General features: G+C 40.8%; 1 protein-coding gene across 1 annotated transcript; it reads right to left on the bottom strand.

The window, feature by feature from the left end:
• Positions 1-40026: 40026 nt before the first annotated feature.
• Positions 40027-48538, bottom strand: paqr8 (progestin and adipoQ receptor family member VIII). The gene is made up of 2 exons (XM_028797342.2): positions 48425-48538; positions 40027-43124 (listed from the first exon to the last, which is right to left on the bottom strand). The coding sequence occupies exon 2, from the start codon at positions 43103-43105 to the stop codon at positions 42062-42064; it is 1044 nt and encodes a 347-aa protein (XP_028653175.1). The 5' UTR covers positions 43106-43124; positions 48425-48538; the 3' UTR covers positions 40027-42061.
• Between the last annotated feature and the right edge of the window lie 23551 nt (positions 48539-72089).

The raw sequence follows: 72089 nt of genomic DNA, 5'->3' as shown, positions 1-72089 counted from the left end.
GTTTATCAAAATGATAACAAAATTGTAAGCTTTTTTTCTAATTTAAAGCATTCTGCCCTTCTACTAGATGTGATTTTTTTACAGTGGGTCACAACTAATATAACTAAAATTCTTCCAAAATAAAACGGTTTATTTGGCTTTCGATGGCATGTATATTTGAATGCCTTTATTTTAGAAACCTTCTTGGATCGGGAAAGCTGTCAGTAGAACATCCATTTTCCAAAGAAGTTGTACTCCATCCAGATTCTGAATGCCAGAAAGTGCCCAGAGCTGCAATTAAAGCGTGGCTGTTTGAATCTGGTCATATAAAGTTAAGTCAAGTCAAGTCAAGTCGTGGAGCATGCACTAGTACAATGAGTTGCAGCACCCACTACACGACGAAACAACTCGGGATCCTGGTTGGCAAACCCCCATGCAGACACGCGGTCCAGTCCCACCCTCCGGAAATTACCCTCTATCTGCCGCAGCCAGGTGTTACGCGGGCGACCCCTTGGCCTGATCCAGACACTCGGGTCCCCAACAATGAGGATCTTACAAGCTGGATCATCCTTTGAGAAATGTGCCACATGGCCGTACTGCCATAACTGACGCTCCTTCACAATGCTCTTCACTAATGTGCCTCATTCGGGACTCCATGAGCAACCACTCATTCGACACAAAGTCAAACCAATGGTACCCAAGGATTTTCCGAAGAGACACAGTACCAAACGAGTCCAGTCTTCATCTCAGGTCACTGGATAGTGTCCATGTCTCGCAACCATATAGCAAGACAGGAAGCACCAGGACTCTAGAGACTTGGACCTTCATCCTTTTGCAAAGATATCGGGAGTGCCACACTCCCCTTTCCAGCGACCTCATAAACCCCCATGCTCTCCCAATCCATCTACTGACTTCTTAGGAAGAGTCACCAGAGACATGAATGTCACTGCCAAGGTAAGTAAACCTATCGACAAGGTCGACACTCTCTCTGCAGGCAGACACGCTGCTTATGGCTGTGCCCAAGAGGTCATTAAAGGCCTGGATCTTGGTTTTTATCCAGGACACTCGCAAGCCCAGACACTCAGACTGCTCACTCAGTCTCTCGAGCACCCTGATCAGAGCCTTCATTGACTCTGCAAAGATCACATCAACGTCAGCAAAATCAAGATCCGTGAATCTTTCTTCACGAGCAGATGCCCCACAGCTGCTGGACCCCACGACCTTGCCCAACACCCAGTCCATACAAGCATTGAACAGAGTAGGAGCAAGAACATACCCCTGATGAAACCCAGAATCAACTGGGAAAACGCAAAGGTTCTGCCTCCACTCTGCACAGCACTCACAATGCCAGTGTACAGGCCAGCCATAATATCCAGCAACCTTGAGGGGATCCCGTGAACCCTCAGGATGTCCCATAGGGCAGCTCGATCAACTGAATTGAACGCTTTACGAAAATCGACAAAGGCTGCAAAGAAACTCTGCTGATAATTGCATTTGCGCTCGAACCCTCAGTGCCAGGATGCGGTCGATGGTAGATTTCTTAGGTTTAAAACCAGACTGTTCCAGTGGCTGGTAAGTGAGCAATTGATCATGGATCCTATTGAGGGCAACCCTAGCAAGGACCTTACCTATCACTGAGAGCAGTGTTATCCCCCTGTAGTTGTTGCAATTCAGGCGATCACCCTTCCCTTTCCAGATAGGGATGACAAGTTCCGTTTTCTAGTCATTTAGGATGATGCCAGTCTCCCAAATGGAAGCAAAGATTGCTTGCAATGCCAGGAAGACAGCCTTACCACCTGCCTGGAGAAGTTCACTCCGGATACCACAGATTCCTGCAGCCTTTCCTCCCCTCAGTTGGTTAACCACCTGTGCAATCTCAGTGTGATTGGGTGGTTCACAGCTAATTGGAGGATCAGCCTCAAGAACCGTGGACCAAGAGATATCCAACGTCCTAGCCGGAGGATCAGCTTTGAACAACTGCTCAAGGTAGCCAGCCCAGCGAGTCACAACTGCAGTGTCATCCGTAAAGTCATATAAAGTCAGCGGTGGAATTCAAAGTATGTTGGGATTAAGGCATGGTGATGAAGGCGGTTCATGAAGAGTTGAAGCCAAAGGTTGATACATGCGGGTTAGTATTGCATTTCCTTTTGTATATTTCTTTTGTTGAAAGTGCATATCTTGTAAATGTAAAATTTAATAAACTATTATTATGTTTTATATTTAATTGTAATTATTTGTTATGTTATCTATCAATTTTTAATCTTAGGCTTCAAATTTTACTTGGATGTCACAGCAAACTGGTGGTGCCATACTTGACGAGCCACCAAACTTTAAATGGCTTTGAGATAAAAAAGATATTTCAACATAAAAGACCAGATACAACACTGTTGACTTTCCTTGAGGCATCTGTAAGTTTGTATTTTAAAGACTATTTTATATTGGACACCAATTTAATTATTTGGAAATTGTTTCTGTAACTAAATAATGTTACAAGTTTGCATGTGTATGTATTCTTAATTTCACTTTAGGTAGTCCCTGAGAAATGTTTTGAAAATTTAAAATCTAAGGTTGTGAAATACTTTATTTGATAAATTGAAATATTTTTACATGTGATATTATCCATCCATCCATCCATTTTCCAACCCGCTGAATCCGAACACAGGGTCACGGGGGTCTGCTGGAGCCAATTCCAGCCAACACAGGGCACAAGGCAGGAACCAATCCCGGGCAGGGTGCCAACCCACCGCAGTGTGATATTATTATTATTATTATTATTTGTAGCCATCAAATTCTGAAGGAGAAATAATTGAGGAGCAGAAGAGTGAAAGAGATTTTGAATCTTTAGAAGTATGTGAATGCTTTAATATCAATATACAATGTACAATGTATCAGTATACAATGACTTGGGGTGGTACAGCTTAATATAATAATGCGCTGTTTTGTAACAAAATTGACACCAGTTTTTAACATTATTGGTAAATCTAATTAAGATGAATAGATGTGAAGAGGTCTTATGGGAGTTTTCCATTTACAATGTACATGGAATTTTGTAATTGTGCCATTTTATACTGTTTAAATTTTAAAAAGTCTTAGTATTTATAATCACCTTTCTTATACGCCTTTGTTTTAAGTTTCTTTCTTATCTGTTGTCCACTTTTTGATGTTTTACTGTGCCGTGATTGAATAATGAAATATCACTGTAAATTGTAAAGGCAAGTTTTTAAAAAAAGAAACCCATTATCATATAGTGTCATTTTCATATAACACTTTCCATTATTGCATGATGGTTGCCACTGCTATTTCACAGCTTCGAGAGTCTAAGTTCAAATTTTGGCCCAGTAATCATGTGAAATGTGTGCATTCTTCTTTGGGCACTCTAGTTTTACTGCAATTTTGTCAAAGGATGAGGGTTAGGTTAATAGACAGTTGTAATCTATGTTAAAATGATCATTTGTGAGTGAATTTGACCCACACTGACCTGGTATCTTGTTCAGAGTTAGCTTCAACCTATAGGTATGGCTCTGGTGTCCTGAGAGTCGTTTTATATATTAAATGGTGTAGCAGTTGAGGTTCTGATCCACCTCTTGAATCCTCAGGTACGACTCCAAACACCAGGTGAAAGTCCAAGACTCTTTTATTTTCTTATAAAACAGTGCACCAAGCACCCTCCACTCCACACTACTCATATAAATCAATACACACTTTTCTCTACAATCACAATACCAATCCTCCTCTCCCAGACACTTCGCCACCCTACCTCCCAGCTCAGCTCAGTGTCTGGGCTTTCCCAGAGTCCTTTTATACTCCCTAACCCGGAGGTGTTCCTGTCCATTACCCACAAGTCCTTATTCCTTCCGGGTCAGGATAAACAGTCCTTATCTTCAACCCGTGAGCACGTTGTTTCTTCCTGTCCTTGGATTATGACGCACTTCCGGGTTATAGGGCATATATGAGTCCATGGGCCTCCCGACAGCGACTCCCAGTGGTCCCCAAGGTATCCAGCAGGGTTGTGCATAAAAACTACATAGTCCATGAGGCCCTGCTGGAATTCGGGGCCCGTCCATGCTGTCGGGAGAGCTCCTCCTGGCGGCCTGGGGGTGAGGGCCGGAATATGAAGCCGGCCATCCATCACAATGGTGCAAGGGTGCATGGTTGAAAGCATAATTAAATCTGTTACGTTTCTACAATCATATTTATTTTTTATTCATCATTATAGAAAATCAGAAGTGATGCCATTGATGCAATAAAAATTCATAGCACTGGAAAAATACAAGAGTTATCTGCTACTTCTCTAAATCAAGGTGCAATTTTTACTCCCCTTGCACGAGACTTTAATGAGACAGCAGGGGAGATTTACAGATGGGTTACTGTTTAGACCTGCCCCCATAATATGTTTAAGAAGAAAATGTTTTTTACATCAAACATATTTGTGTTCCAGTCAGAAAAATGCCCAAAGTCATCTTCTTGTCTTAAAGGTGATTTGTTTTTACTGTAGTACTTAGAACAGAAATGCTGTAGTTTGAAATCTCAAATTTGAAATACTGAATTGTGTGAAATGTAAAATTTAACTTTGACATTTTCCTCAAGTGATGGGAAAAAGTCTAATCCCAAGGTTTTTCTGGCAGTCCTCTAGATGTTGTTGTAATTTTCAGAACATGTTCCAATTTTGACAATAATTAGAAAACACAGAAAGAGCGTTCAATTTTTGGTTTATTTAGAGCAGTTTTGCAGCCTTTCTATGGACGTCTAAGCGGTTACTTTTTTAAATAACTCAGACATAATATATTCAATGCAGTTTGTTTTTGTATAGCATTCTTCTTGGAGTGTAGGCACAGAGCACTGGTTCTCTGGTAAATGCATTTACAAACTTTACAAATGACTGTTTATATAATGGATCACATAAAGATACAAAATTGTTTTAAACAGACAGGAAAACAAAACAGTCTGAAACCTGGGATAGTGAAAGGACACTGATTGTGTTGACAGGTCTAAACAGAGAGTTATAGTTTTGTGCTTTAATTAATTAGATTGCTCAATTTTGAGGAGTTGTTTATACTTGAAGAAGATTGCTTGATTAAGGTTTTACTATTAATTATATTTCTGTTCACTTCTTATTCAGTCTTCCACTTTTTTTTTTGCTTTCAACCCTTACTAAATATAAAAAAGAATTTTGTTATTTGCTTCAGCATGTGAAATGTTAGGTATGTCAGGCAAGGAAATGGAAAACTGAAATAACTAAAATAAAACTGAAACTGGCATGATGCAATAATTTGTTCTTAGTGTGTGACAGTGTAAATTATGTTCACTTCACTTAAATTAAAAGACTACGTGTCCATTGGGAAAGCCAAAACTCTTTTTACTGGTGTTTACACATTCAAGTGCATCAAAATTCTTTTCTCTCATTTAATTACTTTCCTTGTTGTCAGTATTTGAGTGTACTTTGAAACAATTGTGACTTTTCTTTACATTTCATACATGAATTTAAATTCATATATTAATATCAACTCCAGAGTGGTAGACAGTCCAGCCCCTCTCAAGGAGATTGGTTCCAGAGTCCAAGCTGTGCGTCGAGGTGAGTCCGACTATATCTAGCCGGAACCTCTCAACTTCGCGCACTAGCTCAGGCTCCTTCCCCTTCAGAGAGGTGACATTCCACGTCCCAAGAGCCAGTTTCTGTAGCCGAGGATCGGACCGCCAAGGTCCCCGCCTTCGGCCACCACCCTGTACTGTACATTGGGGTTTACCCCGGTGGACGAGAGGGTAGCCTCCCTTCGCCTTCCGGTGTGGGGACGGGTCCTAACTGTTGTTTGTGCGTATGCACCGAACAGCAGTTCGGAGTACCCACCCTTTTTGGAGTCCCTGGAGGGGGTGCTAGAGGGCATACCTTCTGGGGACTCCCTCGTTCTGCTGGAGACTTCAATGCTCACGTGGGCAATGACAGTGAGACCTGGAAGGGCGTGATTGGGAGGAATGGCCCCCCTGATCTGAACCCGAGCGGTGTTTTGTTATTGGACTTCTGTGCTCGTCACGGATTGTCCATAACGAACACCATGTTCAAGCATAGGGGTGTTTCATATGTGCACTTGGCACCAGGACACCCTAGGCCTCAGGTTCGATGATCGACTTTGTGGTCGTGTCGTCGGACTTGCGGCCACATGTCTTGGACACTCGGGTGAAGAGAGGGGCGGAGCTGTCAACTGATCACCAACCTGGTGGTGAGTTGGCTTCGATGGTGGGGGAGGATGCCGGTCAGGCGTGGTAGGCCCAAAACGTGTTGTGAGGGTCTGCTGGGAACGTCTGGCAGAGCCCCCTGTCAGAAGTAGCTTCAACTCCCACCTCCGGCAGAACTTCGACCACATCCCGAGGGAGGTGGGGGGACATTGAGTCCCAATGGGCCATGTTCCGTGCCTCTATTGTTGAGGCAGCTGACCGGAGCTGTGGCCGTAAGGTGGTCGGTGCCTGTCGTGGCGGCAATCCCCGAACCCGCTGGTGGACACCGCGGTGAAGGATGCCGTCAAGCTGAAGAAGGAGTCCTACAGGACCCTTTGTCCTGTGGGACCCCGGAGGCAGCTGATAGGTACCGGCAGGCCAAGCGGAATGCGGCTTTGGTGGTTGCTGAGGCAAAAACTCGGCGTGGGAGGAGTTTGGGGAGGCCATGGAGAATGACTTTCGGACGGTTTCGAGGAGATTCTGGTCCACCATCCGGCGTCTCAGGAAGGGGAAGCAGTGCAGTGTCAACACTGTATATGGTGGGGATGGTGCGCTGCTGACCTCGACTTGGGACGTTGTGGGTCGGTGGGGGGAATACTTCGAAGACCTCCTCAATCCATTAACATGCCTTCCAATGAGGAAGCAGAGCCTGGGGACTCAGAGGTGGGCTCCCCCATCTCTGGACTGAGGTCACCGAGGTGGTCAAAAAACTCCTTGGTGGCAGGGCACCGGGGGTGGATGAGATACGCCCGGAGTTCCTCAAGGCTCTGGATGTTGTAGGACTGTCTTGGCTGACACGCCTCTGCAACATCGCATGGACATCAGGGACAGTGCCTCTGGATTGGCAGACCGGGGTGGTGGTCCCCCTCTTTAAGAAGGGGGATCGGGAGGGTGTGTTCCAACTACAGAGGGATCACACTCCTCAGCCTCCCTGGAAAAGTCTATTCAGGGGTCCTGGAGAGGAGGGTCCGTCGGATAGTCGAGCCTCGGATTCAGGAGGAACAGTGTGGTTTTCGTCCTGGTCGCGGAACAGTGGACCAGCTCTATACCCTTAGCAGGGTCCTGGAGGGTGCATGGGAGTTTGCCCAACCAGTCTACATGTGTTTTGTGGACTTAGAAAAGGCATTCGACCGTGTCCCTCGGGGAATCCTGTGGGGGGTACTCCGAGAGTATGGGGTACCGGCCCCCCTGATAAGGGCTGTTCAGTCCCTGTACGATCGGTGCCAGAGCTTGGTCCGCATTGCCGGCAGTAAGTCGAACCCGTTTCCAGTGAGAGTTGGACTCCGCCAGGGCTGCCCTTTGTCACCGATTCTGTTCATAACTTTTATGGACAGAATTTCTAGGCGCAGCCAGGGTGTTGAGGGGGTCCAGTTTGGTGGCTCAGGATTGGTCACTGCTTTTTGCAGATGATGTTGTCCTGTTTGCTTCATCAGGCCGTGATCTTCAGCTCTCTCTGGATCGGTTCGCAGCCGAGTGTGAAGCGGCTGGGATGAGAATCAGCACCTCCAAATCCGAGACCATGGTCCTCAGCCGGAAAAGGGTGGAGTGCCCTCTCAGGGTTGGTAGCGAGATCCGGCCCCAAGTGGAGGAGTTCAAGTATCTCGGGGTCTTGTTCACGAGTGAGGGAAGAATGGAGCGTGAGATCGACAGGTGGATCGGTGCGGCATCCGCAGTAATGCGGGCATTGCATCGGTCTGTCGTGGATGAAAAGGAGCTGAGCCGCAAGGCGAAGCTCTCAATTTACCAGTCGATCTATGTTCCTACCCCTCACCTATGGTCATGAGCTATGGGTAGTGACCGAAAGAACGAGATCGCGAATACAAGCGGCTGAAATGAGTTTCCTCCGCAGGGTGTCTGGGCTTTCCCTTAAAGATAGGGTGAGAAGCTCAGTCATCCGGGAGGGGCTCAGAGTAGAGCCCGCTGCTCCTCCGCATCGAGAGGAGTCAGATGAGGTGGCTCGGGCATCTGATCAGGATGCCTCCTGGACGCCTCCCTGTGAGGTGTTCCGGGCACGTCCAACCGGGAGGAGGCCCGGGGAAGACCCAGGACACGCTGGAGGGACTATGTCTCTCGACTGGCCTGGGAACGCCTTGGGGTTCTCCCGGAAGAGCTAGAAGAAGTGGCCGGGGAGAGGGAAGTCTGGGCATCTCTGCTCAAGCTGCTGCCCCCGCGACCCGACCTCGGATAAGCGGGAGACAATGGATGGATGGATGGATATTAATATCAGCTATATGTTGTCCACTTTATGGGGTGGCACTTTCAAAGAACATTCTGTTGTCCTTTTAACTTGTTAAGAGTTTGTTTACATTTTCCAAAATATTTTGGAGGTATCAAATTAAACAGTAAAACATAAGCTACAGAAACCATTGTGCACAGTCCAACAATTGTTTGTATAAAGATTTTACCATTTGACTAAAAGTACAGATTGTCAGTATACCAGGGACTTTTTTGGATTACTTTCAGAGTCCTACAAAGTAAAGTTAAAATTTTGCTTTGATTGAGAATAATTAATATTGTGAAATTAATTCTACAATATTTTCCTCTATGAACATTCTTTCCATATAGTGATTATGTTAACCTTCTTGAAAATGAAGAATACTTGTCTGAAAATTCTGATATTCAAGAAGCAATTAGTAGATCATTGATTGAAGTGACACTTAAAAGCCAGCAGTATGTAATTTAAATTAATGCTGGGTTGAACATTCTTTAATTTTTTTCACAGACAGTTTAAATGTATTGTTTAGCTGTGAATGTTTTATGATGTGTTCAATCAATGTATCTTTGGAATTTTCAGTATAGGCTAGTCATAGCAAAAAGAAGCTGTAGGCCTGTAAATGTATATAACTTACTGAAATGCAGTTGCGACTGGATATTTCACCATAAATCCTTTATGCAGAATATTAACTGAGCAATATTTAAACTATACAGAGTTACATCATTGTCTGTTGAGCAAATACTGATGCCATTTACCACTGCAATAAATGAACATGAAGTTACTTGGTTCAACATAATGCAAAGAAATGCTTGGGATGGCACAGTGAGAGCAATAAGTAGACCAAAATTTACTCCAAAATAAAAAAAGAATTGATGTAAAATTTACAGGTGATATTGGCATTTCTGAAGGAGCAGTAGACCTTGGTGCAAAACGTGAATATTTTCACTTATACATGAAATATTTGAAAGATTACAGTGGAATGTTTGAGGGTGCTTCAGGGAGCAAATTTTGAGGTTGCAATTCAGCGGGTATGTTTGCATTCTTTTTACTTTATTAGTTAATATTTGCCTAATGCCTTTATCCAATAAGGTGAAAACTTTTGAGACAACAATTAATTCCATTTCTTTTTCAATTAGAGCACAGGTAGGTGAAGGGACTTGGTCACATAGTGTCAGTGGTGGGATTTGAACCTATAACCTCAGGGTTTGACGTTCAAAGCCTTAACAGCTTTACTAAATTATCCTTGTAATGGATTTTCATATAACTAAATGTTTTGCTTTTGTGACTGATTTTTATAAAACCTTTTTTATCAACCTTTCATGCAGCATTAAAGGAAAATGGCTATTATTTTGCTGGACAACTGATAGCAATGTCTGTTATGCATGGGGGACAATCACCATGCTTTTTCTCCCCATTGTTTATGAATCCTTGGCCAAAGTTCCAGAGAATACTGAAGCAGAAGTTGAGAATATTCTTGATATCGATATTCGTGATCAACTTATAGAAGTATGTTCAACACAACAATCTGCTGTTTTTTATTTCTGATAAAATAGGTGCACATGGGGGCCAATGCTGAACAACAGCAAAAAGCATCAGAAATGTCTGTGAAAAAAATCTTATAATCCACTTCAAGTCATTTACTCATATGCTCACAATGTCCCAAACACATATGTATTTGTACTAAAATTTTGTTAAATAAACCACTTCCAGAAAACAGTATCATGAATGAGAATGTTACTTACTCAAATGCAAGCAACCATTTGAATTGAAGAACTGCCTACCTCTTTAATTCATTGGTCAAAAGACCAACCCAATAACCAATTATTAATTTGCAAACATTGTGCTTCATGTTATATCAACACTGCAAAGTGCTCTGAGAGACAAGTACAAATGAAAATTAAAAGTTAAACAAAAGTGTGTGAAAACAATACCAGGAACAGAGTCTGCCTCAACAACCAGAAGATCAGTTCAATTCTGCACTTTCACAAACTGATGCAAAATAATCCCGAGGTACTGCTCACTGCTATGAAAATAAATCTAATAATGTTATGCAGGTCTACAGTTTTACATACTCACTCAAGGTTTGACATGTTCCATTTCAATTCACAAGCATTTTACAGAAGTGATTTATTTAACAATATTTTAAAGTACACGGGACATATAATGGGATGACTTGATGTGGATTATGTGACACTAGCAGGGTGTGATTTTTTCATTGATATTTTTATACTTTTTTCTATTGTACAGTGTTGATCCCCATAGATGGCAGTTCTATCAGAAGTTTTATATCCATTCTGCATATAAGCTTTAAATTAAAAATTATCTGTGCCATTATCAACAACTACATAAGGTAAGCAACAAATTACCAAAAAGAAAAAAAATAGAGCATTCCTTTACATTTCTTGAATAATAAGTTATCCATGCTACAGTCCACTGTTAAAGAAAGGATAAGTAACAATCACACAATTGCATAGTTTACATTTGGTTCAATTTGTAAACAAAAAGTTATTTAATATTGTTATGTCTCCGTCTAGATAAAAATAGCTCCACCAGACACACAATTTCAGGTGGTTGTCATTAAAGCATCCTGCATTTTAAGACTTTCCGGTTGTTTCAGAAAAATCACTTTGGAAAATAAAGGAGCTGTCACCAAAGATGTGGCACATTGGTATGTTTTACAGAGAACAAGAACTCCATTTGAAAGGTATACAATATCAATTTCATTAAATAAATGTTTATTCCATTTTATACCCTGAAAATACAATGTACTTTTCTGAATTTCAGATATTTATTTAATAAATTAATCAATGTGTACTTAAAATGTTTCATTGTGAAACGCTGGAGGGACTATGTCTCCCGGTTGGCCTGGGAATGCCTCAGGATTCTCCTGGAAGAGCTAGAAGAAGTGGCCGGGGAGAGGGAAGTCTGGGCATCTCTGCTCAAGCTGCTGCCCCCACGACCCGACCTCGGATAAGCGGAAGAAGATGGATGGATGGATGGATGGATGGAAGTGTTAATTACAGGTTCGTTATTGTTACATATACAAGTAACATATTAAATATGGAAGTAGTTATAGGAATTGGGTTTTACTGAGAATTTTTAATTTTTTTATTTATAGATTTCAAGAAGGACTACAAAGCCTTGGAGTTCTTTCAGCATTGCAGCAGTTTCCACAGCAGCTTCAATCCCTTTTTATTAAATTGGAGAAAATGTTAATAGCTATTGAGATTAAACAACTTTTCAAGTTTCGTATGTCAGAAGAAGGAAGCAACAGATATGAAGCTGAATTACTTGTAGTGGGATTTTGGAGAGACTATCTGCAAGATGCACAATGTGATGTATGAAAATAAGCTTATTCAAACATTGTTTACTTTAATTTTATGTGCATTTTATGGGTGGCATAGTAGAATACTACTACTTCACAGATCTAGCGTTCTGAGGTGGAATTCCAGGCCAGGTTGTTATCTGTCTGAAATTGTCATGTTCTCTCCATGTCTGCCTGGTTTAGGTTAACTGTCAACTTTGAATTGGCCTTGTGCAATTCTGAGTTGTGGGTGTGTGCTGTATTGTGCCCTGTGATTAACTTGTGTCATATCCAGGGACTGTCCAGCCTGGTGACTGGTGTTGCCAGGTTTCACCCTGGCTTCTTGAGACCCTTAACCTGATTACATGTATTTTACAATGTTATGTTAAAATATTACAAAACAATAGTTATATTTAAACTTCATGCTAAATGTTAAATGCTGTCCCAGTCTTAACATTAATCAAGGTTAGGTGTAATATTTAATTTTTTGCTTGCCCTTTTAAATTGGGACACTCAATGAATGTACTGAGGCGCATAGTGTTACGGATATTTCCTCTGTAGAAAATATCGATTTTGTCTCTACAGCTTTGCGTCAACTAAGAGATGTAAAGTTGAAAATGGGGTAACATACTACAATGATGCAGACCACATTAAGAAGTGGTTCAATGGGATTTATATGAAACTATATTTAATGCTTGGGTAAAATAATTGTTCTGGTATGTTTTTGGTACATTCACCTTTGAAGCTTCAACTGCTATACACTTGGTTTGTTTACATGCTACAGAACAAATTTGGTTTTCCCCAAATTTTGTGTATAATGAAGAATGAAGCTGTAGGTTTAATGCATATCCCCTTGCAGGGTTATTTGTCACAAACTGTCTGCACTGTATTGTTTTTCTTTTATTACAAAGTAAGATTCCTAGCCCGCCACTGGTTGTGAAGTGCAAAAATGTAAATTAACTACTAAAAGTCTGTGCTAAGTAAAGTAACCTTTTGCTATTTTCACTTTGTGTTGATGCAGTGACACTGGAAGAAATACTTATTTTTGCAACAGGAAGTGATTCGGTTCCTCCTCTTAGTTTCTTTCCTGAGCCATCTTTGAAGTTCTTGCACTGCAAGGCAAAATTCCCTTTGGCGAATACCTGCGACTGCATACTTAGAATTCCTCTAACCAGCAATTATACTAACTTTAAAAACAATATTAATATTGGTATTAGAAATTTCCCAGGGTTTGGAAAGGCTTAATGACGATAATGTACAGTATATTTCAGACATTACACATTAAATAATAAAAAAAAATCTTTTTGTGTTTTTGTGGTATTTGTACATTTTTTAACATGTCAGAATGTTTTATTTGCAAAACGAACAAAGTTTCACTGTGTTTTAAATTATTGTTCATATATTTGAAAGAAATTAATTTTGTATTGTTAAGGAATCAGGCATTGACAACTTTAAGTTTACTAGAAATATAACTTTTCATTATTTTCTCTATTAGCATTGCCACTTAATGTGGTTATGGACTTTATATTTAGGTGCAGGTTAAATGTCTTATTGTTGCATTAATGACAGTGTATAAGTAAAGTGAATGGTAAAGTTTTTAGTAAACTACTTCAATTTTGATGTTTTGTGGAAAAGATTGTTTTCTGTGTCATCACAGACTTAATTAAAATTAAATTGTTAAAGATGTTTGTTTTTTTTAACAATAATAATTTATTGGCCAATACTTGGGTTATGAAAGAGGCTCAGTTTCAGATCTTTTAATGATTCAAAAATAACACATTACATTTACAGGTATATAGGACTCTTCTCACTACTCAAAGCGATTTGGAATTGGGAGCCACTTCACCTATCACCAATGTGCAGCATACACCTGGATGATGCAATGGCAGCCATTTGTGCCAGCACACTCGGCACACATTAGCTATTATCTGGTGAAGGGGGAACAGAGCTAGTTACATAATTAAGGACAGGGGATGACTAAGGGTCCAGAATGACCAGGCTGTGGTGGGCAATTTAGCTTGGACATGAGGATACACCCTACTCTTTACAAAGCATGCCCACGGATCTTTAAATGACCACAGAGTGAGGTAGAACTTTGGTTTTACATCTCATCTGAAAGACAGCACCATTTTTACAGCATAGTGTCCCTATCACTGCACTGGGGCATTGTGATCCACACACAAACTGCAGGGTAAATGCCCCCTGCTGGCCTCTCCACCAACTCTTGCAGCAGCAATCCAAGCTTTTTCTAGTTGGTTTTCCAGGCAAGTACTAACTGGGTCCGAACATGCTTAGCTTCAGGTGGATTATCTGTTATGAAGTGCAGATGACATGGTTACAATGGGCTACAAAGAGGCAGTTGAGTACGTTTTTGGCGTTACTTATTCAAAAACAATACAAAAGGAAGAAAAGGCCAAAGATTTGGTATTGGAAACCTGAACAGTTGCAAGGGCTACTAATTTAAGTGACTTGCACTGAAGACAGCTGTGTTTCTTAATTTATTACATGAAAAAGAATACTGAAAATACTGTTCTCATTGGTATTTTAAGCTTTTACTTATACAAACAATATAATAGTAAGTAAAAATACTGTAAATTAAGTAGTGTGACATTTATTTTAGCAAGAATTTACATATCTTGACAAAACAATATCCTGTCATAACAAAACTGCAGGTACTATACTATTTAATGATACATTAGTAATGTAAATCCTTTTAACAAATTCAGCATTTTTGACTTGTATGTACTTATGATGAATCACTACTAGAACTGTAATTATTTTCGATAAAATCACATAGGGTGAGATAGTCATGAATTCCATGATTACTATCACCAGACAATTGATTGACTAAGTTTTGTAAATGATTTTCCACCGGATTATCAAATGCAAATTCCAAATCATCATTATTATCAAAAAAAATTGTATAATCAGACATAGGACCAAAAAAGGTCAATACAATAATTTAAATTGTTGGATTCAAGCACTTCTTGACAAACTGAATTTTCAGAATGTTGCAATATGCCAGTAGTCCATAACTGAAGTGGAGACAAGCTGTGTTCAATACTAAGGCTGTGACGATTCCACTGGTTAACAAATTCTATTAAAACTCTGTTTATTCTTGGCAGGAAAACATAATGCAGTATATGGATATTGTCTAAGTTTGTGCTATCTAAAATACCAAGGTTCTCCATAAAAAGAAATATATCTTTAAAATACGAAGACAAAACTCTGTTCAGTTCAGACCATAATCTTTTACTTCTTTGATTATGAACACTTTGGCCAACTATGCAGCTTCCTCGGTTGACACCTCTTTCAGCAATCATAAAGTGAGCTACATCAACATTTTCACTTCCAGTATCTGTACGTACATGACTTGGTAATTCAAATCTGTTTACACCTGAAAAAGCTGAAGGACAGTGGAAGACTTATTGTTGTTGGCACATTGCAGGTAGATTATGCATCTATTGTAGCCATCAACACAGCCATGAAGATACATTTCCAAGGGCTTAATTTGTGATTGCTATCCAAGTATCTATAATAAATAATAGTATATACTATATATATATATATATATATATATATATATATATATATATATATATATATATATATATACAATAAAAAAAACTAATTCATTTAAAAAAAGTGTTTCTTAGCAAAATTGATTGGTTATACGAATATTGAATGCTCTTCTTCTAATACAACAATGTCTTCTTAGAGCTCTTGCTACAGGATCAATTAGGCCAAGCCATTCTTTTATTCTCCAACGCTGAATTCTAACTCTAACTCTGCAACTTCTTAAATTTCCGCATATATATGTCTCTCCAAAATATCTATTATTAACTGATCCAACATTGCATTAGACATTACACTGTATTTACCATAGTGGGAAAGAGACAGTCATTGTCTGTGGTTGAATAGTGTTCGAATGCTCACACACATCATCCTTGAAATTGATGTCCAAGAAAATCATAAATCTCGTAAATACATGACATGAGCTGGATTAATGTTGTATCTGGAGAAGGAACATTAACAGTTATCCTATTGGAGCACCATTAAACAATACACATTTGCACATTTCTAAGCAATGCAAGTCTTTTACAACAAAACGATTTCCACATTACAGACTACAAATATTTATTCCTTTTTATTTTTACATATTGTCGATTACCAGTTAACCTCAACTACATTTCAATATATTTTTAACTGTATAGTGACAGTCTGCAAGAGTGTGAGCATGAATGTGGATCCTGTGATGTACTAGTTTTCCATCCAGAGCTGTATTGTAACTGTACTCAGTGATGGTGAGGCTGGTGCCTCCACCACCCTGATTTGTATTATGTGGCTTTGAGAATATTTACTTATTTTAATAGCCAACCCCTAAGCCCATTTATTTTAGGTTCCTTCAGCTGTGCAGTTGAAAACACCAAAATTAAAAATCTACTCGATCAGATAGGTATGGCATAGTGGTTAAGGGTATAGTCTTCACTACTGGCTTCCGGGACTGACATTGTGTGACTATGAGAAAGTTACTTTACTTGCCTGAGCTACAATTTGATGAAGAAAAAATACATTAATAAAACAATTGTTACCTGATGTATCACTCATGTTGTAAGTAGCCTTAAATAAAGACGCCGGCCAAATAATAAGTAATAATAATCAAAATTCATACATCATGTCCATCACACGACACACTTGCATGAGTGCAGTTTATTAAAATTGACTGATTTGACATGAACATCTTTAAGATGTTAACAAAAATTAGAGAATCAAGACTAAACCAATGCACAATAAACCTCACAATATGTACACACTGGTATATACATGATGACATATAATAATAAAAATAATAATAATGAATTACCTTGGTTGACCTCCTTGGATATTATGTTGCAAACCAGCTGAAATTATAACCATTACGCATTCTGGATGTGCACCCCCTCCAGGAGGCAGTATTTGTTCCGAAAGTGAGCTGTAAATACAATTTAGAAATTCAAAAAGCACATCTAAAGAGGAAAACAGAGTTTTGTGAAGTGTATTTTCCGAAACATGTGCATTAATGGCCAAGATAAATGCCAGAATGATGCGAAAATGTTCCTCAGCACATCTAGATATGCGCTCTAAATGATTTAGACAGAGGGAACGTTGGGACAGTTTACAAATAAAATGGTCTAGTTCCATCAAATATTCTCTAATTTCTGTGCTTGTCATTTTACTCGTAATAGTGAAAGAAATCTTTCATTTTGAGTAACGGTTGCAGTAAACTTCCACAGAAGCCACTCAGAGTCGATCGGGCTTGTGAGGTTCATCCAAAAATGAGCCCATACAAAAAGAATAAATAAATATAGTGTTCATCATTTTCAAAACATTAACTGAACAGATTTTAAAAATATTTTTCTGAATATGTTTTTGTTAACTTATTTCAGTTTTTTAGTTTACTAAAAATTGCGTGAGTCGTTTCAATCAATATATTTTGACTTTGACTTTATATATTCAGTAATGAGTTTATATACTCCAACGATGATTTTATATAATCAGGCTTTGACATTATATTTATATATATAATCAGGAATTACTTTATATATTCCGACGCTGACTTTATATATTCAGATGCTGACTTTATATATTCAGAAACAAGTTTTGACTTTATATATTTGCTGCATCTGTGGAGGACTGCTTCTCCGTTTCCGAGGTAACCACAGGTTTGCCACGCAGCAGAGCGCCACAGAAACAACTACGAGTTGATCGAGATTGCTCTCTACATGTCTGTGGCCAATGAGTGATGCAAGGGACATTATAAATGTATGAAACAGTACAACTTGGCCATGACTATGCCCGTTTGTTTTGTCTATGTATAGGAGAGTGGTAGGTACCACTGCAATAAATAGCCCTGCTGTTCCTTTTTCAAGTGGAATAAGGCTGGTGTCACAAAAGCAGACCACAGACATCAAAAGGTTTGGGGCAGCCACCTTTATATCGTGCCTTGCCTGCAAAATAGGATGACTTGATAGAAATGTTAACAGATTTGTAGTTCAAAACGGAACTAACTTTAGTTAATGGCAACTTTAAAGGTCATGACCGGAAGTGACGTCATCTGGATCGGAACCAGAAAGTGGTGTCTTTGGGACCAGAAGTGACATCATCAATGGCACTGGCAGCAGAAGTGACTTCATCAATAGCATAAGTACCGGAAGTGACATCATCAATAGCGCCAGCAACTAGTTCCCATGTGATCACCTTCGATGTGGCTGAATGCAAAGGAACAGCCTCTGGATATTGGGTCACATAATCCACAAGAACTAATATATATTTATGCTCTCGGGCTGAGGGCTCTAGGGGTCCTACTACATCGACCCCAATCCTTTCAAAGTGGACATCTATCAAGGAAAGGGGAACAAGAGGAGCTCGGCCCCTCTGAGGAATTTGCCATAATTGACACTCTGGGCATAAGACACAAAAATGATGAACCTCCTCATTAATTCCCGGCCAATAGAATTGGACATCCACAACATACATTTCTTAGGGTTAGTGGTCAAACCATCCTGTCTCAAGCTATTAAGAACAGCCTGAAGTTGTACTAAGTGCATATGCCAATCATTACTTAAAATTACAACATCATCGAGGTATGCCCCGGAGTATTCAGAATGAGGACGCAAGATCTGATCCATCGTATGCTGGAAAGTCAGAGGCGCTCCATGAAGACCAAAGGGAAGCCTAGTAAATTCGTAAAGACTGTCAGGAGTTGCAAATGCTGTTTTCTCACAACTGTCAGCCTCAAGAGGCACATGCCAGTAACCCTTTCGTGAGATCCAGCATGGAGAACTAGGAGGCCTGACCCAGTTTTTCCAACAATTCATCAACACGGGCATTGAGTAAGCATCAAATTTGGAGACCTTATCCAAGCATCTGAAATCGATACAGAACCGAACTGTCCGGTTTTGGGACTAATACAACAGGACTGCACCTTTAGCTCTTACTTTCACAAATAACACCCAATGACAGCATCTGTTTGACTTCTTCACACACAATATTCCGTCACACTCCCGGGATCCAAAACGGGTGCATCTGCACCCTAATTCCGGGTTCAGTAGTGATTTTATGTTCTGCAATGTGAGTCAAGCCCAGCAGGGCAGAAAAAACATTAGCATTCCGTTCAATCAAAGATAACAACTCTGTCTTTTGCTAGTCAGCCAAAGTGTCACCAATGGCAACATTGGTCTGAGAGACAGCAGCCAAGGAAGCCAAATCCCCTATGGATCACGCCACTCCTTCAAGAGATTAACATGTAAAATCTGGAATGGTTTGTGCTGGCCCAGTATTCTGACCTTGTAATTCACTGGCCTCATACGCTCCTCAATAATGGCAGGACCCTGCCATTTTGCTAGGAACTTGTGCGGGTCAGATGAAATCAGAACCAAAACACAATGACCAGGTTTGAATTCACGGAGCTTACAGCGTTTATCGTATAGGTAACTTCTGGGTTTCTTTTTCATGTTGCTGATGCTCCACAGCAATAGAAGAAAGTTAAGAAACCCTTTCTTACAACAAAATTACCCAATCCACAAAGCTCGGTCTGTAAGCTTTTGTCCAGATCCCTGTCCATTCCTCATGGACAACATCCAAGACGACTCACGGGCGCCTACCAAACAACAACTCGAAAAGACTCAAGCTGGTGGATGCCTGCAGTGATTCCTGCACCGCAAACATACGGAAAGGCAAGACAGAGTCCCAAGGCGTTGGGTCATCATGAGCGACTCGTCTGATCATCTTTTTTAAAGTCTTGTTAAATCGCTCAGTCAATCCTTTCGTCTGTGGATGGTAAACAGTTGTACTTAATTTCTTAATGGCAAAGTTGTCACATAATTGTTTCATCACAAGAGAAGTAAAAGGTATGCCGTGATCAGTTAAAATTTGACCAGGGATGCCAATACGAGTAAACATCTCACACAGAACTAAAAAATAACAGGAATAATCATGTGAAAACTAAAGTGGTATGCAATGGGTCATCATAACTCGACCTTCAGCTAACTAAATCACCTAAATACAAATATTGGTGTCATGAATAGATAATTTTTTTTTAATAGTTTGTTCCTGTGAAAGAAAGTTTACTTGATCAAAAATAAAAACCACGACTTTGTTGATATTAAAAACCACAACTTTGTTGATATTTTAGTTTATAATTTAAAAACAGAATAACACACACACACACATACATACACATATATATACACACACAGACATTAAATATACACAGAAACTCTCAGTACAAACTTACCCTCCCGATCAGATAAACCACTCCCATATATTATACATATAAGGTCCGATTCGTAATATGATTATTTGGGCGGTCACTTACCAGGTAACACTTGTGGTTGGTCACCCAGTCAGCAAAAATTTATAAAATTTATAAATAGATATGTGATACAATAACCATCCAAATAATCACATTGCGATTCAGATTTATGAATGTAATACTCCAATCTTCACCGTACCTAGAAAGCAATCCATCTGCTATGGCGCATTGTCAGAGGCTTCGCCTCAGGCGCCAACATCCAAGATTCAATCCCAATAAGAGAGGCCTATTTAACACTAGAATTCCCTGAAGCCTACGAGAAAATTTGCAATCCACCTTAAATTCCATCGCACCTCTCCATTAGCGTCATTTGTTTTGTAAATGTGTCAATCAGTACAAACAGCCTGCTACCCCATCCCCCCACTGCCACAGCTCAACTCGGGCAAAAAGTTCTCCCAGCTCAAGACTCTTTATCTGGGTGTGAGGTGTCTGGAATAGCATAGGGTAAATAATACAGCGTTATTTAGAGCACATGCATTTCATGTGTGTTCTGTGTCTACAACAATCTATTTAAATGTAGGATGACAAGAAATGCGAAGCAAGAAATGTTGAACACATACCTTAAACAGAAACTTTTTTCATGTTATAGTACTATTAACAAATTTTTGACATGAAGTGTATAATGTGTGAAGACTGAAGTTCAGATATCAAACAAACACTTTCACAAAAGGTACACATATAACAAGACAAGTGTGCTTTTATTTGAGGATATAATCGAAGAAAAACATGTCGGGTAAGGGTACAATGCTGACACGACAACTTGGGTGGTGCAGCGGTAAGAAATGTCGACTCGGAATCATGTGGCTGCCAGTTCAGTTTTGGGTGCTACCTAAAATTGGCGTTTTGAGTAGTGAGCTGCTCTTATTGTTACTATTACAGAATAAAGACATACATTTGATTTGTGTCTGCAACAGCCGGTGTAAATTTATGGTACTTTTAAAGGTTAGCATTTTTTTTTTTACTCAGTTTTATTCTCTCACTCACGTTCACACTACCCCCGATCTGACACTGCTGTTTTCAAATAAAGACATGCTATAACAGAAGTGAACTCAGATAAGGATGAGGGTTCTACATCGGAGAAAGAGAACAGAAGCCCTCCCTGCAAGAAATGTCCACTAAAACATAAAAACAACGCAGCGAAACTCATCAACAAAGAAAAATGGAAATAAGATTTAGTAAAAAAAAAAATAGTAACAATAATTAATAATTCATTACTTGACACCCAAGAACTCTATACAAATACATCCATCCATCCATCCATTATCCAACCCGTGGAATCCGAAAACAGGGTCACGGGGGTCTGCTGGAGCCAATCCCAGCCAACACAGGGCACAAGGCAGGAACCAATCTTGGGCAGGGTGCCAACCCACCGCAGGACACACACAAACACACCAAGCACACACTAGGACCAATGTAGAATCGCCAATCCACCTAACCAGCATGTCTTTGGACTGTGGGAGGAAACCGGAGCGCCCGGAGGAAACCCACGCAGACACGGGGAGAACATGCAAACTCCACGCAGGGAGGACCCGGGAAGCGAACCCAGGTCCCCAGGTCTCCCAACTGCGAGGCAGCAGTGCTACCCACTGCGCCACCGTGCCGCCCATACAAATACATTTTAAAGACAAATCATTAAAATACATGTACCAATCCACTTTCATGCCATACATGGTGTCTTGCTCTTAAACATTTATAATAATAATAATAATAATTCATTACATTTATATAGCGCTTTTCTCAGTACTACTCAGGTAGTTTCTCACAATTTCAACAGGAAAGGCTTTGGTGTGGAACTCAACTTTAACCTCTGTCATATGAGTGATTAAATCCATGTGAATTAAATAGTTTAAGTTCTATGAAAAAGAAAATCCCTTGCCTGTCATAACCACCCATTTAAATTGGAGGAGGCTTTCATATTTCAAAAAGGAACACATTTTATTGCTAATACTGTTCACTTTTTTATTTTATGCACCTTGAGATGTGCCTGGGTCAGATTTGAGGAAAATGATTAATTTTTTTTTATTTCAAAAGTGGAAAAATTGCTACTACCTCAGATTCTGTTCAGTTATAGCTTTTTTTTTTCTTGCAATACATTTTAGATGTGCCTGTGTCAGATGTGACCAAATTTAAAAGGGGAACAATGTAAAAACATGACTTGTTTTTAAATACATTCAGTTTTGTTTTAAAATTTGTCATTACCTGCTGCTGAAAATGTGTGGCACAGCTAAATTTCTTGGTTTGAAAATCTGGGCCAACTGAAATTGTAATTGAATGGCCATGCCATAAGCGGAAGCAAAGGTATGTACACCAGATGAGTCACAATAATGGTGAAAGACGTTCTGTGTACTCTTTGTATTATTTGGAAGGTACCCAGCATATAATGTAGCCAGAGGACCACAAAGGGGAAAAATGAGTCACGTATCTTAAAATATTTTATTATTCCTAAGCTTGACAACCTACAAGGTGTCATTATCAGAGAAAAATGATTAGGCATATAGGAATAAAAGGCAAGTTATAGCAAGTTGGGGGGGTGGGGGGGGGGATTAATAAGCAAACCGGCAAACAGTTTATGGATTGTCCTTTTCAATGCCAAAAGAAAAAAACTGACTAGAGGAACAAGAAATGTAGTTTACAGCATTCCATACAATGCATGTCCACTGGTATACGTGTGACAAACATTAAGAACACTCGCAGCACATATGCAGGAACATCGCAATGCCATCAGAAGGAAAGAGCCACGGTCTCTGATTTAAACACATACAAGTTCCACCGGATGTACGTTTAACTGGAACAACTGTGAAAGAAATAATAATAATAATAATAATAATAATAATAAGTTACATTTATTGAGCACCTTTCAGAAACCCAATGTCGCTTTACATACAGAGTAAAAAAAAATTACACAGATGACAAAAGTTTGTAGAAGAGGAAAGTTTTCAGTTGAGATTTAAAAGTGCAGAAACAGGAGCAATCTCGAAGAGACTGAGGAAGAGAGTTCCAGAGTTGAGGGGCTATAGCACTGAGGGGACAGGCCTCCCAAGGTGGAGAGTCTGGTTCGTGGGACAGTAAGGAGATATTCTGGGTCAATACTAAAAGTGCCAGGGAGCTGGGTGATTCGTGGCTCTCTAATGAAAACGACATTAACAGACACTTGGACATCTACCCAGTATATGCAGGCTTAAAAAGAAGAGCATCCAAATAATAAAAAAGACACCACCTAATTAACCCCCCACCCCACTTACAACCTCAATTCACCTGCCCTATATTTGCTTTGATTGCTTTATGTCTGATCATTTTCCCAAAACTGTTTTAAGATATGTGACTCATTTTTCCCTTTGTGGATCTCTACCCACAATCATGCAAACCGTATTATAAACTTTTGCATATATTTACGTATAAATATACAGTATATGGAAGTGAAACAGTCAAGATGGATTTTATCTCCACAAGAATCACGACACTGGAATCCAAAGTTACATTGTCCATGAGGAGTGGGGAAATTGTCGGAAGTTGGAAGTCAGGTTTTTTTTTTTTGTGAATGAAGGAGGGTTGAAGATGGTGATATCCTGAAAGCAAGAAAAAAAAAATTTTAAATCTCACCTTCTGAAAATTGGTTATCCAGGGCGTAAGGATAGTCTTAAAAAGGCATTTAGATGACAGTGGAGTGGGCTTCGTTTCTACCTTTTTTTGATCGGTGTTGATAAGAATCCGTCTTTCCTGCCTTAATTGCTATGATGGCAATTCCTCCAGATTACTTCCTTCTCCCTGGTTTAAGTTTGTGGTCAGACCCGTCATCGGCTAATGACCGGAGCAGTTTCAGACGGACCCTTCTAGATCCAACCCACAAAGAGCGATGTCGTCAATCACCCTCTTGCGATTCACAGTCCTTTCCTGCAAAAAGCGAGTAGCATCCACTTACAGAGCCAAAGTACCATACGTCACTGCAGTTGTAGACCTGCAGTTATAGACCCAGAAGTGATGTCACCATCATTTCAGGACTGACTTCGTAAAATTACTTTTGGAAGGTTTCGGCAGGTCTCGGCAAAGGCCGGAAAGTAACGCCGGGTCAAGGACCCTTTCAGAAATTAAGCAATAAAAATGAGAAGGAAAAACAGTACATCAAACCAAATAATACGCATCATTGTGAAGTTCAGAAGGTTTCTGCCATCACGTCGTGTCATACATCAAACTAGACAATACGGATCGTTTCTGTGAAATACATACACCATTAACATTTACATTGTGTTTGGATCTATGGGAACCATTTAAAATGTCGACAAAATTAAAATCAACAAGATCTGTGTTAATTGAAAATAGTTTTTCGTTTACATTCATAAAACGAAATGTATAATAATAATAATAATAATACATTTTATTTATATAGCGCCTTTCCCATGCTCAAGGCACTTACAGAATATAATAAAGAACGGCAGCGTATACAGTATATAGCATTGTACAAACCAGATAAATAAATAAAGAAGATTAAGACAGTGAATTCTGAAAAAAAAAAGAAACAGACACCATAATTGATGGTCTAGCACACACACACACAGGTTACATTAGCATCTTGACAGAGAAGTAAACTGAGAGAAGGGTAATAAAGTCAAATAGAGCTAAAAGCCTTCCTGAACAGATGAGTTTTGAGTTGTTTTTTAAAAGAATTCATGGAGTCAGCTGACCTGATTAATTTTGGTAGGTCATTCCGGAGTCTGGGCGCTATACAGCTGAAGGCCCTGTCACCCATGGAGTGTAGATTAGTGAGGGGCACAACAAGATTGCCAGAATCAGAGGACCTTAGTGGGCGGGCAGGCACATAGTGATGGAGAAGGTCACTGATGTAGTTTGGCGCAAGGTTATTTAAGGCTTTGTAAGTTATTAGTAGGATTTTATATTCGATTCTGTAAGACACAGGGAGCCAGTGGAGACGGAGCAGGATGGGTGTGATGTGCTCACTGCTGCTGGTTCCAGTAAGGACTCTTGCAGCTGAGTTTTGAATAAGCTGGAGCTGTGATATAAGATTAGAAGGGCACCTGCCAGTAGGGAATTACAATAATCGATGCGGGATGTGATAAAAGCATGGACAAGTTTCTCAGCGTTAGAAAAGGAGAGGAAGGAGCGAACACGGGATATGTTACGGAGGTGAAAGTAAGAAAGTTTCTTAATGTGATTTATGTGGGCGGAATAAGAGAGGGAGGAATCAAAAATGACACCAAGATTTTTTACAGTAGAGGCAGGTCTGATGAGATCACCGCCAAGATAGACTGGGAAGGAGCTCATTTTATTAAGTTGCATTTTAGTCCCAATTTGCAGGAGTTCAGTTTAATGCAATTTAATTTTAAAGAGTTCTGCTCCATCCAGGTTTTAATTTCACTAAGGCAGGTTGTGAGCTGAGAAAGCTCTGATGAAGTTCCACTTTTAACATTGAAATAGAGTTGAGTATCATCTGCATAAAAATGATAACCCAGTCCATAGCTACGGATAATATGGCCAAGGGGAAGCATGTAAATACAGAAAAGCAGAGGACCGAGGACAGAGCCTTGAGGGACTCCTTGTGTGACTGGCACTGAGCTGGATCTGCTTTTGCCAAGACTCACAAACTCTTGCCTATCAGTCAGATAGGACTTGAACCACTGGAGGGCAGTGCCAGAGATACCCAGCATGTTCTCAATTCTGGAGAGTAGGATGTCATGTCTGACAGTGTCAAATGCTGCACTGAGGTCTAACAGAATTAATATGCTGGTTTGTCCAGAGTCTGCTGCCATAAGCAAATCATTGGTTACCCGTAGCAGAGCAGTTTCACAGCTGTGCTGGGCCCTGAAACCATACTGAAAGGGTTCCATCAAATTATTAGAGGTTAAGTAATTGGTGAGTTGGGAGGCTACAACACGCTCAAGAACTTTTGACAGGAAAGGTAAGTGGGAAATAGGCCGGAAATTGTTAAGATTGTCAGCATCAAGACCAGACTTTTTTAACATTGGGGTTACAGAAGCAATTTTAAAAGTGAGCGGCACAGAGCCAGTGTCAAGGGATGAGTTTATTATTGTTGTAACAGTCGGGATTATGGCATGAAGGCAGGATTTAAGTAGTGTGGTGGGGATGGGGTCCAGTATACAAGTAGTCGGCCTCATCTTACAAAGCAGGTTATTAACAGACGCAGATGTGACTGGTGAGAACTTAGAGAAGGAGCTGGATGGAGTGGAAAAACAGGGAGAGATATAAACATCCATCCATCCATCCATTTTCCAACCCACTGAATCCAAACACAGGGTCACGGGGGTCTGCTGGAGCCAATCCCAGGGCACAAGGCAGGAAACAATCCTGGGCAGGGTGCCAACCCACCGCAGGACACACACAAACACACCCACACACCAAGCACACACTAGGGCCAATTTAGAATCGCCAATCCACCTAACCTGCATGTCTTTGGACTGTGGGAGGAAACCGGAGCCCCCGGAGGAAACCCACGCAGACACGGGGAGAACATGCAAACTCCACGCAGGGAGGACCCGGGAATCGAACCCAGGTCCCCAGATCTCCCAACTGCGAGGCAGCAGCGCTACCCACTGCGCCACTGTGCCACCCAAGATATAAACAGATGATGTATTTATGTTAGTTGAATTATTTAGATCATTAATTTTGTTACGGAAAAAGTGGAGGAATTCCTCACAGACTTCAGTAGAAGAGGTACTTGGGCCAGATGCGGGTTCGAGTAGTTTATTAACTACAGAGAACAGAACCCTTGGGTTATCGTGGCCACTTTCTATTATTCTGCCGTAATGGGTGTTCTTGGCAGAAGTTAGTGTTTCTCTGTAAGCTCTTTGGTGGTCAGAGAAAGCCTGGATGTGCACGGTGATGCCAGTCTTACGTGACATTCTCTCAAGGCGTCGGCCAGCTGCTTTCATAGATCGCAATTCTGAGTTATACCAAGGAGCTGAACGTTTAAAGGAAACCTCCTTATGTTTTAAAGGAGCTGTTTTATCTAATGCTGAATGAAGGGCTGAGTTATAGTGGTCAACAAGACTATCTAGTGTTGGTGGAATAGGTGAAGACAGTAAAAGATCAGAAATGGATCCAGAAAGGATAGAGGGACAGATATTTTTAAGGTTTCTGTAAGAAATTTGTCGTCTACAGGTAAGAGGAGGGAAAGGCAGTGAAACAGTGAAAAATACTGCTTTATGGTCAGAGAGTCCCAAATCAGTGCTGTAAATGTTGGCAACAGATAGTCCAGAAGTGCAGATCAGATCCAATATATGACCGCCAGAGTGGGTTGGAAAATCAACATGTTGTGTCAAGTCAAAGCAGTCCAGTAAGGACAGGAATTCATTCCTCAGTTTAGATGTGGGGATGTCAATATGGATGTTGAAATCACCAAGCAGGATAATTCTCTGAGAGTAAGAGCTTAGGTGGGTCAAAATTTCAATCAGATCAGATAAGAAGGATGCATTGTATTTTGGGGTATGATAAAGAACAATGAGTGAGACAGGACCTGATTTCGTTATTAGTTTAAGAGCCAGGCACTCAAAAGACAATGGACAGTCAATCGGGATTTGTTTAATGTTTAAGTCAGCTCTGACAATTACTGCAAGCCCACCGCCTTGTCTTGAGCTGCGAGGCTCTGTGTGGAAAGTGAAACCAATTGGAGTCGCCTCTGTGAGAGACGCAAATTCGTTTGGTTTTTGCCAAGTCTCCGTTAAACACAGAATATCAAGTTTGGTGTCAGTGATGAGTTCTGACAGCACCAATGCCTTTGCCATTAAGAAACCTCGAGTTAAATAGTGCAGTGTTAGTTAATGAGGCTTCTTTTTGCACAGACCCACGATCAGGGTTTATTTCCACATAATGTAAATTTGGCACACTGACACTTCTATTTCCAGGGTAATGAGAAAGACGGCGTATTCCTGAGCAAATGCTGCCGGTGGTCTTTTCATTCGCAGCCCGGCGGTGGTGGCGACCTGACCCGCGATGTATATATTTCGGGCGTTGCAAAATATCGGCATCTTTTAGGATGTTCCAGTCAGACCATTTGCTCTGGACAAACTGTTTAATAAGAAGGAGTTTGTCATGAGAGTATTTTAGCATGATACTGGGCAATACTTATCTGAATAGCACTGGAGAAGCAGCACAGCACAGCGGAACCGGTAGGACAGGCGGGTGTGGTAGCGTAGGTGAGCGGCGATAGCAAAGCAGCAGAAAGCATAGCAGGAGGATGTAGCAGGATTTGGAGCTTCCAATACACAGCCACAAGGAGTAACGCTAGGTAATTTCAGGCGTGATCGCCCCGGAGCCAAAAGCCAGGTTAATATGAAAATCAGATCAGTTTCCAGTCGTAGAGTACTGTAAGATGAAACGGGAGCAGATCAGCATAGCGAATTTAATATAATCATGGAGACAGATCATCCCAAGGTCCTAGATTGCCAGGTACAAAGAAATGTTCGTAGGTTCTCGTCCCGTGATCCACAGACTCAGCTGTTCCCAGTCAAAGTAGAGTCCATAAAATCTGTAAATATTAGGCCAGATCCATACAATTCGAATCAGCTGTATCCACGAACTATACGTACAATAAAAGAAATAAAACAAGCATAAGAAAGTGTAGAATTAAGGTGAATTTTGTGAAAAGTGTTGTTAACAGGGAGGAGCGGCAACAACATCAGTGCGCCAGCGTCCCCTCACCTGTTGTATATGGATGCGCTAAAAATGTTCAATATAATTACAATATTTGCACCACGTTAGAGTTTAGTAAAATGTTAATAATAAAAGTGATTACATTTTTTAAAATGTACTATGCATGTGTGAAATATTGTTCTAAACCAATTTAGAATAAACATTTAAGCCAATCTAATATTTTTAAACATGTATGTGAAGAAAACAGCAATACATATTCTACACTGAATTATGGTATATATTCATTGCATTATATAGAACTGGTCTAGTTTTTGTCCCTTATTATTATAAACGATGGACCATTAAAAAAAAAATAAAAATACTAATGAGAGCACAATTTATTTCTATAGCACCCCTCCTATGCCCAAAATTCAGGTAAACAACAGGACCTATATAACTTTGGCTACAAGTAATAGCTTCACTAAACAAAGATAAATACAGGATATACAAAACATTCAAATAGAATAAAAGACAATAATCCAGAATAAAATACAACATATAATACTACAAAAAAATCTTGAATAAATAACATAAATTGTAATAAAAAAAAAACCCTGAGCACCTAAATAGATAGGGGGGTAAACTGAAAGAAGGGGCAGAATGTCAGGTCTGTTTAATGTCTTCTTAAACAAATTAGTTAAAAAAATTAATGGAGTCAGCTGATCTCATTAAATTTGGGGGGTCATTCCACAGTCTGGGTGCTACACAGCTGAAGGCCCTGCTGTCACCCACAGAGTGCAGGTAAGTGGGGGACACAAAATGAGAGGACGTAAGTGGGCAGGTTAATAACAGAATTTGATATTCAATCCTGTAAGACACAGGGAGCAGTGAAGGTGCAGCAGGATGGCTGTGATGTGCTCGCTGTTGTTGGTTCGTGTCAGGACTTTTGCAGTTGAGTTTTGAATCAGCTGGAGCTGTGATATACAATTAGAAGTGGCACCTGCCAGTAGTGACTTACAATAATCAGTGCAGGATGTGATAAAAGCAGGGACAAGATTCTCAGCATTAGAAAAGGAGAGGAATGAGCAAACATAAGAAATGTGACACAGATGGAAGTTTCTTAATATGCCTTACATGGGTGAAATAAGAAAAGGAGGAATCAAAGTGACACATAGATTCTTTGCAGTAAAAGAATGCCTGATGAGATCATCACCAAGAATGGTTGAAGAGGAGCTTGTTTCTTAAGTTGCACTTTAGTGCCACTTTGCAGGAGTTCAGTTATGTTGCAATTTCATTTTAAAGAGTTTTGCTCTGTTCTGGTTTTAATTTTATTTCACTGAGGCAAGTTGTGAGCTGAGAAAGCTGTGATGAAGTGTCACTTTTAACACTGAAATAGATCTAAGCATCATCTGCAAAAAAATTATAACCCATTCCAAAGCTATGAATAACATGCTCAAGGGGAAGCATAGAGATACAGAAGAGCAGAGGATGTAATTTCATTAACAAAGGAAAGTCAGATGGAGGAACTCCTGTGAGAAATTAAGGCATGAGGGTTGCCCTGGATATGACATAAGCTGCATGGCCACAACACCATATGCAATAACTTTTACTTTTACACAAACTGGGACAGTAGCTCCTCAAGAGGAAGGTAACAATCTTTAGCACAATAAGGAAAAATAAGCTGGCCAGAATAGGCCAGTGAAAACATTAAAGTATGTCAAAACAAATGACATATCCTTGGTACACAATGTGACCTGCACAAGAATAGGAGATTCTATGGCTAGAAATGATAATGAACTATAACGCTACAAAAAGAGAATTGGAGAATTTAGACAAAACATTACGCTGGATGCCGGCCACAGGCAATTTTTTTAACATATTGAACATCTCAGAAAAAATCACTTTTCTCATCTGGACAACCTTGTACCAAGACTGGAACAGGGAGAAAGCGCTATATAAATGTAATGAATTATTATTAGAAGGAGACAGATCCTTCTTGAGGAGCAGGGTAAACCATTGGTGACACCTCACATGCTACTGGGACAACAAGTACCAAAGACCCCAGCATGTACAGCCATTGTGTAGATTCAATAGTCCAGTCCACAGGGGAAACAATGTCGACGCCTGTAGTATGTATGCATAGTGAGTGTGTTTGTGTGTCTCACTGTACAGTTATTAGAGTATTGTGTAGAAAATGAAAATGAAAATAGGGTAAAGAGTAAACAAGTTATTTATATTGCTTGTTAAAATAAAGTGACCATCTGATTTGAAAAAAAAAGTCCCTCAATAGTAGCCTACCTACGTAGCAAAAATGTAATCATAAGTTGAGATTCACCACAATTATCTTTTATGCTTCTCAAAGAGAAATTAAAATACGATGTTTGTAAACTACTGCATTTGTGAAGGACTGAAGTGTGAGGCAACCAAAGCCATCATTGAGTGTATTTCAGTAATTTGCATAGTGACTTATAAAACAACAATATTACATTAAAATATACTGCTCAAAAAAATGAAAGGAACCCTTTTGAATCCGAGTATAGCATCAAGTCAATGAAATTTCTGGGCTATTGATATGGTCAGTTAAGTAGCAGAGGTGGTTGTTCATCAGTTTCAGCTGGTTTGGTGCACTAGAAGGGCAACAATAAGACGACCCCCAAAACAGGAATGAATGGTTTAACAGGTGGATGTAAGCCACTGACATTTTTCCCTCCTCATACTGTTATTCCCTCCTCCTGTTTTTTCACTCGTGTTGCATTTAGCTACTGTCAGTGTCACTACTGGTAGCATGAGGCGATACCTGGACCCTACAGAGGTGGCACAGGTAGTCCAACTTCTCTAGGATGGCAGGCACATCAATACGCAGCCTTGCCAGAAGGTTTGATGTGTCTCCCAGCACAGTCTCAAGGGTATGGAGGAGTTTACAGGAGACAGACAGTTACTCTAGGACAGCTGGACAGGGCCCCTCGGTGAAGGTCCTTAACCCATCAGCAGGACCAGAGGAACAGGGATGAGCACTGCCAGAGCCTACAAAATAACTTCCAGCAGACAGGCCACTGGTGTGAATGTCTCTGACCTCTGACAAAAAGAAACAGACTTCATGAGGGTGGCCTGAGGACCCGATGTCCTCTAGTGGGCCCCATGGAGCTTGACTGGCATTTGCCGTAGAAATATCAGAATTGGCAGGTCCACCATTGGTGGGTGCCCTGTGCTTTTCACAGATGAGAGCAGGTTCACCTTGAGCACATGTGGCAGACGTGAAAGGGTCTGGAGAAGCCATGGAGAATGTTAGGCTGCTTGTAACATCGTTCAGCATGACGTTTTTGGTGGTGGGTCAGTGATGGTCTGGGGAGGCATTGTAGCAGGGCTACATAGTTTATAGTCTTGTCAAATGTTAGTACTGAGTGCATCTTGTTTCCATTGTCCTGTTTGCTGTTTATGTGTGTATTAGTAAATGACGTCCCCGTAAAGGGGGACGGATGATGGAAGGAGACCGCAACCTCAAACCTGGAAAGCACCTGTTCACTATTAAGCTATTACAGCCATCACAGGACTATTTTAAGCAATCAGGAGGGAATAGCCGGGAGAAGGGAAAGGAAGGAGAGAGGAGAGGACAAAGGAGAAAATTTTTTTCAACCACGGATCAACTTACTTGCTGTTTTTTCACATCGCGCCTTCGCACCAGTTTGTTTTTCATTTTGTCGGACTGTCTTCCATCCCTCATCTGCAGAGACCCCGGGGTAGGATCGTCATCCACCACACGCCGAGGAATCACGTCATCTGTATTCAGGACAGTTTTTATAATTGGACTCAAATTCACGAACTATCATTCCGTATATCATTCATTGTTGTTGTTCGTTGTCTGTTATATGTTACAGGGGCAAGGGAAGGTTTGTTGTATTTATATATGGTGGTGTCTCATTGTTGCGGTGGTGGAGGGATATTTATATTTATATATGTTTATCTTTCTATTTTTGCATTTGTCTTGTTGTTTCATTTAATACATTTAATCAGTTTAATTTTACATACCTGCTTTTGTGTGTTTATATTTACACCATCGATTGTGGGGGAAAGTTTAATTTGTTAGAGGTACGGCTTGATAGTTAGATTCATACTCAGTAAATTATCCAGGCCGCAGGTCTTGGAGGTGTAGCTGCCGGCTGGGTAAGGGGTCGGCCGTTACATAAGTGGTGCCCTCTCTGAGGAATCTTAATAAATACTATCACTGTCTGCTGTTAAACATTTCCCCGATTAACATGTCTGTAGTGTGTGCCGAGCAGGATGACACCATTGCTTCGCCACGGTGTGAGGAAGGAGTAGCCGGTGTGTGTAGCGTGTTCAGCGGTGCAGGAGGTGGTGGATTCATTGCAGTCGCTGTACCTTGAAGATCACCATGGACCTGAGGAGGAATGCCTGGAGGATGTCTCGCCTCCATGGGAAGATCTGCCGCAACAACTAACCCGGCTGGATGAGAAAGTCCGCGAGGTTGCTTAAAGTGCGCTCGGGCGTGAAGATGCCTTGCGGGCTCGCATCAGCAGCTCCCAGGAGGAAATAAAAGAATACATCAATGAGCAAGTTGAACTCCTGGGGCGGGAAATCATGTTGTGCCTCCAGAAGCGAGATCAATGCTGGCAAGAAACTCTTCAGGGGGAGGTCCGAAGGAGTCTCCAGCATTTGCGTCAGTCATCCTGTCATTCAATGCCGTACGGGTCTCGTGGGGGGTGAATACATCAATCTGCCCTCTGTTCATGGGGTGCACCTTTCCCAAGTTGGGGGCTCCATATAACATCGATGATGTCCTCAACTTTGTGGAGGAAGGGGAGGCGTATCTGGCTGTTAACCCTTTAACCCCAGAAGTGATAGGGGCCTCCCTCTCGGGGCCGGTGCGGAGCTGGTGGCTGACGGCGAAGAAGAACATTAAAGACTGGGGGTCCTTTCGTTGATCTTTCCTCGCGGCTTTTCTTCTGGAAGACTATGAATCTGAACTGGAGGACAAGCTGCGATCCATGGTGCAACTGCCTTCGCAATCTATCCGGGACTTCGCCTATGAATATCGGGCTTTGTGTTTGACGTGGCAGCCGGCTATGTCTGAAGAAGAGGTCATCCGCAGCATCCTTAATGCCTGTAACCCGCGGTTAGCTGGGGGTCTCAGGGGGGTTCTGGGGTCGGTGGAAGACCTGGTGAAGGTGGACTCGCAAGTGGAACGGGACTGGGGAAACTCAAAAACATACTGGAACAGAGTGCAAGCCAGTATACGAGAAACCCAGCCCCTAAAACCCGAGCGAGCTAAACCTTGCCGGTCGGAAGCCGATCTCACCATCATGCAAGCAAGTACGTCCCTCCTGATTGTCCCAGTGAAGCTGCGGGGGTGGCAGATGGATGCGGTGGTGGATACAAGGAGCCATCACACCTTAATACGTTCAAACATATGGAAGAAGATTAGCCAACCTATAGACAACTTAACATCTGCCCCATCTGTCCAATTTGTATTGGCAGATGGGAGTGAACACAGGGCCCTGGGCAAAGTCCCCTTGCGGTACAGTGTACTCTCCACCACCTGGGAAATGGATACATATGTCCTGGATGACCGGCACCTGTCTGTCCCGTTATTCCTTGGGCTGGATTCTTTAACCACCATGAGGATGACCATCCATCTCAGTCCCAGGGGGTATACGGTGCTGGGGGAAGGGGTATGCGAATTCATACATAAATCAAAAGAAGATCTGGGCTCAGAATTCATTGGTTTCTATGCGGCAGTGAGGAGTGACGCAAGCACCTTGGCGGCAGCCCCTGTGTAGGAACAGCCCGAAGAGGTGAGGCCGGTGTTGAAGAAGTGGACCGAGGTGTGGACTGAGAAATTAGGAGTCTTCCACGTGATCCACACCTCGGACGAAATTCCAGTAAGGCACAGAGCATACCGTGTTTCTCCACTAAAGAAGGGCATAATTAAAGAACACCTTTATCGAATGCTCGCCGAGGGAATAATCGAACCATCTTCCTCCTCCTGGGCATCCCCTGTGGTCCTCGTGAAGAAGACGGATGACACCTATCGTTTCTGTGTGGACTACAGGGGGGTTAATGGAAAGATGAGCCTGGACACATATCCCATGCCCCTGGTTCATGAGATTCTGGAGTCACTGCATGGAGCTGCAGTTTTCAGCACACTAGACCTCTGCAGTGGCTATTGGCAGGTGCCAATGGAGGAAGAGGAAGACGGCAGTCATCACCCCCGAAGGCTTGTTCCAGTTCAAAGTCATGCCTTTTGGGCTTAAACATGCTGGGGCCACCTTCCAGCGGCTCATGGAACAAGTATTGAGGGGGTTGACAGGGAAGATCTGCTTTGTTTACATCGACGACGTCATTGTTTACTCCCCTTCTATTAAACAACATCTCCAGGACTTGGACACAATCTTCCAACGATTTCATCAAGCGCACCTCACGCTGAACACAAAGAAATGTACCTTCATTCAACCCCACATCCGCTTCCTCGGGCACATTCTTTCATCGGAGGGGGTCGCTGTAGACCCCAAGAAGACCTTAGCCATCCGGGACTACCCCACGCCCACGGATTTGAAGTCTTTACAATGTTTCCTTGGGTTAGTGGGGTGGTATCACAAGTTCATCCCCAGGATGGCTGATATAGCGGCTCCCTTGAACTACTTAAGAAAAAAAGATGTCCCGTGGGAGTGGACAACGGAGTGCCAGGACGCGGTCGAGCAACTAAACAGCCATCTTCAAAAGCCGCCCGTTCTGGCCCAGCCTGATCCGCAGCTCACTTTCCAGGTTTAAATGGATGCCAGCAACCTAGGGCTTGGCGCCGTGCTCACTCAGAAAATCCACCAGGCTGAACATGTCATCGCTTACGCCTCTCGAGCATTGCATGGCGCTGAGCTGAATTATTCAATGGCTGAAAAAGAGTGTTTGGCTGTCGTGTGGGCTGTGGAAAAATGGAGATACTATCTGGAGGGGGTTGAATTTGAAGTGTACACAGACCATCACGCTCTGACCTGGGTATTTAATCACCCGAAGACCTCCTCCCGTCTAACCAGGTGGGTACTCCGCCTCCAGAACTTTACTTTCAAGGTGACCTATCGGAAGGGCTGTGGCAATATCGTGCCTGATGCTCTGTCCAGGGTGTCAGAGCCACCAGGGATGGTGTGTTTGGCAGAGGCAAAGAAGATGGTCCTCCCTCTGCCAAGAAGCCTTGAAGACCTGGCTCAAACACAAGCCACCAGACCATTCTGCCAGAACATCAGGGAGGGACTGGAGCAGCAGCGTACTGACTGGGTACACTTCGTGGACCTCCGGGGGGTTCTGTACAGGACCACTCCATCCTCCCTTGGGGGTCTGCAACACCAGCTAGTGGTCCCGGAAGAGATCATCCCTGACTTTCTGAGTCATTATCATGACAGTCCTTTAGGTGGTCACCTTGGAAGGATAAAAACTTTATTGAAGATCCTGGGGGTTGCGTGCTTAACCTGCCAGCAGCTCAAAAACCTACCTGGTAAACCGGCAGGATTTTTACAATTGCTAATGGACCGGGGGAGACTTTGGGAGTCGACCTGATGGGGCCCTTTCCTGTTACCAGCTCGAGGAAAACCGTCCTGATGGTGGTGATCGATTATTTTTCGAAGTGGGTGGAGCTGTTTGCATTAATTGATGCTAAGACCAACAAAATATGCTCCACCCTGAAGAACGAAATCTTCACCCACTGGGGGTGCCGAAGAACATCGTTTAAGACTGGGGTCCGCAGTTCAAGAGCTCTGTATTGGATGAACTTTTTACAGCCTGGGGAGTGAAGAAAAACCTGACAACAGCTTACCATCCCCAGGCCAACATGACAAGCGAGTGAACCGGACCCTGAAGAACATGATCGCCTCCTGTGTGGGTGAACGCCATCAGGATTGGGATAAATGGCTCCCAGAGCTCCGGTTTGCCCTGAACACCGCTGTGCATGAAGCCACAGGTGAGACGCCTGCTTTGGTTGCACTGGGCAGACAGTTGAAGGGCCCACTTGACCGACTCCTTCCCAGAGCCCCTAGTCCAGAAACCACCAGCTACAGTAATTTTAATTAAAACTAATTAATTAAACTTGAGGAATTACGGCGGAGAATCCAACAGAGGTTGGTGAATTCGACATCCAGACATGCCAAGTTGTATAATGCCCGGTGTAAGGAAGCGCACTTTCAGCTGGGTGATTTGGTCTGGATTAGAGCTCGCCATCTCTCGGATGCCAGCAAAAGGTTCTCCGCCAAGCTAGCGCCTAAATGGTTAGGTCCAGCCAAAATCATTTTTCAAACAGGTCCAGTCAATTTCCATATTCAAAGGGGTATCGGCACTAACTCCAAGCTAGACACTATCCATGTGGCCATTCTCAAGCCGTACTTCGGCCTTCCCTTGTCCAAGGTTGGGGGGGGGGGGGGGGTTATGTAGCCACAGGTCTTGGAGGTGTAACTGCCGGCTGGGTAAGGGGTCGGCCGTTACAGCATGTCCATGGAGGGATGCACAAACCTCTACAGGCTAGATAACAACACCTTGACTGCCATTAGGTATCGGGATGAAATCCTTGGACCCATTGTCAGACACTGTGTATCTTATGTCATATCCAGGGCAACCCCCATGCCTTACTTTTATAATAATATAATCGTATATCTCAGCTCCAGCTGATTCAAAACTCAACTGCAAGAGTCCTGACACAGACTGGCAACAGCGAGCACATCACAGCCATCCTGCTGCACCTTCACTGCTCCCTGTGTCTTACAGGATTGAATATCATATTCTGTTATTAACCTGCCCACTAAGGTCCTCTCATTCTGTGTTCCCCACTTACCTGCACTCCGTGGGTGACAGCAGGGCTTTCAGCTGTGTAGCACCCAGACTGTGAAATGACCCCCCCCCCCCCCCCAATTTAATGAGATCAGCTGACTCTATTCATTTTTTTAACTAATTTGTTTAAGAAGACATTAAACAGACCTGACATTCTGCCACTTCTTTCAGTTTACCCCCCTATCTGTTTAGGTACTCAGGGTTTGAATTTTTATCACAATCTATGTTATTTGTTCAATATTTTTTGTAGTATTATATATTGCATTTTAGTCTGGATTATTGTCTTTTATTCTATTTGAATGTTTTGTATATCCTGTATTTATCTTTATTTAGTGAAGATATTATTTGTAGACAATGTTATATAGGTCCTGTTGTTTTTCCTGAATTTTGGGCATAGGAAGGGTGCTATAGAAATAAATTTTGCTCTCATTAGTATTTTTTTTTTCTTTTGATGGCCCATCGTTTATAATATTAAGTGACAAAAACTAGACCAGTTCTATATAATGCAATTAATATATACCATAATTCAGTGTAGAATATGCATTGCTGTTTTCTTCACATACATGTTTAAAAATATTATATTGGCTTAAATGTTTATTCTAAATTGGTTTAGAACAATATTGCACACATGCATAGTACATTTTAAAAAATGTAATCACTTTTATTGTTAATGTTTTACTAAACTCTAACATGGTGCAAATATTGTAATTATATTGTATATTTAGTTTTATGAATGTAAATGAAAAACTATTTTTAATTAACACAGATCTTGTTGATTTTAATTTTGTCGACATGTTAAATGGTTCCCATAGACCCAAACACAACGTAAATATTAATAGTGTATGTATTTCACAGAAATGATCCATATTGTTTAGTTTGATGTATGACATGACGTGATGGCAGAAACCCTCTGAACTTCACAATGATGCGTATTATTTGGTTTGATGTACCTTTTTTCCTTCTCATCTTTGTCGCTTAATTTCTGAACAGGTCCTTGACCCGATGTTACTTTCCGGCCTTTGCCAAGACCTGCCGAAACCCTCCAAAAGTAATTTTACGAAGTCAGTCCTGAAATAACGGTGACGTCACTTCCGGGTCTGTAACTGCGGGTCTACAACTGCGGTGACATATGGTGCTGTGGCTCTGCAAGTGGATAGTATTGGGTGGATGGGCAAAAAGCTTCCCCACCTGTGTTTAGATGTCTGGCACCCCAGGCAGTGAAGAGCAACACATAAAACAGAACAGACAACGTACAATACAAAGCACATAAGTAAAATGTTAATATTACAATATCCTTCTTATGTGGCAGTGCTACAATGAAAACTTTCTTTTGACTGTCTGCAAAATATGTTATTTACTGTAGTGAAATGAGTGTTTATGCACTGCACACACTTGTAACTTAGAGGCTGACTGAGAAAGAAACACCAGTTCTCGTGCACATTTGCAAAGGTCACTCATTTTAAGAAAGCAAGTGTCTCAGAAAAAGGCATTCAAGAAGCACTTCTGTGCCTGTACGTTTTACATGTTGCACGTTATTGTCCTAATTTTTGTTTTTCTTCTGTTTTTTTGTAATCTTTTGGAACTAGTTAGTTTGAAGTAGGTACACTATTTTACAATGGAGGTTTACAATGAGGACTGATCATTTATGTTAGTTAGAATGCCTAGAGGGGCCTGGGCGGTCTCATGGCCTGGAACCCATGCAGATTTTATTTTTTCTCCAGCCATCTGGAGTTTTTTTTGTTTTTTCTGTCCTCCCTGGCCATCGGACCTTACTTTTATTCTATTTTAATTAGTGTTCTCTTATTTTAATTCTTACTTTGTCTTTTTTCTCTTTCTTCATCATTTAAAGCACTTTGAGCTACATTATTTGTATGAAAATGTGCTATACTGTATAAATAAATGCTGTTGTTGTTGTTTGTGTCATGGCCTCATGCTGTTCTCTTTGTTCAGTCTCTATGGTAGGCTTTCTGTCTCCTGAAAATGTGTAATCTTTTTTCCATTTTTCATGCCAGCTAAATTGTGATAATGATGATATACATAGTATTTCAGTGGGTAGAATGTGGTCAGGTATTGTTTATTGTAATAAATTAGATGGCAATTTATTCTGCATTCTGAAATTATTTGTAATAAAAGTAAGAGTGAGGGTGATGTAATCCATAGCTATATGAGTCAATGTTTTGTGACAATTCATATCATCTGCACTGTTTAGACTAAAAGCATATAGGTAAGAATGTTTGTATTAGTGTGCCACTTAATTTATTTAATTTCTGACATAACAAGGAGGTAGTGCAGTTGAGATTAAAGGAAACGTAATACAAGTCCTCTTGACACACTTGAATGCGCAGAATAAATTCACTTGCTTCCTCAATGAAATTAACAAGGGCTCAGTTAAAATCACATTCAGTAATCAATAAAAACTTAAATAAACACAAATACTGTATGGTGAGAGGATCCAAGGAACTTTATTTCAAAGGGGAGTATATAATTATGGAAATGAGAAAAAAATCCTCAGTCAAAGAACAATAAACAAAATACAAAGCATGATTTTATTAATCTTTAATAAAAATGTATCAGTGATAAATTTATTTAAATTTTCTTGATTTCCATTTGTTACACAAACACAAAATAAGTTTTCTTTTAACAATAATACAATTATTTGTTCCTACCACTTAAAGTGCATTGCTTTCTCTGTTATCAATACAGAAAGCAAAACATAGCATTAAGATGAAAGATTTTCATAATCCAAAGTGATTGGAGTGAGATAATTTATTTTCAGTAATATTACAGTGTTAATCATGACAATGGAGAATGATGATTTTGGTGCATTGTCAGAAATTTCAAGAAAGTTTCAGTACTGCTAACACTACTACCACTGGTCTGGAGATCCATGTTGTTTAAAATTATAAATCATCAATTAAATTGAGAGGCCTCAATAATTGTGCAATTTTAATTTTATATTATGCTTTATTGCATGCATTAACAATAAAGTATGTGAGGGGGTGTCCAGTTGGCAATAGGTTTTTAGGGACAAGCACCACCCCTTATAGGCCTACCTTTTGTCTTGAAAATGTACATTTGCATTTAATTATGATTTAAATTAATTACATAATTTTTCCATGTATATACTATGAATATCCTTTTATATATGATTACTGTATATATTAAAATTATTATATTATTATTGTGTGCATTATAAGGGGATACATTTATTTATTAGAGTATATATGAACAGAATTTGCAAAGTAGAAACCTTGCCTAGAACCCATCAAGAGCTTTGGAGCCACTGCTGTAGGACCACTTTAGGATACTATATTGGAAAACAAAGCCTTAAAAATGGATGGTTGGATGGAAATCGAGCAGGTTTTATATTCTTATTCATTTCCTTATAAAATAAACTAAATCAAAACAGATACTTAGGCGCAGTGGTAGCGCTGCTGCCTTGCAGTTAGGAGACCCGGGTTCGCTTCCCGGGTCCTCCCTGCGTGGAGTTTGCATGTTCTCCCCGTGTGTGTGTGGGTTTCCTCCGGGCGCTCCGGTTTCCTCCCACAGTCCAAAGACATGCAGGTTAGGTGGATTGGCGATTCTAAATTGGCCCTAGTGTGTGCTTGGTGTGTGGGTGTGTTTGTGTGTGTCCTGCGGTGGGTTGGCACCCTGCCCGGGATTGGTTCCTGCCTTGTGCCCTGTGTTGGCTGGGATTGGCTCCAGCGGACCCCCGTGACCCTGTGTTCGGATTCAGCGGGTTGGAAAATGGATGGATGGAAAACAGATACTGATTAGTATGGATGCAAAAGAGGCCACAGTTAAAAGTGAACATTTGAAGAAGGCACACAACTACTAGCAATTATTCCTCCATCCTTTTTTTTTCACTTTGTCTAATACAAGGAATTGCAGAGCTTTCCAGCCAGTATTCTATGCTAGGCAAAAGCAAACCCTGGATGGGAGGTCAGTCATTTAAAGAGCATTGTTGGCAGAGCTATGATAATTTTTTTTTTTTTTTAGAATTTAATTATTTTTACATAATATCCTCGAGGGACATATTCTCTTAGTTCTTAAATCCACAAAAAGCATATTAAGATAGTATTTAATTAAATAATTCTCCTATATCTAAAGCACCATATATTTTCACAGTTTCAATTTCTAGCATATGCCTGACTTATAAGGATAATTTAATCATTGTATTTGTTCAAAATTTAATGTTGCTATTTGTTTAAAATAAATCATGAAAGTGCTAGAAATTTCTTCAGTTTATTGACATATTTATTGCATGTTGCCATACAGTGAGTGTTTTACTACAGTATTAATGGTGTATTCACCGTTTTGCTCCTTTTTGTCTGAAGTTAGATACTCTTTCTTTAAAAATATTACTGTCCAAATACATTTTTTTAAACATTGTAATACGTAATTTCATTCAACCATGTTTCGTAACTAGTGTTACAATTCAGGATTACAGATGGAATAACACAGAGTAAATGTGACTAAATCATGTAAATATTTTAGAGAATTATTAATGTTATGTCATACGAAATACAACATCTAATGAAAAGTCATTGCTTAAAAGACGCCTTCATCTTGGTTTCTATTTTTCCTTTTTGTTCAAGTGCAATTGTACATTTTGTCTTAAGTACCCTGCTGTTAGCATACTGCACATGACAAGTACTGGGAAAGAAACAGAGACAACAACTACCATCCCAGATGTATGTCTTTGCAGAAGAACATCCCGTCTCATTAAAAAGTCTGTAAGCAAACCTTCCATCTGACAAAGAGTGCACAATGAGAGAAATAAATGGAATATCTGGTGGGCATGACCTACAATATCACAACAACCAGGGAAAAACTTTTCTGGAACAGGGTATGAGAAAAAAAATGCTGCAAGGAGAAAAAATACAATTTGAAGAGTGTGAAAATTCACAGCTGGATCATCCCAGCAAGTTACAATACGGTGAACAATTGGGCTTATGTCCAGTATATATGCAAGACCAGCTGGAATGACTTGACAGATTTTTCTTTCCACAGGATACGGACGTTGATATCGGTATTTAGCATAACAACAGCCAGTGCAAGAGAGCCAACCTAAAAAAGCAGCTCCGGGTAGAAAAATGTAAGCCATTTTATTATGCCAGGATTGTTCAGAACTATAAAAATAATGAGCCAGAGAACTTCCATACTGATAAATGCTTACACCAACATAGTCTAAAAAATAAAAAGAGTAATGCGTAAGCTCTGATTTTGACTGAAACAAATGTGCCAGCACACTAAAAGATAGATATATGAGGGCTGACAGCACAAAAATGTAAAGAGGAAGGGAATATGCATCCAGGGAAAGGTTTGAAGTCTCAATAAAAGCCCAGAATCGCAGAAAAACTGCAACTGCAGCCAGCAAGTGAGTCCAAACATTCAGAGCTTCATTATGCTGTTGAAAAAGACTAAGGAGGTAAACCCGCCATTCCTGGCCCACTGGGCGATAACCAGAGTGAATATAGGGTTCCCGAAAAAGGCTCGGTACATCACAATCCTTGACAGTGCTTGGCATCACAGGTAGGCTGTCCTCCAAGACTTTAGGTAGCCTGCGTAGCTGCTGAGCACTGATTGACAGAATACTGAGATGCTCCATAACTATCATTCAGAACAGGAAATATAATCTGGTCGAACAGAAAAAGAAAAAAAAATTGCACGCATCAGTGAATGAGGTTTAATTTTTAGTTCAACGATAGCAATGAGCAAAATGCTAGTAATGCAAAGCTATTTTTAATAATCGTATCCATGTATACAACTTTAGGTGTAACTATTTCTTTACATTTCAAGTTAATGTTTGCTATTTCTAAAAAACAGATAGAAAATAAGATATACTGAAATATTGTTATACAGGTAAGCCTTAAGATATAGTGATGGTGCCACCCCTGCAGATAACAATACTTGCTACCAATGTACTTAGCTAGGCTGCTTGTTTATGTAATGCACAGCATGGCTGTCAGAGTTAAAGATACATTTTGATTTCTCATGAGTGGGATGAGCTGAGTTAAGTTTGAACCTAATATTACTATCATTTTCTCTTTTTCTAACACTAAAATTTGAAGCAATCCATGCATACTGAAAATTTATATAAGATCTTCAGTTGTTACAGTTGAAACAGATGTATTCACAAGACTAGTTAGAATGCATAGTTAACAGTCAAAAGTAAGTCCTTAAACGTATCTATACATAATTAATATGAATACAAGATCATGGCTTGTATTACTGAAGATCTACATGTGTGAAAGTTTGTAGTCTGGGAGAAAGTAATAATTAATATAACCAATCATATTTAGCCCATGATTAAAAAAACATACAGAATGATACAGATCCACTTTTGGGTCACAGGCTGCCACTTGTATGCTGCAAGTTGCTATTATTTATAATGGTTGATGTTTTGTGGAGAGTTGCAAGTGGCTCACACAGTGAATTACACAGCGGGTTGTGGCAGGTCATTAAGGGGAACAAACCCTCCATCACTCTGATGTCTGTGCTCTATTCACCTTGGTGGGTTGTAAAGTCACTTACATGGGAGCTTTTTTCCTCTACTTTTGCATATAAAAATTAATGTATTAAATTGTTTTCTGCTTTCTTGTCTGTTTTAAATTAAAATTACAACCTGCCTCAGAAACAGTGCTGATTTTCAAGGCTCCATCCGGTCTTTAAACTGAATGAGATACCAAGAGGTCTGTTACTTGTTTCCAGAGAATATAAACAGAAAAAAAGTATTTTAAACAGAGTAAGATTAAGATAAAACACGGCTTCACATAAAACATTGTGTATTAGTGATAGTGCCGATTATAAATATCTGTGTGTAACTCTGATAAATTGTATTAATGTAATGAATAATTCTTGTCACAAGAGTTATAAAGCTTACTGATGCAGCCTTTTTAACAGAGCATTGAGTTTGTTTCTGGTGCACTTGCTAATCTATCACCAAGGTGTGCCTACGTTAATTGCAGTGTGACAGGTTGCATGCCTTACCAACCCTCGGAGCTATGCCTTTCAGGATTCTACAGCTATTGATAGGTCTAACCAAAGCAGAAAGGTCTGCATAGGGTATTGGGCAGACAAAAGGGTGGATCCTGGTCCTTCAGATTGGGGGTTGTACGATGGACAAACAACCTTTTAACATAAACAGTGTTACAGATATGCTTACAAGTTACCAAGACACCTCAGCCTTAGAGATGTGTCTTCTACAAGAAGAAGCATGACATGAAGTGAAATCCAGAGGTCCCTGGGAGGTAAAAGACCAACTACATTTCTTTCAAATAGCACCATTAAATAGTAACATGGACTCATGAGAACCATCATTTTGGGACAGATGCTGCTATACTGTATTCAGGACATGAGGGGGACAATACCCAACACACTCAAGGTGTGGCTCTGATGCTATCAACTACAGTACAGAAGCACTGATTGGATGGGAATCCCAGACAGACCATTAACATAACTACATTAACAAGATGTTTTGATGATCCCTAAATGATGTGAAAGTGAGCAGAGGAACAAGTTTAGCTACAGACTCCCACCTGATAGTGGCATGGCTGAAGCAGACTCTGCACCTGCACTCACTGAAGAGTGTTATACAAAAAATAAGTTGTATTGTATTGTATTATAAAGACAGACTGGACTGGAGCAATGTCTCGGTATCGTAATTATAATACTGGAGTTTTGAAGGATGCACAGAAGTTAGAAGAATTTAGAGTGGCAGTAACAACAAGTTTGCAACACTTCGAGAACTTATGTAAGAAGAAGAGACAACAGCTGGACTAGAGTTAGAAATACATTAGTTTCGTCATGCCAGAAAGTGCTTGGCCCCAAGCAGCACCAGTACAAGGAATGGATTTTGGCAGAGACACTTTTCAAGATATAACAGAGAAGGGAGAAGAAAGCAGTGATGAATAATAGCTGAACAAGTGTGGTGAAAGCAATAGCATAGGCAGAGTGCAAAGAACCAGAAAATGTGCAAAGAAAAGCAAGAGGCACTACACAGATAAAATTGCAGGAAAGGACTTGTATGGCACCCCTAATAAGCTGTCAGGAAATCACAGCAAAAGAACAGAAGGGTGTTTAAAGCATTTTAAAGAATCAATTAACATATCTGTGCCCTTAGACTCACCTTACATTCAGCCAGCAGTAAAAGATTTAGACATTGACTGTAATGTCATACTAAAGATGAAATTAAGAAAGCTGTTAGACAGCTGAGGAATAAATGGGCAGACAGACCAGGCAGTATCCCTGCAGAAGCACTTAAGGTAAATGTAGATACTACAGCTGAGATGCACGCATCAAGAAGATATAAGAAGAGGAAAAAGTACCAACAGAGTGGAAAGAGGGATAATTAGCACAATTATGCTATAAATTTTATTGACTAAGCAGAATTGAGATAACTATACGCTCCTTTTAGCACCTGGAAAAGTGTTGACTATGATCATCCTGGACCAAATTAAAGACAGAGTTGATGCTCAGTTGCGAGATCATCAAGTTGCCTTTTGCAAGAACAGATCCTGTAACAGGTCTCATTGAGCAGTCAATGGAATGGAATTCAACTCTCTACATCAATTTTTTCAATATGAAAAGCATTTGACAGTGGGGACATGGAATCCCGAGAATGCAAAGTCATCCATATTGGACTACTCACCAAGACCTTCCTACTGATAACCACAGTAAGGCAAGGCTGCCTTTTCTCATTATTTTTATACCCTGTTATTTTTGCCTTTATTAAAAGTCAACAACAGCTCATACATGGAGTAGAATCCAATGGATTCCCTTCGAAGTAACTCAATAATCTTGACTTTGCTGATGACCTGACACTACTGTCACAAATGCAACAGAATATTCAAGATAACACACATAATTGGCAGCCACCTCTTGCCAAGTTGATCTTTATATTAATAAAGGAAAGGCAAAAGTCATTAAGGCCAACGTAACTAATATTTGGAAAAGGTGTAAGCCTTCACCTACTTGCATAGTGTTGTCAACAAACAGAGAGGCACAGATGCCAATGTTAGGGCCAGAATTGCATGGTAGTATTTCTGCACTTGAAAAGCACCTTGAGTTTTAAGGAGCTGATGCTACCAAAGGTCAAGATATTCAATAACAATGTTATGTCAGTCCTTCATAATGAAATTTAGACCTGGAGTATGACAGTTATGACCAGTAAGAAAGTTAATACCTGCATCAACATATGTCTATGAAGGATCCCCTAGAAACGCTGGCTCATCATTATCAGCAACAATGACTTTTAGCAGAGAACAAATCAGATGCTTGTAGAAACTGAGATTTTAAATAAGAAGAAGAGTTATATTGGACACACCCTCAGAAAGCCTACCACCAACATTACAAAGCAGGCCCTGACTAGGAATCCCCAAGGTAAAAAGAACAGAGGAAGGCCAAGAAACACATGCCACTGGGACCTGGAGCAGTCATCATGAGGATGAGCTTGACTTGGAGCCAACCTGGAAAGAAAGGTGTGGCGCAAAGATGTCTGGAGTACAATTGTCAATGGCCTATGCCCCAGGAGAGGTAGTAACTAAGTTAGTAGACTAGCTAATCCAATGTCTTTAGTTAAGGACCTTTGAATAGGAGGAGTTGGTTATAACAGAAAATAACCAAGAAAAGAATAAATAGGAGAACATGTCCAGATGTTTTGTGGGGTAACAGTGTGCATCTGAAAAGTGTCAAGAGATGAAATTCCATTCCAGAGAGTTACTAACAGCTAAGTAAAGTTGATTACATATAAATATTAACATCATGTGAGATTTTTCCAGAGCTTTACAGAAACTTATTTTATTATGAAGAACATAAATTAACATTCACACATCATAACTAACACAAGCAATAGCCAGGATGGCCAGAAATTAAATCATTAAACTTGATAGCTGACATGAGATCACCCAAGTCATGTATGCAGATATTCATACAGCATTGTTTTGCTTTGCATTTCTTCCCAGTCATCTATTTATTAAATAAATCATTAAATCAACTGCCGTCCTGTCCATTACTGGTTCCAACACAACTTCTTATAAAGCCAATGGACTCTATGTGACCCTGAACTGTTAAAGAAGATACATAATTAATATAATTTGAAATAAATAAAATGAATACATGATATATATATATATATATATATAAATAAAACTATTGAATCAAGCACTGTACTTTTAAGATTAAGGTATTACCTGAAACTTTTTTGGAATTAGTTTAGATGTGATATTTAAACTACAATATGAGCACATGATGTACAAATTTTATAAATGTTATCATTTTTTTATCACTTTTACAGATAAGTGTATTGATTTTTGAAAAATGTTTGAATACTTTAGTTTCCATTGTTTAAAGTTAATCTCAGAGAACACTCAGTGCACCTAACTGCTTTAATTATTATCATGCTTATTTTTGTGTTTCTTACTTTCTTTATATATTAATTTATAGTAATTAGTGCATATGTGTACATTTTTCATTTTCTGTTTAATTTCAGAAATACATTAAACATTTGTAAGTAAATATTGCGTTGGCCCGTGCAATTGGTCTCAACATTCTCAATATTAATTATTATAACAACTAAAAAAGTTAAACATAATAAATTCAATCTTCTTTCCTAAAAAATAAAAACGCCAACATGTAAGTAATATTGATTGTCAACATCACGGGAAGTCACCATGCACAGTTAAAATCCTTTAAAAGGTATGACGAAATATCTAGCAAAATACTTTAATAAAAACGTTTTCTATCTACAGGACAAAATCGGCGACCCTAAGAATGTTTTATTAAATGTGACTCGAATTTTTAGCCGGAATGACTGATCTCATTAATCGCACTCCGGAGGAATGCGATACCTGCCCATTTTATTTTACACACACAAGACAACTCTGTGCTATTTAATTTCTTGTGAGTTATCATTCAACCAAAAGCTTGATTAACTCACCTGAAACTATTAGTCCTGCTGGTACCGAGTTCCTGTAGAATGTACACGGAAACTTCTAGCAGGTGCCTTATGTAAAAAGTGCCCAGACGAGATAGCCCTCTGGGTGTAGCCGAGACCGCCACCTGCGCGCATGCCTAGTTGTGCTGTTTGACGAGAAGAGTAGTATTTATTTATTTATTTATTTTTCTTCTCCATGGTGACTCGGCTCCCGCATGAAACAAGTTCTTTCGGAAGCAAGCCGGGTTACTTTACAGTCTGTTTCTTAAGAAGCGTCTGGTTACCGTGATTTTGTTAATGTAAGAAACCTAATACCTTTTCATTTATTTATTCCTGTCTTTTAGTGTCTTAAAGAATCCAGCCATATACTGAACTGTTTTATATATATATATATATATATATATATATATATATATATATATATATATATATATATACAGTATATATATATATATATATACGCAACATGGTAGTATATATAACACATAACAGTGTGTATGTTGCGTGCAATTAACTGCTGGGAGCTTACTTTAGAAATAAGTAAAGTTATATCATGAGAATTTGAGAATTGACATAACGACTTGACATACATACATACAGTACATACATACATAAAATACTCCATTAAGTCATATCGATATTATAATTATAATAATTATAATTATGAATTATAGAGTATAATTTAAAAAAAATTATTCCATCGTAACTTAATTGTATCTTATAGAGCGATATATGTTTAACAGCTGTTTAGAAAAATGTGACCAACCTGAAATTTCTTTACGTTTTCCTGCTACTGACAAGAATGTGGAGTTTAGTACTGACGCATTATGCTTTCTTGTGCTGGTGCAAGGCATTCTTTTACACTTGAAGGCAAATTGTGAATTACAATGAGGAGGCACAGGCCCCACATTAGTTGCTGCCCTACATTCTTAAGTTTTGTCCTAGAAAACATACTCGCACATAATAGGAGTTCAAAACTAAAGCGCAATTACATTTAATACATTTTCAGTTTAATCTGGTGTATACATTATTTAATCAATGTCTAGAGGTATTTTCGAATTATGATAAACTATGGCTTGAGTAAACGAAAAATAACAAAAATAAAGTGAATTTCCTCGTTAAGTTCAATTACATTCAATTCAGTTTATCTTCATATTGAACTCTTCACTAGGTACATGAGGAGAGCGCTGTGACAAATTCTCAGGTAAAACTCAAGTATACATTTTTCAAATGACTAAATAAAGTAATAATATAAACACATACATATTTGTAAAGTTACGAAACCTATCACAGGATCACGGGTAGTGTAAGACTGCCTCTGCGTGCATCTGCAAAGGGAAAAAAGTTAAAGGTTATTTTGCAGCTGAAAAGAAAAGAAAGTAAAAGACAAAACGTTAAAAGCAAAATTATAATTTTATAAATTAGCTTTTTACAAAGATGGCATTATATAATCTGTTGATTTTTTTTTCAATTCAAATGAATACCAATTTATTTTTATGTAACACGTATTGCATATACAGTACTGTCTTACTGTGTAAACTGTGTGTGTATGTGTGTGTGTAGTGAGGGGCCTCGCAGACCTGAGCGAGTGACGCTGTCAGATGGGATGGAGCCGAGAAGCCGTGCGCAGGGTGTGTATATGTGTGGGTATGCGTGAATGAGTGAGTGACAAGATTAAGCACTTAAAGAGCAGCATTTAATTTTTTTTTTTACCTTAGTTTGACTTATTTCTTTCAAACAAAATAACTATATTGTATAGCACATTGTCATTCACAATAATGACAAGGCAAGGTAATTTACTTTTTCCATGTAGCAACAACAAAAACAGCTGAGATGTGGGTTCAGGTAGTGTAGAGAAGCTTTAAAGATTTGTTGATAAAAGTTTACTTCAGGTCCTGTTACAGTTTTTCTCAATCGATCTGACACATTTCTCACACCAAAACGTCATTCACACAGCTGTTCACCAAATCCTCACAGCAACAATGCATGTGTTCACAGCACACTCAATTTTTTTTTTTTTTTTTTTACAAACTGCAAATTCTGAGGCACATTTTCATTGTAGTGCATTTCTCATTCTAAGCTGATAAACTCATCATAAGAGAACATTAATCATTCAACTCAAAAACCAACTCTATCACACTGAAATAGCAGCACATTGCTGTTAATAACAGCATATAAAACAATTTATACATGTAGTTTTTGTACACTCCATTCATACAGGACAAAAGTGGTGAGAAGAAGCAAAGAACAAATGTTTTTAGTTGTATTTCCTCTGTGTCAGACAATTGAAAACACATGCTGTTAACCTCTCTCACAGGTGCATATCCTCAGGCTGATTTACTCTCAAGCATATAAAATGTTTCTTTCTGAGTTATTGCAGTGTATAGTGCTGCACAGATTGGCAAGCTATTACACAGGAACAAGGTTTGTTGAGTGGAAGGGGTTGAAGAACACATGGAGGACATGGGGAACAGGGAAGAAAGTGAGAGAGGAGCGGTCAAAGCAACCCCAGAGTAGGTCCAGAAATGAGAACCACAATTGTTGGTCATGTAATCAACCATGGCTTGGCTGAGGCAATAAGATAGGTACCACCTCAGGTGAGATGGCATACTGTGATGTCCATACTGCAGGCATTTCCGAATGAGAACATGTACTGAAAATACTGTATATTCATGTTCAATGCTGCACCAATGTTGTACCTATATATTACTACAGTTGCACATACTTTCTAGAGAGTACTGTAAATTAAATAATTATATTGAGTATATAAAATAGACTATCACTATACTCAATATAATTATATAACATCTCAGCAAGTGTAGCAGAAACAAACTTGATGCTCTGTTAAAAAGGCTGCATCAGTAAGCTAGTGTTGAACTATGTAAACATGTAAACAATATTTTACTTGGAATATATTTCACTGCCAGTTAACAGTAAGTGCTACAATGTACTCAGTGAGTTTGGTGATTTACATGTAATTATTATACTATTCAGAAAGTGTTGGAGCTGGAGGGCAGTGAGACCCCACACACATTTGTGTATGTTGATGATGCAGGCTTTAACTTCTACAAGGTTCGATGATGTGGCAGGAATCTCATTGGGCACAGGGCCACTGTGGATGTACCTGGACAATTTGGTGGCAACATCACCATGTGTGTTGCAATGTCTGAAAATTGGGTGTTCTCCACAAAGTTCCACCTATTGGGCCCTTCAACACAGATTGGCTTCTGCTATTTTTGAATGGGTTATTCAAAGCACTTATTCCTGAAATTAGAGAGAAGTTGTTGCACCAGGCCTGCTAAATGTTGTCGTGGTTGGGGACAATGAAAGGTTTCACCACTTTCTTTAAATTAATGCTTGGTTTGATTCCCATACAAAAATTTTCAACTTGTTTCTGCCACCATATTCAACCTTCCTTAACTCAGTTCTGGAGGTTTTTTTTCTCATGTACGTGGAAGGTGTACAAACACCATCCCCATAACCAGATATCATTGCTAGAGGGAATGAGGGCTGAGTGTGAAGGCATAACTACTGGAGCATGTCATGGCTGGGTGCAACATGCTAAAAGATTTTTTCCCATAGTCCTTGAACGACAAATTATAAGGTATGATGTTTGTCCTGGTCTGTGGTCTGAAGCCAAAATAAAGAATGAATTGCCCCTGAGTATGTCTTTTGATATTATTTCACATACAGGATATGCATATTTTTGAATGCAGTATTTTCCTCAGTTCAAACAGATTTGTTTTTACAGAAAGTTTCTATTTCCTGTACAGATTTACTACAATTATGTTTACTTTATGGATAAATGCACATGTACATACTATAAATACCGTGAATGTGTTCTTCAGTTAAGTATCATTATATTTAATTGTTTTTTGTGTAAATGACAAACATGGTTTAACTATATGATCGTAGTGCTGTACTGACTGATCAACTCTGTGCATTTTGATGCACGTAGAGAGTGCACCGAGTATTTTAGAGCTTTTTGCAAGGCTGTGGTACTGCTTTGAGAAATGCATTAACTGTTTTGGGAAATACTTCAGAGTTGTGATAATGGTGTTTTTGGTGTGAGAAATATGTCAAATCAATTCAGAAAAAAATAAATTCAAATAATAGCATTTTTTAATGAAGTAAGACACCATACAGATAAAAAAGATGTGGTGATGTTTGATTTGAAAAAATAAATTTTACCTTGGCTAATTAATTATCAGTTTTGCCTTTGGAAATACTGGTAATTAATAAAATATTTCACAAGGCTGTTACTTTATTTACCTTACCTTTCTCTGCTGTAGGAGGCAGGTCTGCACCTTAAGACCTAAAGGTAACTGAAGCACACTTATTTTAAGGGACAGAATAATGCTGTTTATTAATGAAAACAAAGAATATAGAATTATGATAAATGCACGTTTATATTGACATTGTGGAATATGGCCGGGAGCTTATCCCGGCCAATACCCCCAAGCCGCCAGATGGAGCCATCCCTGCAACATGGAGGGGCCCCAAATTCCAGCAGGGCATCATGGAACTTGGAGTCTTTCATCACAGCCCTGCTGGATACCGTGGGGGCCGACAGGGGACGCTGCAGGGAGGCTCAAGGTCTTGTATTTTCCGTATAACCTGGACAGAGGAAATGACGTACTTCCGGGCTGAAGAAAAGGAGTTTTCACCCGACCCGGAAGTGTTATAAAGTCACATGAACTGAGGGACAGAAACACTTCCGGGTCAAGAACTTTAAAAGGGCTGTGGGAAATCCCAGCAGTGAGTCGAGTTGGGAGGAAGGGTGACTGAGCTGCTGGGAGTGGAGGATTGTGTATTGGATTTGATTATTGATTGTTTATTGAGTATTGTGGAGTGGAGGGTGCTTTGTGCACTTATTTATAATAATAAATAATTATTGGACTTTTTATCTGGTGTCTGACGAGTGGTCTGAGGGTTCAAGGGGACGACAGAGCCCCCTATCTGTCACAACATGTAAAACTGGACACAGTCAGAGTAGATAGACAAAAATATAACACATAGATTGGCCATTACTGGTATTTAGAGTTCTCTTTTATCTTGGCAGAGATAAATGATTTTATGACACCATGTCTTTAAAGATGATGTCCAGTGTTGTGTAGAGTTTTTGCTTTGTTGTTGGTCTGGGTTAAAGTGGAGTGCACTCTTTTTCTTTGCTGCATGATCCTTATCAGTGCTGTGCTGCTGCTTCCATAGCTTGCCTTCTGCTGTCTTTTGTCACTAGGGAAAAGGCATTACTTATTCTAGCCCTAGGGTTTAGATGTTGAAGTTCCCTTCTTGAAGCAATGGCTCCTTGGCCTTGTCAGACTATTGGCACACATCTTTCACTTGACAAACTGGGTCTCAGCTTCAGGTTCACAAAGAAATGAGTTTGTCAGATTTGACTCTCCACAGAAGAGCGCCTCGTAACTTTTTAGGTTTCAGAAAGTCATTTGTCATATTACCCTTTCCCTGAGAGAATTCCAGTTAGTGTGCTCTGAGAGAATTCCCAGGAAGTTTGGTGAGTGTACAACGAATATCCTTGTTCCTTCTACTTTCTTTCGGAGATGTGGTGCATGTGGTTGTAAAAGAAGGTTGAACCTTCTTCTGCTTGGTTCCAGTTACAAAAGCAGTGTCTTGTAATAGGCAAGTTCTTCTGTCCATCCTAGTTGTCAGCCCGTGAATTATAGGTCTTTGTTCTTATATGAATGCATTTTGTGTCTTCTGGCTCAAGAGAGATGTCAGTGCAACTTTGATTTACATCTTTGAAGTTCAGATAGATCTTGGTACAAGCTAGAGTTCAGTCACTTAGTTTGGAAGGTTAGTGGGTGAAGGTGCAGCCGAATGCCTGCATTAGGTGGTGCAGTGGTAGTGCTGCTGCTTTGCAGTAAGGAGACTGTGGAAGATTGTGGGTTCACTTCCCGGTTCCTCCCTGTGTGGATAGCGCTTTGAGTACTGAGAAAAGCGCTATACAAATGTAATGAATTATTATTATCCCTGTTAAATCTGCATTCTTTGCCGGTCTGGCGTGGTTGCTGCTTCCTGAGCAGCTCTTCTTTTCTCCACCCTGGCGGTCCACTTCTTCTCTTCTTTCATCAGCATCTTTTCGCATTAAAACTGATTAAGTCAGTATTTGTGTTTCAATTACTTAGTATGTTTTCTTTAATTTTTCAAGCTGGCACATAAATCTTCAATCTGCCTCAAGAATGATTTAAGATATGAAGAGGTAGGGGAAGTGACAGTAAAGGTGGTAGGGATGAGAACAGCACCTGTATGCATGCACTGCACAACCACCTTGCTGGCCGCTGCTGAGAGCTGATTCTACAATTAAATAAAATAAAAATAAAAAGAGGAATAACCTTGCAGGTCAATCGTCACCCCGAAAATGGATAGTAGATGTCACGTAGTATATGTGTACCACATTTCAGGTCAATAGTTCAAAAGGTCTGCGAGCAACAGGTGATTTAAAATCCAGGACAGACAAACGAACAGTCATGGTTCTCATTATATATAAAGATACCAAAAATAAATGAAAATGAACAAGTAATAAAAGTAAACTGATGAATAAACATGTAATTAAAACAAAATAAAAATATGCATCTGAATAAGCAAATAAATATTCATCAATTAGGAGCTAGAAACATTAGGCATATTAGAAGTGAATTTATGAATTGCAGTCAATGTAAAAGCAAACAACTAGAAACATTTTAATGTCAAACCTTTCATTGCAAAATGTCACTTTAAATGCCTAACTATTGTAATTAAATGCTAACTGCCCAACTTAAATGGTTTACTATCTCATTTAAATGCTAAATATCCAACTTAAATGTCTGAAAGTCACACTTAAATGCTAAATGTCATACTTTTACTTTACACCATTTACACCATTAACTCATGTGATTATTTTTTTTAATGGAGACCCTACATACATAATTTTAATCTGGTTAATTTGACCATGATTCACATGTTGTTAATGAAGCAGCACCAAATGAATCCATGTCTATTGATAGTAGAAATGGGTCAGCAGTGCTGGATTGTTTCCCTGTGTTGTTTCATGATAATCTTCATCCACACACACCACAGAATTTCCACTTGTTACTTATAATACTACATATCACATTTAATTAATAGATCCATTTCATGTTTTCATACACATCGTTTCATACATACACCAGCTCTTCAAAGTGTAGACAGTAACATGAAAACAATTAGAATCAAACTTGTTATTCAAGCAGGGTAAATGAGTTTTGTTTCTGTGGTGCGCTGAAGTTACAGACAGACAAGCTTTGCACACTCTGTGAGATTGCGTGTCAGAATCATCGTTTCTGTATTCACACATAGACTGTAAAAATAAAAAAGTCACATTGCGCTGTATAACAGAACATCCAGAACAAGATAATACATGCACTGTAAACATTACTATGGTGATGTCTGCTAATCCAAGTCCACCCATAAAAGAGGCTGTCGAGTGTGAGACAGAATGTCAGTGGGCCAGTCACTGGCAATGAATAAGCTCGCCATCAAGCTTTTTTGGATTACATGGAAGGATGTCTCACCTGAAACAACAAGATGTGTGTGCTTTGCATGTCTGAGCAGTTAAAAAATAGATGACACAGACTGGAAAAAACAAATAAATGAAAAAAACTCAAGATGTTCTTATTTACCATCATAGGCTTAAAACCCAGTCTATCTGGTGGAGTTGCTTGTCCATTTGACAACTATCAAAGCAACATAAACCCACTCTTCTCACTTCCAATTTATCTCTCCCCCCATCTATCTCTTCCTTAAATTATAAAAAGAAATTAGTTTAGTTAGTGAATCATAGCTGTTACTGTAAAATCAGTTCTGGAACAAGTGCATGGGGACACTTGAAAACTTAGTAAGCACTGATTTTGCACAAATGTTTTCTTTATATAAAGAACCATACACATATGGAATAAATTACAAAATAGTGTGGTGGAGAATAGGACTTTAGGGGCCTTCACATCTAAACTTGATGTTATTTTGGATAATCAAGGTGAATAGAATGGACAGGCTTGTTGGATTAATGCCCTGTTCTCATTACAATTGGTCTAATGTTATGTAAGTATTGATTTGATCTAGCTCTGGCCTGAAGCAGTTTTACAGACCCTCTTGGGGTCACTGCTGCCCCTTTTATCAGTGGTTCCCAAGGTTCTGTACTCTTGAATCATGTAAGATCTGTTCTTCTTTATTATATGTTTTATAAACAGAATTGTTTTATTTAGACACTATGCATGATAAAGTGTAGTCATATTTGATATTCTATACCATTTGCAGTCCCACATTTGGACTTAGCTTCACCACTTTCTGCTTGCAATAGGTATTGTCCATAGTCTTTCTTCGGTTTCTGGGTGTGGTCATACATTTCAATGACATTATAGTGCATGGTCCAACAGAAGCCATGCATGACAAATGGCTTCACAAAGTGTTCTGAAGTGTTAAACAGCCACAACCTAACACTCAGTACCACTAAATTTGTCTTCACGTTCCAGCATTTGAATTTGTGAGGTTTCATCTAGTTGTGAATGGTCTTTTCCCATTTTATTTTTATATAGAAGTAATTCAGTGCACTGCAGTGGGTTGGCACCCTGCCCAGGATTGGTTCCTGTCTTGTGCCCTGTGTTGGCTGGGATTGGCTCCAGCAGACCCCTCTGAACCTGTGTTTGGATTCAGTGGGTTGGAAAATGGATGGATAATTCAGTGCGTTGCAGAGCCTATCAAATCAGTCAATTTCATTCCTTCAAATGCCTAAAATCTATCATTTTGTTTTTACTTTGGTACTACAGTTCACTAACCCATCCACAGGGGATGCACAAACCAGTGTGTTTCTTTGTGCTGGTCTCAAGCCCAGATATATGGTGAGGGTTACATCAGGAAGGACATCCAGTGTAAAATTTTGCCAAATCAATATACGAACAACAATACAAATTTTCATACCGGATCGGTCGAGCCCCGGGTTAACAACAACCGCCACCAGTACTGTTAGCCAACAGGGTGCTGTTAGAAATTGGGCTACTGTTGGCCGAAGAAGGAGAAGAAAAGGTGGGAGATGTGTCCAGAGGCAGGAGGAAGGTAAAGAGAGTGGAACTGAGGGTAGGAACTTTGAATGTTGGCAGTATGACTGGTAAGGGGAGAGAGTTAGCAGATATGATGGAGAAAAGGAAGGTTGATATATTGTGCGTGCAAGAGACTAAATGGCAGGGGAGTAAGGCCAGGTGGATCGGAAGTGGATTCAAATTGTTCTATCATGGTGTGGATGGGAGGAGAAATGGGGTAGGGGTTATTCTGAACAAACAGTATGGCAAGAGGTTTTGGAGGTGAAAAGAGTGTCAGACAGAGTAATTATTATAAAGCTAGAAATTGGAGGTGTGATGATGAATGTTGTTAGTACATATGCCCCACAAATTGGGTGTGTGATGGAGAAGAAAAAAGATTTTTGGAGTGATTTGGATGAAGTGATGAACAGTGGACCCAAGAGACAGAAAGTGGTGATTGGAGCGGATTTCAATGGAAATGTTGGTGAAGGGAACAGAGGAGACGAGGAGGTGATGGGTAGGTATGGTGTCAAGGAGAGGAATGAAGAAGTCAGATGATAGTGGATTTTGCCTAAATGATGGACATGGCTGTGATGAATATGTATTTTAAGAAGTGGGAGTAACATAGGGTTACATACAAGAGTGGAGGAAGATGCACACAGGGAGATTACATCCTTTGCAGAAGAGTCAATCTGAAGGAGACTGAAGACTGCAAAGTCCTGGCAGGGGAAAGTGTAATTAAGCAGCATAGGACGGTGCTCTGTAGGATGACATTGGAGATCAAGAAGAGGAAGAGAGTGCATGTAGAGCCAAGGATCAAATGGTTGAAGTTGAAAAAGGAAGACTGCAAGGTTGAGTTTAGGGAGGAAGTGAGACAGGCACTGGGTGGCAGTGAAGAGTTACCAGACAGCTGGGAAACTACAGCAGATGTAGTAAGGATGACAGCAAGAAGGGTGATTGGCGTGACATATGGACTGAGGAAGGAGGAAAAGGAAACCTGGTGGTGGAATGGGGAAGTACAGGAGAGTATACAGAGGAAGAGGATGGCAAAGAAGAAGTGGGATAGTCAGAGAGATGCAGAAAGTAGACAATAGTATAAGGAGATTGTTGAGCAGATGGAAAGAGTACTTTGAGAGGCTGATGAATGAAGAGAATGAGAGAGAAAAGAGGTTGGATGATGTGGAGATAGTGAATCAGGAAGTGCCACGGATTATCAAGGAGGAAGTAAGGACAGCTATGAAGAGGATGAAAATGGAAAGGCTTTTGGTCCAGATGACATACCTGTGGAAGCATGGAGGTGTTTAGGAGAGATGGCAGTGGAGTTTTTAACCAGATTGTTTAATGGAATCTTGGAAAGTGACAGGATGCCTGAGGAGTACTGGTGCCGATATTTAAGAATAAGGGGGATGTGCAAGACTGTAGTAACTGCAGGGGGATAAAATTGATGAGCCACAGCATGAAGTTATAGGAAAGAGTAGTGGAAGCTAGATTAAGAAGTAAGAAGTGAGGTGATGATTAGTGAGCAGCAGTATGGTTTCATGCAAAGAAAGAGCACCACAGATGTGATGTTTGCTCTGAGGGTGTTGATGGAGAAGCATAGAGAAGGCCAGAAGGAGTTGCATTGCGTCTTTGTGGACCTGGAGAAAGCATATGACAGGGTGCCTCGAGAGGAGCTATGGTATTGTATGAAGAAGTTGGGAGTGGCAGAGAAGTACATAAGAGCTGCAAAGGATATGTACGAGGAAAGTGTGACAGTGGTGAGGTCTGCAGTAGGAGTGACAGATGCATTCAAGGTGGAGGTGGGATTACATCAGGAAACACCTCTGAGCCCTTTCTTATTTGCAATGGTGATGGACAGGTTGACAGATTAGATTAGACAGGAGTCCCCGTGAACTATAATGTTTGCTGATGATATTGTAATCTGTAGTAACAGTAGGGAGCAGGTTGAGGAGACCCTGGAGAGGTGGAGGTATGCTCTACAGAGGAGAGGAATGAAGGTCAGTAGGAACAAGACAGAATACATGTGTGTAAATGAGAGGGAGGTCAGTGGAATGGTGAAATTACTTGGGATCAACAGTACAGAGTAAAGGGGATTGTGGAAGAGAGGTGAAAAAAAGAGTGTAAGCAGGGTGGAATGGGTGGAGAAAAGTTTTAGGAGTAATTTTTGACAGGCCGGTATCAGCAAGAGTGAAAGGGAAGGTCTACAGGATGGTATTGAGACCAGCTATGTTATATGGGTTGGAGACGGTGGCACTGACCAGAAAGCAGGAGACAGAGCTGGAGGTAGCAGAGTTAAAGATGCAACGCAATATTGCGTTGGTTTGGACATGTGCAGAGGAGAGATGCTGAGTATATTGGAAGAAGGATGCTAAGGATAGAGCTGCCAGGCAAGAGGAAAAGATGAAGGTCTAAGAGAAGGTTTATGGATGTGGTGAGAGAGAACATGCAGGTGATGGACGTAACAGAACTAGTTGCAGAGGACAAAAGATATGGGAGAAGGTGATCCGCTGTTGCAACCCCTAATGTAAGCAGCCGAAAGAAGAAGAAGACTAGAATTTACTGGATCAGCTATTTAAAAGGAATAAACTTTGGTCCTGGATGTTTGGTTCCTGAAAACTATCGAGGTCTTGAAGGCCCAGTTCACCTCCCCACCCCTATTTGTTCACCTTGACCTTTTCACTCACACGGTTGAAATGTATGATGCTTTCAATGCAATGATGCTTGCAATATTGTCACAGTATCAGAATGGCACTACGACCCATGCTTTTTTGTCCCTTTGAGACCTGTTTTCAACAGAGCAAAAATGCTTTGTATGTAAACATGAATATGTCGCATATGCCTGGGCCTGTGAACAATGGGATAAACTTCATCATTCACATATGTTCACAATCATTAGTACGCCACTGTGATTTATACTGTAAATGGTATTTTGTACTGCTTACATGTTTACACATAGATATAGATTTCATTTATTCACATGTGAATGTATTTTACTCTTTTGAAATGTAAATCTTAAGAGACAAAATAGAAAACAAGATTAGAGCCAGAGGTCAAGAAGAAAAAAATCCATCCATCCATCCATCCATCCATCCATCCATCCATCCATCCATCTTCTTCCACTTATCCGAGATTGGGTTGCGGGGGCAGCAACTTGAGCAGAGATGCCCAGACTTCCCTCTCCCCAGCCACTTCTTCTAGCTCTTCCGGGGAATCCCAAGGCATTTCCAGGCCAGCCGAGAGATATAGTCCCTCCAGTGTGTCCTGGGTCTTCCCCGGGGCCTCCTCCCATTTAGACGTGCCCGGAACACCTCACCAGGGAGGCGTCCAGGAGGCATCCTAATCAGATGCCCGAGCCACCTCATCTGACTCCTCTCGATGCGGAGGAGCAGTGGCTCTACTCTGAGCCCCTCCCGGAAGACTGAGCTTCTCACTCTATCTTTTAAGGGAAAGCCCAGACACCCTGCGGAGGAAACTCATTTCAGCCGCTTGTATTCACAATCTCATTCTTTCAGTCACTACCCATAGCTCATGACCATAGGCGAGGGTAGAAGAGTAGATTGACTAGTAAATTGAGAGCTTTGCCTTACAGCTCAGCTCCTTTTTCACCACGACAGACCGATGCCAAGCCCACATCACTGCGGATGCCGCACCAGTCCGCCTGCCGATTTCACGCTCCATTCTTCCCTCACTCATGAACAAGACCCCGAGATACTTGAACTCCTCCACTTGGGGCAGGATCTCGCTACCAACCCTGAAAGGGCACTCCACCCTTTTCCGGCTGAGGACTATGGTCTTGGATTTGGAGGTGCTGATTTCCATCCCAGCCGCTTCACACTCGGCTGCGAACCAATTCAGAGAAAGCTGAAGATCACAACCTGATGAAGCAAACAGGACAACATCATCTGCAAAAAGCAGTGACCCAATCCTGAGCCCACCAAACCGGATCCCCTCAACACGCTAGCTGAACCTAGAAATTTTGTCCATAAAAGTTATGAACAGAATCGGTGACAAAGGACAGCCCTGGCGGAGTCCAACTCTCACTGGAAACAGGTTCGACTTACTGCTGGCAATGTGGACCAAGCTCTGACACTGGTTGTACAGGGTCCGATACCCCATACTCTCGGAGCACCCCCCACAGGATTCCGCGAGGGACACGATCGAACACCTTTTCCAAGTCCACAAAACACATGTAGACTGGTTGGGCAAACTTCCATGCACCCTCCAGGACTCTGCAAAGGGTGTAGAGCTGGTCCACTGTTCCGCGACCAGGACGAAAACCACACTGTTCCTCCTGAATCCGAGGTTCGACTATCTGGAGAAGTTATCAGGACCCCCGAATAGACTTTTCCAGGGAGGCTGAGGGGTGTGATCCCTCTATAGTTGGAACACACCCTCCGGTCCCCCTTCTTAAAGAGGGGGACCACTATCCCGGTCTGCCAATCCAGAGGCACTGTCCCTGATGTCCATGTGATGTTGCAGAGGCGTTTCAACCAAGACAGTCCTACAACATCCAGAACCTTGAGGAACTCCGGGCATATCTCATCCACTCCCGGGGCCCTGCCACCAAGGAGTTTTTTGACCACCTCAGTGACCTCAGTCCCAGAGATGGGGGAGCCCATCTCTGAGTCCCCAGGCTCTGCTTCCTCATTGGAAGGCATGCTAGTGGGATTGAGGAGGTCTTCGAAGTACTCCCCCCACGACCCACAGCGTCCCGAGTCCAGGTCAGCAGCGCACCATCCCCACCATATACAGTGTTGACACTGCACTGCTTCCCCCTCCTGAGATGCCGGATGGTGGAGCAGAATCTCCTCGAAGCTGTCCGAAAGTTGTTCTCCGTGGCCTCCCCATTCGGTGCAGCTGACGTTACTTTTGTCTGGTTGCCTTCCGTCCCTTGGCTCCATACAGCTCATCCGCTGGACTGAGACTCGGGTCCCCAGCTACCAGGGAGCTCACACTGGGGCTCACTCTCCGAAACCTGCCTGACTCCCGCTGCCTTCCGCGGCCTTACCTGTTGAGCAAACACACCATCTTGGTCACTCCAGCTCCTCGGAATTGCTCAGTTGGAACGACTGCTACTTACTGCCCATGAGTGTCGGCCAAACATTCCTTCCGGGGCTCTACTCCCAGCTGCCTGCTCACTCACTCCTGCACCGGTTCTCCGCACCTCCTGTCACTGTCTTCTTCTTCTTCCTTCTCTTCCTCCTCCTCCTCTTACCTCCACCCTTTCTCCGATCTTTTCCTTCCTTTTTTTCTCTCTTACTCTTTTGCTTTTTATAATGGGGACTTGGCACAAGTTTGGTGATTAGCATCTCCCAGCATTAATTATGGACACAGGCGATCCCACACTTGTGCATTTCAATCCAGAAACACCTATGCCCATATCGCACCCAGGAACGCCTTCGAGCACACTATCACGTGGCAGTTATTTATTTGAAAAAAACGGCCATTCATTTAGAGCCACAGACCCACTATATCACAGTTGGTTACGGATATTAAATGAATGTGGCACTCTCATGGTAAATTATAGGGTGATTAGATTTTCAAAGTCCCAAACTAGGACATTTGTGTAGCATGTGTGAACAGCGTAAATCTCATCTTCATTTGTTTAATACTTGTTTGATCTCATCATCATCAGAGAGGGGTCAGGGCACAGGGTAAAAAAAAACACCTTCCCAAAGAAACACGATTGTACACAGTGGTTGAAGTGTTGACAAATTAATGTCAGTGCTCTTTTTTGAAAGCTTCTTTGTCCTCCTTGGAACACTGTTCAAATTTAAAACGCAACTTGTAATTCAGGATGGGATCCCCTTGAATTTTTGTGCATTCTGTTGTAAATGTATGGTGATGAAAAACTTTATTAGAAGGGTAGGCTGTTAAAACTGAGTCATTTTAATATTCTTCAGTTATTTATCAGAATGCATAGCTAAAACTGAAGCTGTACATGTTATTGGTATGGCCGGTCACCCAGGTAAATTATATTACCAGTGAAATAGTGAATCATTATAATCTGCAGAATATGGAGCTGTAAGGCTGGTTTACTGTAAAATTAATCTTCTTCTTCTTCTTCTTTCGGCTGCTCCCATCAGGGGTTGACACAGCGGATCATCTTCTTCCATATCTTTCTGTCATCTTGTTCTGTTACACCCATCACCTGCAAGTCCTCTCTCACCACATCCATAAACCTTTGCTTAGGACTTCCTCTTTTCCTCTTCCTTGGCAGCTCTATCCTTAGCATCCTTCTCCCAATATATCCAGCATTTCTCCTCTGCACATGTACAAACTAACGAAATCTCACCACTCTGACTTTGTGTCCCAACCGTCCAACTTGAGCTGACCCTCTAATGTACTCGTTTCTAATCCTATCCTTCCTCGTCACTCCCAATGCAAATCTTAGCATCTTTACCTCTGCTACCTCCAGCTCTGTCTCCTGCTTTCTGGTCAGTGCCACCGTCTCCAATCCATATAACATAGCTGGTCTCACTACCATCCTGTAGACTTTCCCTTTCACTCTTTCTGATACTTGTCTGTCACAAATTACTCCTGACACTCTTCTCCACCCATTCCACCTTGCCTGCACTCTCTTTTTCACCTCTCTTCCACAATCCCCATTACTCTGTACTGTTGATCCCAAGTATTTAAACTCATCCACCTTTGACAACTCTACTCCCTGCATCCTCACCATTCCACTGACCTCCCTTTCATTTACACAAATGTATTCTGTCTTGTTCCTACTGACCTTCATTCCTCTCCTCTCTAGAGCATATTTCCACCTCTCCAGGGTCTCCTCAACCTGCTCCCTACTATCGCTACAGATCACAATGTCATCAGCAAACATCATAGTCCACGGGAACTCCTGTCTAATCTCGTATGTCAACCTGTCCAACACCATTGCAAATAAGAAAGGGCTCAGAGCCGATCCCTGATGTAATCCCACCTCCAGCTTGAATGTATCCATTACCCCTGCCATAGACCTCACCACTGTCACACTTCCCTCGTACATATCCTGTACAACTCTTACGTACTTCTCTGCCACTCCCTACATCCTCATACAATACCACAGCTCCTCTCGAGGCACCCTGTCATATGCTTTCTCCAGGTCCATAAAGACGCAATGCAACTCCTTCTGGCCATCTCTAAACTTCTCCATCAGCATCCTCAGAGCAAACATTGCATCTGTGGTGCTCTTTCTTTCCATGAAACCATAATGCTGCTCACTAATCATCACCTCACTTCTTAACCTAGCTTCCACTACTCTTTCCCATAACTTCATACTGTAGCTCATCAATTTTATTCCCCTGTAGTTACTGCAGTCCTGCACATCCCCCTTATTCTTAAATATCGGCACCAGTACACTTCTTCTCCACTCCTCAGGTATCCTCTCACTTTCCAAGATTCCATAAAACAATCTGGTTAAAAACTCCACTGCCATCTCTCCTAAACACTTCCATGCTTCCATAGGTATGTCATTTGGACCAATGGCCTTTCCATTTTTCATCCTCTTCATAGCTGTCCTTACTTCCTCCTTGCTATTCCGTTGCACTTCCAGATTCACTATCTCCACATCATCCAACCTCTTCTCTCTCTCGTTCTCTTCATTCATCAGCCTCTCAAAGTACTCTTTCCATCTGCTCAACAAACTCTCCTTGCTTGTGAGTACGTTTCCACCTTTATCCTTTATCACCCTAACCTGCTGCACATCTTTCCCAGCTCGGTCCCTCTGTCTAGCCAATCGGTACAGGTCCTTGTCTACCTCCTTAGTGTCCAACCTCTCACACAACTCATCATACGCCTTTTCTTTAGCTTTCTCCACCTCTCTCTTCACCTTGCGCCTTATCTCCTTGTATGTTTGTCTACTTTTTGCATCTCTCTGACTATCCCACTTCTTCTTTGCCATCCTCTTCCTCTGTATACTCTCCTGTATTTCCTCATTCCACCACCAGGTTTCCTTTTCCTCCTTCCTCTTTCCAGATGTCACGCCAAGCACCCTTCTTGCTGTCACCCTTACTACATCTGCTGTAGTTTCCCAGCTGTCTGGTAACTATTCACTGCCACCCAGTGCCTGTCTCACCTCCTCCCTAAACTCAACCTTGCAGTCTTCCTTTTTCAACTTCCACCATTTGATCCTTGGCTCTGCCCTCACTCTCTTCCTCTTCTTGATCTCCAACGTCATCGTACAGACCACCATCCTATGCTGTTTAACTGCACTTTCCCTTGCCACCACGTTGCAGTCTTCAATCTCCTTCAGATTGACTCTTCTGCATAGGATGTAATCTACCTGTATGCATCTTCCTCCACTCTTGTACGTAACCCTATGTTCCTCCCTCTTCTTAAAATTCGTATTCACCACAGCCATGTCCATCCTTTTGGCAAAATCCACTATCCTCTGACCTTCTTTATTCCTCTCCTTGACACCATACCTACCCATCACACCTCCAATTTCCAGCTTCATAATCATTACTCTGCCTGACACTCTTTTCACCTCCAAAACACTCTTGACATACTGTTCCTTCAGAATAACTCCTACCCCATTTCTCCTCCCATCCACACCATGATAGAACAATTTGAATCCATCTCCAATCCACCTGGCCTTACTCCCCTGCCATTTAGTCTCATGCACGCACAATATATCAACCTTCCTTCTCTCCATTATATCTGCTAACTCTCTCCCCTTACCAATCATACTGCCAACATCCAAAGTTCCTACCCTCAGTTCTACTCTCTTTACTCTCCTTCTCTCCTCCTGCCTCCGGACACGTCTCCCCCCTATTCTTCTCCTTCTTCTTCTTTGGTCAACAGTAGCCCAATTTCCGCCAGTACCCTGTTGGCTAACAGTACATGTGGTGCCGATCCGGTATGGAAATTTGTATTGTTGCCCACATATTGATTTGGCAAAATTTTACACTGGATGCCTTTTCTGATGTAACCCTCCCCATTTATCCAGGCTTGGGACCGGCATGAAGAAACACACTGGTTTGTGCATGCCCTGTGGCTGGGTTTACTGAATATTTTACTGTAAAATTAATGCTGAATAAATTTACTCTGTGCAAAATGGCTTGCACACCACAGGTTCCTTTATTCATAGATTTAGATAACCTTTTGTTTTCCTTGCTTGTATTTTATATTTTTATGATTGGGAAGTTAATCTGAATTAACTGTTATGAGTTAAAGCATTGGGAGGGCTGATGTGCTGACACACTGGCTCTTTTTTGCAGCATCTGGCACGTGCTCACTCAGCCAATGACAATGACTTCCTAGTCATGCAAGCTGTTGGTGTTCATTTACTTGTACTAGTGATCTATTCACTGTGAGTAGCAGCTATTGAAGGAGCATTGCTGTAAAATATCCAAAATATCCAAATGTATAAATGGTGTAACTGCTGTCATGATAAAAGTTTAAAGTAAACGAATTCGCCTCTGAAGTTGAACAGAATGTTTTTTTCATTTTAAGATAGACAAGTTTGCAAATTCGCCAATGCTTTTCAATGGGAAATTTTTACATTTTAAAACTGTGAACAGCACAATGTGTTTGGGATGTCTCAACAAAAATGTACTTGTCTTTGAAGAATAACAAGTCAAGTCAAGTTGGGGAGCATGCACTGGTACAGTGCGTTGCCGCACCCACTACACGACGAAACAACACGGGATTCCGGTTGGCAACCCCCCAGGCAGATACACAATCCAGTCCCACCCTACGGAAATGACCCTCTATCTGCCACAGGTAGGTGTTACGTGGGCAACCCCTTGGCCTGGTCCAGCCAGTCGGGTCCCCAACAATGAGGATTTTATGAGCTGGATCACCTTTGAGGAAATGCGCCACATGGCCGTAACTGACGCACCCTCACAATACAGGTAATGTGCCTCATTCGGGACTTCTTGAGCAACTGCTCATTCGACACAAAGTCAAACCAACAGTAGCCAAGGATTTTCCGGAGAGACACAGTACCAAAGGAATCCAGTCTTCGTCTCAGGTCACTGGATAGGGTCCATGTCTCGCAGCCACATAGCAAGACAGGAAGCACCAGGACCCTAAAGACTTGGACCTTCGTCCTTTTGCATAGATATTGGGAGTGCTACACACCCTTTCCAGTGACCTCATGACCCCCCCATGCTCTCCCAATCCTTCTACTGACTTCTTAAGAAGAGTCACCAGAGACACGAATGTCACTGCCAAGGTAAGTAAACCTCTCGACAAGGTTAACACTCTCTCTGCAAACAGACACACTGCTGATGGCTGTGCCCAAGAGGTCATTAAAGGCCTGGATCTTGGTTTTTATCCAGGACACTTGCAAGCCCAGACACTCAGACTCCTTGTTCAGTCTCTCGAGCACCCCAATCAGAGCCTCCATTGACTCCGCGAACATCACAGCATTGTCAGCAAAGTCAAGATCCGTGAATCTTTCTTCACCAACAGATGCCCCACAGCCGCTGGACCCCACGACCTTGCCCAACACCCAATTCAATACAAGCATTGAACTGAGTAGGAGTAGAGTAGGTCAATAGGGGGCTGAGTTGCTACTTGTGGACAGACAGATATTGACTCTCGCAATAGTTGCTTTGCACATTATATGTGAACGCACCTATAAATGTAATATATAAAATAATATTCGAAAGATACCTAAAATATTAAATTAAAAGAAAACATACTCAGACCAGGGATAAGACCCTGGCTGAATCATAACTGCTATAGTAGTTGTTTAATATGTATAGTATTTGTTTAGTATGTATTGAACCTGTCTAACTATCTACGTTTACTGTTAAAGATACTCTCACAGCCATTCTTCTGATTGGTCATCATGCAATATAAGCTTATTTATTTGTACTTGCTATGTTTAAGAAAGCAAATTCTTGGCGGTGATCTCATCAGACATCCTTCTACTGCAAGGAATCTTGGTGTCATTTTTGATTCCTCCCTTTCTTATTCCACCCACATAAACCACATTAAGAAACGTTCTTACTTTCACCTCCGTAACATATCCCGTGTTTGCTCATTCCTTTCTTTTTCTAATGCTGAGAAACTTGTCCATGCTTTTATCACATCCTGCATCGATTATTGTAACTCGCTGCTGGCAGGTGCCCCTTCTAATCTTATATCTCAGCTCCAGCTTATTCAAAACTCGGCTGCAAGAGTCCTTACACGGACCAGCAGCAGCGAGCACATCACACCCATCCTGCTCCGCCTTCACTGGCTCCCTGTGTTTTACAGAATCAAATATAAAATCCTACTAATAACTTACAAAACCTTAAATGACCTTGCGCCAAACTACATCAGTGACCTTCTCCATCACTATGTGCCTGTCCGGTCACTAAGGTCCTCTGATTCTGGCAATCTTGTAGTGCCCCACACTAATCTACGCTCCATGGGTGACAGGGCCTTCAGCTATATAGCACCCAGACTCTGGAATGACCTACCAAAATTAATCAGGTCAGCTGGCTCCATGAATTCTTTTAAAAAACAACTCAAAACTCATCTGTTCAGGAAGGCTTTTAGCTCTACTTGACTTTACTACCCTTCTCTCAGTTTACCTTTATGTCAAGATGCTCATGTAACCTATGTGTGTGTGTGCTAGACCATCAATTATGTTGTCTGTTAGGCTTTTTTCTCTGAATTTACTGTCTTAATCTTCTTTATTTATCTGGTTTGTACAATGCTATATACTGTATACCCTGCCGTTCTATCTTAAAATCTGTGAAGTGCCTTGAGCATGGGAAAGGCGCTATATAAATAAAATGTATTATTATTATTATTATTATTATTATTTATTTCCATTTATGTGCATTTTCTCTTTTATGGGTTTTGTTATTTTTGAATGTATTATTAGTTTTGTGTTATTTCTATTATGTTTGTCATTTAATAATAATAAATTTAATAATTTACACCTGAACACCAGCAAAACCAAAGAGCTGGTGGTGGATTTTAGGAGGACCAGACCCCTCATAGACCCAGTGATCATCAAAGGTGACTGTGTGCAGATGGTGCAGACCTATAAATATCTGGGAGTGCAGCTGGATGATAAATTAGACTGGACTGCCAATACTGATGCGCTGTGCAAGAAAGGACAGAGCTGGTTATACTACCTTAGAAGGCTGGCGTCCTTCAACATCTGCAATAAGATGCTGCAGATGTTCTATCAGACAGTTGTGGCGAGCGCCCTCTTCTACGCAGTGGTCTGCTGGGGAGGCAGCATTAAGAGGAAAGACGCCTCACGTCTGGACAAACTGGTGAGGAAGGCAAGCTCTATTGTTGGCATGGAGCTGGACAGTTTAACATCTGTGGCAGAGCGAAGGGCGCTCAGCAGGCTCCTATCAATTATGGAGAATCCACTGCATCCACTTAATAGTATCATCTCCAGACAGAAGAGCAGCTTCAGCGACAGACTGCTGTCACTGTCCTGCTCCACTGACAGATTGAGGAGATCGTTTCTCCCCCAAACTATGCGACTCTTTAATTCCACCCGGGGGGGTAAATGTTAACATTCAACATTATACATAGTTATTGTCTGTTTTTCACCTGCATTATTATCATTCTTTAATTTAATATTATTTATTGTATCAGTATGCTGCTGCTGAAGAATGTGAATTTCCCATTGGGATTAATAAAGTATCTATCTATCTATCTATCTATCTATCTATCTATCTATCTATCTATCTATCTATCTATCTATCTATCTATCTATCTATCTATCTATCTATCTATCTATCTATCTATCTATCTATCTATCTATCTATCTATCTATCTATCTATCTAATATGTACTGCACCTTTAAATTATATATTTTCCTTGTTTTCTGTGGGTAGATCCCCAAGAGGCAACACCAACATAAATCTCCCTACGCTTTTATATTCTGGTGGTTGAGACAGCTTCCCTCAGGTTTTCACTGAGGGTCATTTGGAATTTATTGTAAGTATTGTTTTTTGTGATATTCTTTCTGAACTTTTTATTGAGCTATTGCTTCTGTTATTGGTTGTCTGAGTTTGGAATATGTATTGAGAATTATTTGCTTTGGACTGCTTTTTATGTAGTTCCTTTATGTGTTCTATTTTTGTTGTTTTTCTATTTTTTGCTTTACAGTTACCTTCCTTTGGCATTTTTTAAAAATATTTTATGACTTTCATAGTCTTTTTAAACGTTCAAAGACAGCTTATGGTTTTAGGGCTTGCTTAGGTCAAGGGCTAGCTACTTGGGGTTTAGAATTATCAGAGTGTCATGACTAGGGAGTCCCAAAACCACAGAAGTCCCAAAAGCACTTAAAAAGGATGCTGTCTTCTTCTTCTCCTTTTGGCTGCTCCCATTAGGGGCTGCCACAGCATATCAACTATTTTTATATCTTTCTGTCCTCTGAATCTTGCTCTGTTACACCAATCACTTGCATGTCTTCTCTCATCACATCCATAAACCTTCTCTTAGGCCTTCCTCTTTTCCTCTTAACTGGCAGATGTATCCTCAATGTCTTTTTCCCAATATACACAGCATCTCTCCTCTGCACATAGACAATCCAACGCAATCTCACCTCTCTGACTTTGTCTCTCAACCGTCCAACATGAGCTGACCTTCTAATGTACTCATTTCTAATCCTGTCCATCCTCGTCACACCCAATGCAAATCTTAGCATCTTTAACTCTGCCACCTCCAGCTCTGTCACCTGTTTTTGTTCAGTGCCACTGTCACCAACTCACATAACAAAACTGGACTCACTGCCATCCTGTAGACCTTCCCTTTCACTCTTGCTGATAACCGTCTGTCACAAATTACTCTTGACACTCTTTTCCACCCATTACACCCTGCCTACACTCTTTTTTCACCTCTCTTCCACAATCCCCTTTACTCTGTACTGTTGATCCCAAGTATTTAAACTCATCCATTTTCAAAAACTCTACTCCCTGCATCCTCACCTTTCCACTGACCTCCCTCTCATTTACACACATGTATTTTGTCTTGTTCCTACTGACCTTCATTCCTCTCCTCTCTAGAGCATATTTCCACCTCTCCTGGGTCTCCTCAACATGCTCCCTACTCTTGCTACAGATTACAACGTCATCAGCAAACATCATAGTCCACAGGGTTCTCTTGTCTAATCTCATCTGTCAACCTGTCCATCACCTTTGCGAATAAGAAAGGGTTCAGAGCCAATCCCTGATGTGATCCCACGGTGAATGCATCTGTCACTCCTGCCACAGACCTCATCACTGTCACACTTCCCTTGTACATATCCTGTACGACTCTTACAAACGTCTCTGCCACTCCTGACTTCCTCATGCAATACCACAACTCCTCTCGAGGCACCCTGTCATATGCTTTCTCCAGGTCTACAAAGATGCAATGCAACTCCTTCTGGCCTTCTCTATGCTTCTCCATCAACACCCTCAACATTTCGCTGCCTCTATGGAAAAATTAAGACTTGAATAGATGGTCAACCCTTCATCTCACTTTAGCTGGAAGAATTAACATTGTTCTGCAGTGGGTTGGCACCTGCCTTGTGCCCTGTGTTGGCTGGGATTGGCTCCAGCAGACCCCCGTGATGCTGTGTTCGGATTCAGCGGGTTGGAAAATGGATGGATGGATGGAAAAGAAAAAGAAATGGGGAGGGAATTTACTTCTTCAGTGCTTTAAGAGCTTATTCT

Source organism: Erpetoichthys calabaricus, chromosome 3 (genome assembly GCF_900747795.2).
Source record: "Erpetoichthys calabaricus chromosome 3, fErpCal1.3, whole genome shotgun sequence".
NCBI classification, from domain to species: domain Eukaryota; kingdom Metazoa; phylum Chordata; class Cladistia; order Polypteriformes; family Polypteridae; genus Erpetoichthys; species Erpetoichthys calabaricus.
Note: the sequence above shows the minus strand (reverse complement) of the source record. Positions and strands in the feature narration are given on the sequence as shown.

What these genes read in the sequence shown, in the direction of transcription:
- paqr8 (XM_028797342.2), bottom strand. Translation starts at nt 43,105, where the DNA reads ATGATAGTTATGGAGCATCTCAGTATTCTGTCAATCAGTGCTCAGCAG.